This window comes from Taurulus bubalis, assembly GCF_910589615.1.
Source record: "Taurulus bubalis genome assembly, chromosome: 10".
Lineage (NCBI taxonomy): Eukaryota > Metazoa > Chordata > Actinopteri > Perciformes > Cottidae > Taurulus > Taurulus bubalis.
In genome coordinates this window covers 17,429,952-17,502,040 of record NC_136598.1, presented here as the reverse complement: position 1 = coordinate 17,502,040, position 72,089 = coordinate 17,429,952, and the positions used below count along the sequence as shown (strand labels likewise).

At 40.9% G+C, this 72,089-nt stretch overlaps 1 protein-coding gene across 1 annotated transcript; it reads right to left on the bottom strand.

Annotated features, from left to right (window-relative positions):
- Positions 1-27,841: 27,841 nt before the first annotated feature.
- On the bottom strand, positions 27,842-71,804 carry pdgfd (platelet derived growth factor d). Its single transcript, XM_079224618.1, has 7 exons — positions 71,681-71,804; positions 46,002-46,191; positions 44,770-44,947; positions 39,111-39,167; positions 37,330-37,543; positions 30,308-30,525; positions 27,842-28,392 (listed from the first exon to the last, which is right to left on the bottom strand). The coding sequence occupies exons 1-7, from the start codon at positions 71,787-71,789 to the stop codon at positions 28,258-28,260; spliced, it is 1,101 nt and encodes a 366-aa protein (XP_079080744.1). The 5' UTR covers positions 71,790-71,804; the 3' UTR covers positions 27,842-28,257.
- Between the last annotated feature and the right edge of the window lie 285 nt (positions 71,805-72,089).

Genomic DNA, 72,089 nt, shown 5'->3' with positions numbered 1-72,089 from the left:
ACAAGTTTGATGAAAATCGGGCCCGTAGTTTTTCTGTAATCCTGCTGACAGACAAAAAGGGTTATAATTTGAATGCTTGAGCTCCTTCCTGAAATTCACCACAATCCAACAACTACACTTGTGTTCTTCTGTCTTCTAGGTATAAATCATCACTGTTCTTTCCATTCCCCTGCTTTTGTCACTCCATCAATTCTCCCACAACTTCCTCCTCTCATTCTTCTGTCACCAACCATGCACAATGTTTGGGACTTTCCTATGTTGCTTCACCAACAATACAATACAATGTTTATGTAAAGCTTGCCTATGTGAGACATAAACATTGAATTCTTCTCTGATAATCTTTCTCACACACGTATATGTAACATGTAGTCCAAATAAATACTTATTTATTTATTATATAAATAACAGAAGGATATAAACAGAACTGAACCAGAGCGTTTCATTTGTTTTCCTATCCTGCAGATATGTAATCACATCCATTTCAGAATGGAGTCAGATTTGTTCATTTAACAACATTGAGTCACTCCTCACACAGCTTGTCTAATGCATCTGACCCTGGTATTTTTACTTTGGCACTCAGCATGATAACTGGGCCAACATCTGCTTGGTCTCCATAAAGGGTGGTAAAAATGTTTTGGGTTCCTGCTGCATGAGGCGAGATTTCTCATTTGGGTTTCCGGATTTAAAATGTTAATCTCTGCTGCATCCGATTCCAGTGAGAGAACCACAGAAACCTGAGCCATCGTCACATCAGACCGACCAATCCCCCCTCGTACCTGACTATTGTGCTAGAGTGTATTGTGTCAGGATGTTTTGAAGGCTTTTGGTCTCAATGACAGCTGGCGATGACACCCCTGGTCTCTCCTACTGCTTCCATCAGCTTCACACACTGTGTGATTCCCACATTTCCCTGTGCTGCTTTTCCAATAAACACCCACCTGGATTGCAAAAGATGTCACAGCATGTCCCCACCTCAGCAGAGGGGTTTTCAAGGGTGGGAAGTGCGAGGAAAAGCTAACACCTTCTAAAGGATGCTCAGAAGGAGGAGGAAGAGGAGGAGGAGGAGAATGTGCTTGAAAATACACTGCAAGGAGAAGGTGTGAAGGTGCAATAGGGAACATCACTTGGAAATGTAAAAAGGGATCAATTTTGGTTTTCACAGAGACCAGTACCATTTACCCCATTTGCTCAGTAAAACATGGGGTGTATAATTATGGGATGTTTAACATGTATATATAACCTGTATATATTGCCACAATGTATTTAACTACATATCTACAATAAATGCTATGTCTGGTAATATTTTATGTTTTTCTTGCTGACAATAAATCGCATGAAATCGCGTGGAAACTTTTTGTTTGTACTTTTAATGTAAATAAATAGCTGGAATGCATAAATACACATGAATTGGAAGAGATTCCAGCTAATCTCCTTCCAGCGAAACTCCTTAAATGTATTCCAAAGCATTTGCAACAAAAATGCAGTTCCAACTAAATACCAGATATATCTTTCAGATATTCTTAGTTTTAATCCTTGTTACCTAGTTAACTTCATTAATACATCATGTTAATAAGTCAGTTAATTTGAAAACTTCAAAGAAAGAAGAGTTATGGGCTTTATTAATTTTATCTGATAGAAATTATGAATGTTTGCTTATTAACTGGCCCCCAGCCTCATGTCATTTTGAAACCCTTTTTTTTTTAAATTTCCTTGAGCCTCATCTAAAAGCTAAGTCGGATCTAGAGGTTGCCTGCAGCTTTTAACATTGAGATAAAAAGAGAAGAGTTTTTTTTGTTTGTGTATATTTTGTATTTCGAGGTGAATTAATAAATGACAAATGCACATAAGTTCAATGCCGCTCTGTCACCCAGGATGAGAATACATTTTATTAAGGCCCAAAAAAATGTGTTATCTGTTATTTGTTATCATGAACAAATGAGGTGGCTTCTGGAGCGGATGAAATGGAGAACACGTTGTCAATCAATTTCAAAGGGAGCTTTTTACTCGTAAAAAGGCAGTTCACATGGAAACTGTTCACACTGTGTTTTAGAGACTGATTTTTTTATGACCCCATGATCCCCCTGATGGTAAACCAATCCTTTAAGTCTGCGGCATTTACTTACTGCAACATATGTATAATACAACACATGTATAAAATACTGCGAGTGTGTACAAGCCAGACAGGAGACAGAATATGAGAAGGTTGAACATAGACAGGAACCAATCTGTATGATAAAAGCATTTATGATGCAATATGGCACCACTGTGCTCCCTTCAGGAGGTGAACACAGCTTTTGTGTTGTGCGGCAAGTTATTTCATGCCTTTGCTTCGTTTAGATGTGCAAGTGGGAATGTTGGAACACATATGTTCTCCTCACTATCCTGTGTGTGTGTGTGTGTGTGTGTGTGTGTGTGTGTGTGTGTGTGTGTGTGTGTGTGTGTGTGTGTGTGTGTGTGTGTGTGTGTGTGTGTGTGTGTGTGTGTGTGTGTGTGTGTGTGTGTGTGTGTGTGTGTGTGTGTGTGTGTGTGTGTGTGTGTGTGTGTGTGTGTGTGTGTGTGTGTGTCAGCCTGTTCTTTCCCTGGAGAGACATCCTGCCTCCAGCAGAGTCAGAGGGGCTGACAGAGGAACACAAGGTCACTCGCCTCTCTCTGATCTTTGATCCTCTCAGGAGGCGCAAACACACTTCAGGGGAATTTCTTGCTCTTTTTCTTTCTTTACCTCATCTTGCTTCTGTTCTCTCGTTCTTCACACTCCTATTTAACTCGTATGTTGCGCTGCCGCCTTTAAACATTTTTCTCTGCTTCCTTTTCTCACCCTTTCTCCTCCCCCCTGCTCTCTTCTCACATATCTTTCTCTCTTCTCCCTTTGCTCCTCATTCTCGTTGCGTCTTGTCTCGTCGTCTCTCTCTCTCGTTCCTATACTGTAATCCCTGATCTCCCGGCAGACTAAGGGGATTAATGTATTATGGCTAGATGTTAGACAGAATTCCTTGAGGACTTCTTGCCATCTCTCATGAGGTATTTGAGCCCATTGACTAGTTAAAATGGTGGGACAAAAAGACAGTTTATATTCTGTTAATAATTGTCCAATAGAATATACATTTGTCACATTATAATTAACATTATATCAAAAACTTGGTGATTATATATAGTTCTAAATTACCAGTAGTACTTGTTGTAACTGCTTACACATTATGTGCATAGATGGAAGTAACAATTTACATTTTCTCTCATTACTATAACACATACATTATTGCTGTGTTTAACTTTTTTGACTGCTCTTTAAAATCTGTAATTCTACTTTTACTTATTTATTATTATATATATATATTTTTTCTCCTTTTCTTTATATAACAACACAGGTAAACAATATTGTGCCTGCCATAGTATAGGTAAAAAGGCCATGAAAATAAAAGTTGAATACAGTATCTTAAATCAATCAATTTAGGTTGTAGTGCACTATCTGGCCAGCAGGCTGAGTGACACGCTCAAACACCCCCATTATGTCACGTGATCAACAGGTGCACGCTGGATCTGGCTAACATGCAACAAGCTAAAATGGTGGGACCTTATGGTAACTTCTGCTTTTACTGAAGAACATTAACCTTCTGAGGTGTGTGAGAGAGAGAGAGAGAGAGAGAGAGAGAGAGAGAGAGAGAGAGAGAGAGAGAGGCCATTCTGCTGTTTGAAACTGCAGAGCCTCATTAAGCTCCAAGTGTTTAACAACTTTTGAGGAGCACAAGTGGACAGTGAGACAGTCCATACTGGGACAGAGATGTGGACCGGATGTTATGGACTGGGAATGCAGGAGCAGAGAAGTCGACCCTGCAGCAGTTGGAGGAGGCCTTCGCGATGCACAAGGCTCACAGAACGACGTGCACACAGGTGAGTGCAATTAACTGATTGACGTCAACACCTGCTTGTGTCTGCTTATATTGTGCACCGGCTGCTGCTGCGTTTTCCTTTAATACAGTGTTTGTGTCTGCAGCCGCTGAGGAGATTATATTGTTCATACATATCTATATCTGTCTTGTCTGCTTTGGTGATGTTATATTCTGAGGTTGATTCTATAAGAAGTGACAGGATATTTCATTTCTGGAGCTTAATATTGCCTCTGCATCCTCTGCGGTGTCCTTAGATCTTTTTCTTTTTTGTGCTGTTGGTGAATTATATTTAATCCTCCGAGTTTGTGTCTTTTCTGGTTAACTCTAAGGTTAAGCTCACTGAAAAAAAGCAGTTATATAATTGAAGATCAGTCGTTGTCACAGATAGATGAGGCATCTGTTGCTGGATTGGACAGAAGGGCTTTGTGATGGAGATACAATGGCATGTGAATGCACTATTTAGTTTTTGAACCTAACTGTGTTCTTTAGCTTAATATATCTATGATGTAACATCATCATATAAATGTTTTTCTTACCTTACCTCACTCACCCTCTATCTTCTTTTTCAAGACGTAATGCAGCACCTACACATTACTGCTTAATTAACTGACGTACATTTTACTTTTATCCAAGTATATTTCACTGTACTTGAATAACAGTAACTTTACTTTTCCCCGAGTTCAGTATTCTGTGTCATAACTGTGTAAGTGGCACAAATGCGAAACATATTTAAATAACAAAAAACAGCCCTTTCTACTGTATAGCTTGTTGATTTATTGCTATGAATTAATCGATGAAGTGGACTATTTGAAGAATGTATTGAATCCATATGGTTTATCAGGACCAGGCGTCCATCACGTCACAAGGCAACAACATCCTGTGTGCACTTTGTTAAGACACACACATCAGTAAAATACACACAAGTTAATAGTCACGCACTAAATGCTGACATTGCAGTGACTGCTTTTTCATTTTGTGACCAAAGCAGATGAACAGTTGTCACGACGGAGCACTAATGAAAGAACCCAAATGCACGACCCGAGGCAGAGAGTAAAGTTCACAAGAATTCCTTTATTGATAAAGGTAATATTGCAACAGGATAGAGTCTCTGGAGAAGGACCGCCGAAAGTTCTCCCGATGTAACTGGGGAGGGACTGAGGCCGGTCGGCAAGGCCCTGACCCGCTGTGGTGAGAGCAGCTGTCTCACTCAGGGGAGAGTAGAATCGCCAACGTAAACAGTCCAGGGTCATTCACAGGAAGGCAGTCAAACTCGGCAGAGGTACAGGCAGGGATCGGGCTTACTCGGAAACGAAGGGACGTCGGAATCAGAACAGGATATCAGGCAGGAAAAACGCTGGTAAGTTGACTCACAGGTGAAGAAAAACGAACATCTAGTGACGGTCGTGACAACAGTATTCTATTATTTTGCTTAGAACGAACAATAATACAGCTTTTGATGACTCAGCCTGCCTGAAGTTTGTATATTTAGTACATTGTGAGAGAGTAATGCCCTTTTAAGCTGAAGAGGTCTGCCCGATAAAACAAGAAGGGCAGAAATGGATTTTTATATTCCGTCAATACACTATGATGTTTCATTGGCAGGACTAGAGGACTTCAACTAGTTTCACTTTCTCTCAGCACTTTAGAGGTTTTACCAGTTGGCTTTAAGCTTAACACTGAGTTCTGAAAGTATCCATTGATCTCTGTTCAAAATCTAATCGAATCTGTTGAGATTTCCCTTTATCACAGAGTTTTGCAAGCGATGTTGGCCAATTTATTCTTTTGAAATGGAGAAACTCAGATTCTCAAACAGCATTCAGGGCACAAGAGTTCACCATCCCCAACGACAGAGAATAAAACCTTGGCTCGATTAGCGCCTGGTGGGTGCAGCAGCTAGAAAACATTTAGTTGGAGGTTTCTGCACTTTGCCCAGCATCCTTTTTAAAGTCGGCTTCAGCAGTTTTTGTAGTAGTCAGTGCCTCCTGAATTGCTGTCTTTGCAAACAGTTTTTATTCAGTACAGATGTTCCACAGCCGGCCCAGGCTGTTGCAAAGATCACTTAGCACCGGGACACCCTTTTGTATCCACTAAAAGAGAAAGGGGTTGGGGCGAAAAATGGAGGAGGGGCGAAACATTTTTTTATTAAGAGATGGCGATGAGGAGAGGGAGAGGAGGATAAAAAAATATAATTAAAGTGGGAAAAAATACTAGACTGTTCCTCTCTCTACCTCATGCTCATGTACACTTCTTCTGTCCTCTGTTACTACCTTACACATTTTATACTTCTCACAAATAATCTATGCAAAATTACATGCAAACAGCTCATGCTACCTTTTTAAAAAATCACTTCAAAATACATAATGATGTGATTTTACAAATCTTCTAACTCCCTTTATATTTGTTTTGCTCCCTTTTCCTTTCCTTGTAGTTATCATTATATAGTTTATTCATTTACGTACTATTTCACATCTTTCTGCTCTTAAAAAACTCTTAAATGTCCCTCTTAAAAAACTAATGATAAAATAAATGATATTCCCTCAACACAACATACCATGCAATTATTATATTACGCTACATTGGATCATTTAAGATGACTTTAAGATACCGTCATCCTACTGATTCACATTGGTTCATTGTTACTGTCATGCTGATAGAGAGGCCAGGCGTCATCATGATTATTAAAAGAGACAAAAATACTTTAATGATTAGGAGACTTCGCGTCACCTAATAATTTACAGTGAGAAACGACAAGGGACAGGACAGAGAAATCTAGTGTTGTAGTGGTTCCGGTTTGGCCCCAGTGATCCTCTGCACACTCCATCTAATATTGAAGAATGTTCTAGATTAGAAAGCTGACAGCAGCTAACTGACCAGCTGCACTAACCCCTCCCCTCTGCCATCACAGCCAATGGAGCAGCGTAGATTAATGACCCCTCAGATCCCCGGCCAATCAGCAAACTCGGCTCTCGTCTCCTGCAAGGGATGCCCTTGAGCAACCTCATACACACTCATTCAAGCAGGTATGCACACACACAAACACACACTTGGCGCTCACAAACACACACGGCTACACACTCACCACTTAATTTAGCCTCCTCTGAGGGCAGCGAGCCTCTCAGTGCTGATGTTTATGGTTTCTCTGAACTTGCAAATCACCGCGGTTACGGCTGGGCAAATTTATGACCGCGGTCTCTGTCTACTAGCCCTTTAGACAAACCATGGATCACACACACACTTGCACAGTCACACACACCCAAGGATGAGACGCATGCTTAGACAGCGAAAAGGTTTTTTGTTTTGCGTTCTGCAGCTCACTGTTGTATGTAGTGACCAAAAAAAAAACATTCACTAAATCATTCACTTCATCAGATTTAAAGCTGATACAAATGCAGCTTTTTTGAGTTAATGACTCCCTGCATATTGTGAAGGTGAGTGTGTAGCGTTTGCTGACAGGAGGATGTCTCATCTCTGAGCTTTTGTTATAAGTGGCCTCTGAAGGACCAGAAGCTTTAAGGGCTAAAATACAGATTCTGCAGGTGATTTAGTTGATCCTGCAGCCAAAACGGGTCAATTTTCACTGGGTTTTATAAAGAAAACGGGCAACTCAATCATTTTGAGGATTTGTCGTAAAAGTGCAAGGCTTTGTTAGAAATTGTGAGTTTGAAGTGGATCTGTGTTTGTGACAGTGCCTGCTGCATAGTAGTGGGGGATTTGCTCCAAAAAAACAGCATTTTCATCAGATTTTTTTCCCTTTCTCACCTGTATCCATTTTGCTTTTTGATGACTCATCATGACCTTGGCTGCATTTATGTGGGAGGAGAGGCACAGTCGGGGAGGTGTCAGTAACAATCACGCAGTGAATGCCTGCCGATTCAGACCGTGTGGTCTGACACCGGCCAACTCGCATAAAATATGAAGAAAAAAAGAAGAAAATCCTCTATTTTACTCCCTAATTGCAGTGTGTATTACTGTTATCCCACAGAGAGGTGTCAGTATGCAGCATGATACACAGAGGTTGTTTTCTTTATAAATTGAAGGCAGTGTTTGGTGTGGCCAGAAATTGTCTTTATGTGCCGCTGTAGGCTTCTAATGTTATTGAACCGTTTCTTACATAAGACAGCCATTCTCACAGGACAGGAATGATGGCACATGTATTATTTCCTCAAAATCCTTCAACATTAGGTGCTCTCAAAGTTGATTTACTTAAAGGTGTGATGATACAGTACTGTGAGTTTCCTCTCGAGAGGAGTTCTTTGAATAAAGATAATATTATCGCCAAAGAAAAGCAAAAGAAGTTGCTTGATTGATAATTAAAGAGGAGACTTCTCTTAATTGCACCATGTTTTCATCTGCCCTCAAACTGAACTCTGCACATCTAAATTAACAACCACAAAGACGTTCTCTTCATGAAAATAGTCCCAGACTATTTTTCCAAACAGGAGGATTTGTATGGCAATAAAACTTGTACTATCCTCGCCATGAGGATCATGTGATCGGTCCCGTATGTGCGTGCGTCCGTGAGTGAGTGTGCGCCTCTGTTCACGGCTTACACCCCATTAGTGTCAAGACGGGAGGTGAGCCAATCGTGGCTTGTCTTCATCCAATCGCATAACAGCAGCAGACACAACTGGATCTGCACTCTATTTAGTGCATCTCTCTAGTTTGTAAATGCTGTTTGTGTTCACAGGAAGAGGTTTTCAATATCTGCAGTCCCATACAATCTATTTGCTTGCACACCAAACAATTCAACGTTATCCCTTTACTCACGCTTTATTCACTTTGCATTGCCTGTGCTTGACCAGCTCCCGACTGAATAACAATGCTATGCGGAGGGCTTTTGATAAACCAAATGTGTTCCTGTGCAAGCATGCACATATTTGTGTATGTAGAACATTGTTGTGTTCACAACCATATTATGTTTGTGGATGAGTGAGCCTCCTCGTATCTGCTTCTCTGCGCGTGTGCTCCAATGTGTTTGTGTATGAGAGAGGAGAGATTGTTATCTTTGACTTTCGTCTATATCATCAGCATTGCATCAGCAAAGTAGTGGAGTGTTATTGAGACTCGTCTCAGAGTAACTCTCCTCGATCCTCTCTCTTGAGGAACACAACACTGGTAGACCTCCGCATGCCTCGAAAATCTTTGAATTTTGGCAAATACTTCATGATGAAAATATTTTTTAAGTCTTCAAGCGTCAAACTTGTATTAACCTAATTAACTGTATTTTCATGTGAGTGGAAAAATATCACATTCACCCCAAAAGTTCCCAAATTGACACTTTTGTCCAAATTCAGACCAGTTCTCATGTGACTCCAGGTGTCCATGCAACAGTGTCTCCAGTATGTTTTAATGCCTATCAGCTTGTTGGAGTGTGTGTGTGTGTGTGTGTGTGTGTGTGTGTGTGTGTGTGTGTGTGTGTGTGTGTGTTTCTACGCTGTAGCCAGGGCAGGATTAGTGCAGCGGTTCTGTCACTAACATGCTTCATTAAGAAAGATGAAGTCAGCCAAGCAGTCAGACAGAGGCAGTCTGACAAAACAGCTGAACAAATTGAGAGTGTGCGGAGGAATGTGAGTGTAGACAGGGGGATGAATGTAGAGTTGGATAAGGTTACGGCATCTTCTGTACCTTAATACTAACTACATTTGACAATTTAAAAAGTATTTCAATACCCTCTCCCCATTATATCATTGATATAAAAAACAACAGGAAAAGAGAAAGAAAGTAGTTCAGAGGTAGAGAAGAGCACAAAGAGGAGGGTGCACTTGATGGAAGTTCTGACGAGACAATACATAAATGCAGAGTGCTTCCTCAATGGATGGAACATGAAGATAATATTAACAATTGCTCTAAAGAGAGAGAGAGGAAGAGGAGGCGGTGGAGGGATAGACCTCGGAGTCTTCACTCGAGGAAGAGGGAGGGTTACACCTCCAGAGAAAAATGACGATTTCTTCAAGAGAGGAGTGTGAGGCTGACTCATCGTCATCTAACACGATGAAACTCTTTCTGTTAGAGACAGATACACAGCTCTGAAACAGACAGCGTCTGACTGCATTGCTTTTAAAAGCTGTGAAGGGACAGAAATGGTGTTAATGGCTCCAAAATGCTTTTAACACTCCTCCTACCCACACAAGTCAGACTCCGGCTTTCTACATCATGCTTTCACTGGTCCAATTACAGCGCTCGTGAGGCCCCAGTTTTGGAATTTAAGATGACGCAAAGTGGGCCCTGCAAAGCGTAGCTGCTCCATCCAACAGAGGAAAACAAAATGAGGAGGAAAAAGAAAGTGACAGATATTTAGATCAAGTTAGTTAGTTAGTTCGAATTTGTCAGCGCATGTTTTTTTAGCCACACAAAACATAAATGCATTAACAGACACTGCTCCGATTCCCATTTGAATGTAGATCATATGGTAGACTTTACAAGTTACGCAAGAATAAACAGCAGAATGTGTAATCCATAAAACCTTTCAAATCTCCACTGTCATTCTATTCAATTCTGTGGAGATAGCTTTGTGAGACTATAACCTCAGTAAATGTGAAATGTATCTATGCATATCATCAGTATTCTGACCATATAATTAATAAAAAGTCAAATTTATCTACAGTTATGTAAAGTCTCTGACACCACTGGCTTGCCTTTGACTAAAGTTGGAAGTACAGTGTGAAACATTGTGTCCTTGTGTAAAATTATTACACTGACTTCACCATCATTGCAATTTTCATGAAATACAGAGGGACGATGTACTTGTCACTATTACAAGGAGCACACACATTATTCATCAAACGTGATATATTTACGGTTGGTATGTCTTAAAGGGCCAGTGTGTAAGGGTTCGGTTATGGCTGGACCCAAGCGCAGACACGGGGACAGCAAGGTTGGGTGAAGGTAATGGGTTTATTGACAGAACACTGATGGGATGGTAGGAAAGGAGGTGAGTGCAGGCAGAGCGGTGAGGTGGCGGCTGAGCAGGAGTGCAGGTACGGGAATCCACTGGAGATGGTGAAATAATCTGGTAACTGGAGAGAGGGAAGCCAGGGTGTTTTAACAGGAGGGGAACAGGGGTCAGGGGACTGGAGGACACCGGTTTGATTAGGTAGACATGGAAGGTTGGGTGCACCTTTAATGCGGACGGGAGTTTGAGCCGGACCGCAGAGGGATTGACCCTATCCACCTCATAGGGACCAATGAAGCGGGGATCCAGTTTGCGGCACTCGACTTGAAGGGGTAAGTCCTACGAAGAGAGCCACACTTTCTGACCAGGGCGATAGGTGGGTACAGGGATTCGGCGCCGGTCGGCCAAGCGCCTGGTGCGGGCGACCGAACGGAGGAGCGCAGACCGGACCTCCCTCCAAATCCGCCGGCACCTACGAAGACCTGCTTGAACGGAGGGCACCGCCACTTCCTCCTCCTGGTCCGGAAACAGGGGCGGTTGGTATCCCAAGGAGGCGGAGTTGATCAGGGAGTTATGGGCATACTCAATCCACGGCAAGTGTGCGGACCAGGAGGACAGGTGGCGAGCCGTGACGCAACGCACTGTTGTTTCCAAATCCTGGTTCGCCCGTTCCATCTGGCCGTTAGTCTGGGGGTGATATCCCGAGGAGAGACTAGCGGTAGTACCTAGGGCTTGACAGAAGGCTCTCCAGACCTGAGAAGAAAACTGAGGTCCTCGATGCCGTGGAGTCGGAAGATATGGAGGACCAGGAGGTTAGCAGCTTCGGTGGATGATGGCAACGTGGGGAGGGGAATGAAGTGGACTGCCTTGGAAAAACGGTCCACGACCGTTAGTATGGCGGTGTTTCCTTCCGAAGGGGGCAGGCCAGTGACAAAGTCCACTGCTATGTGACACCAGGGGCGGCGGGGAATAGGCAAAGGGTGCAACTGGCCTGCCGGGGGTTGGTGGGAAGTCTTGCTGCGGGCACAGACTGAGCAGGCTGAAATGAAGGCCCAGGTGTCTTGGGACATGGATGGCCACCAGAAGCGTTGTCTTATGAAAGCGAGAGTGCGGTGGAACTCACGGTGGCAGACCAACCTGGAGGAATGCCCTCATTGTAAGACTTGTGAGCGGACGGTGTCAGACACAAGCAGACTGTTTGGGGGACCGTTGCCTGGGTCCAGATGAGAGCACTGGGCCTCCCGAACGAGAGACTCAACTCATGTGACCGCAACCACCACACGGGAGGGAGAGAGGATGGTCTCAGGCTCGAGGGTGAGCTTCTCCGTGGTGGACTGACAGGAAAGGGCATCGGGTTTGGTATTGCGTGAACCAAGGCGGTAGGTGAGGGTGAAGTTGAACCTTCCCAAGAACAAAGCCCACCAAGCCTGGCAGGAGTTTAACCTCTTGGCGGTGCGAAGGTAAGAGAGGTTCTTGTGGTCGGGCCAAACTATTAATGGTTGCTCTTCTCCCTCCAACTAGTGCCTCCAATCCTCCAAAGCCAAAACCACAGCCAAAAGCTCACGGTTACCCACATCGTAGTTGCGCTCCGTCGGTGAAAAACGCCGGGAAAAGAAGGCGCAAGGGTGCCCGCTGAGAGAGGACACGTTTATATACGTATTTTACGTATATAAACACCTGAAAACAAGAATCGTTCTGTTTTTGCAAACTTAGATGGAGTTGTTTATTTTCTACATACGGAGCAGCTAACTCGGTACGGACAAACCAAATGCTGGCTCTCGATAGGGCCATCCTCGTTTTTGTGTTTAAACATGCTAGTTCTCCGACGTTTGGCACACAAAGTTTCTGTTGGTTGCAGCTGCAACCTCACCGGTAGATTCCGCCAATTCCTACACAGTGGCTCTTTTTAAAGCACCATGAATTATATGTGTTATATTTGTTATTACTGGATATACAACTGAGAATCAACTCAGCTTCTACAGCTGTCTGTCAAATATATATTTAAGTCAGGATTTTCTTTTTTTCACCAACATCATCAAAAACAGGTCAGACGCTCACAGACATTTGCTGTATTTGTAGCTGAGGGGCAGCCGGGGCAGCCAGTCTGGACTTTACTTAGTGACATTGTGTGTGTCTGTGTGTGTTTGCAGTTGCGGGATTGCACACATCATTATCCACATACAGTATCTATTGTGTGGGTATGTATCTGTGTGGTTATTATAAGTTATGGCAGTCAGACAGAGGTGTCAGAAAACAGACATCCTTTCATACTGCAGATAACATGCCTGTGGGTGTCTACACACACACACACACACACACACACACACACACACACACACACACACACACACACACACACACACACAGATATAAATAGAATGTCTCTCTGCTACTGTGTGATTACAGACCGCTTATCACACTCATAAAAATATACACATTCAGGTAAACGCAATTTTCACACACACACACACACACACACACACACACACACACACACACACACACACACACAAAGGTCACACTTGTGCTGCAATGTAAAGCTTCTTCTAACACTTGTGATTACTGACATGTTTTCCACATCACCGATCCAGCATCAAACCGTATGTCATGTAATCATCACTTGAGGACAATTACGCTTTTTCAGATTCAATCCTAGTTGTTTAATGGCTTCTCTGTGATGTGTCTTTCCAGCAGTTGAACCCAGACAAAATTAGTATTATGAATATTATATATTTGTTGTTGTCCTTGTCGCTCACTTTCTGTCCTTATCTACAAAGAGTGTTTATCCCAAAAATATTTAATTATGACTTTGTTCCAGTAAAAACAAAAGCTGTTTACCTGATGAGTGCCGGAAATCTCTTTGTCCCAATGACGGAAAAGAGAGCTCTAATTCACAAAGTGTTTCAGGTGATGGTGAATCCTAATCTGGGAGCAGTTTGTTTTGCAGGAGGAGAGTGTTGTTTTAGAGGTTAGCGGTTCATGCTGGTTGTTTACTCAGTTTGTGAAGTCATGTCATATTTCTTTTGGCCTTGAAGCTGCTTCTGATTTTCCAGAGGGATGGTATATTTTGGCAAGTAGTTCTGAAGACTTAACTTGCTATAAAACATGTTTTTCTTTATTTAGTTGGGATTGAAAACTTGATGTGAAATTCCACAAATTTAAATAATCATTTATGTTTTGGTGAACATTGCATGATCTTGTCGGCGTAGGTTCTCCCTCTTTCGTGGGTGAGGGGCACTTGTGTCTGTGATCTGTTGATGATTTCATCTCGTGTCATTACTGCGTGTTCACAGTATTGTATTAAGGTGAGTGGAAGCGACCTTGGCTGACCCACTAACGCAACTCATTAACAGTCCAGAACAAAGTTACCACGGCTACAACTATTTTATCTTTTGTCGTGATGAATGTGTGGTAAACCGTAGAAATGAGGCATTTGCATTTTGTAAAAGTTTAGCCAGGTTCAACCTTTTAGCTGGATGATTCCGCAATGGCACCAGTGTTTTAGTTTTTTCCCACACAGACTGACATACTATCATATTTTAAATCGTAGAACAACATTTTAAAATCTCCTCAGCTTGTATTAACCTCAGATCTTATTTCAATCAAAAACCTCATTGACTTCCAGACAAGAGACTCGTAAGTGCAAAAATGCAAACTCATTTCTTGGTTTTTAGACTCATTCCTGCAGCACTCTATTATCAAGACTGTTTTTCTCATGTAGCAGCTGTTTAAATACCAACAGAACCTGAAGTTAAACAGGGTGTTTAGTGTGGTCCACATTCCCGTAACACAAGTAGCTGTGTGTTTATCAAGTATTCACGGACACACCGCTGGAATACTAATGTTTTATAAAGATGCCACAGACGAGGTGTGTGTGCGTGTGTGTGTCTGTGTGTTCAAAGACCACAGAAATCTCTTTCCAGTTGTGGTTTAGGGAGAGTTTTATAGGTTTTTTTAGTTGCTGAGAAGTTTAATCCTCAACACTCACAGGGTCTTGACTCGTGCTATACTTGGAGGAAACGTATCGCCACCGGGTAAACAGAGCCGATGCCTTTTGGGTTCAAGGTTACATCTAAAACTTTTGTAGTTTATCTTAGTTCAAGACCATCTTTTGTCTCTTGCCATACAGACATACAAGATCTCCTTTCAAGTTATGTCATATTGTAATTGAAGATTCATTGTAACTAATTTTCTCATGATTGATGTTCAGACCACTTTGGTCCGGACTGTTATACCTCAACAAACGTTTGATTGATTTTCATAATACTTGGTACAGATATCCGTGAGCCCTGAGGATAAATCCTAATGACTTTCGTGATGCCCTGAATTTTCTTCTAGTGCGACCAGCCATTCAAAGTTCTCGCATATCCAGTGAATCTCAATGTCCACTGGATAACTTGGCATTCATTGTCCTCAGAGGAGCAATTCCACTGTCTTTGGTGATCCTTGGATGTTCTACCACGTTAGCATGCTAACACGCTAAACTAAACGGGTGAACGTGCTGAACACTATGATGAACATCAGCACGTTAACATGCTGACGTTAGCATTTAGCTTGAAGCACACCAATGCCCGAGTACAGCCTCACAGTGCTGCTAGTGTGGTGGTAGAATACCTGTCTTGTTTTAATTAACTGTTTAGACAGCAGTTGACACAACAGACGTTATGATTTCCCATCTTCCTGAATTTATTGAAATTACTTTGTTTCCCTTTTGTCACGTCATATTATGACTGTTGAATCATCGTAAGATAAGATAAGATAATCCGTTATTAGTCCCGCAGTGGGGACATTTACAGGATTACAGCAGCAAACGGGGTAGATTGCACACAAGAGACATGGTAAAGATAACAAACAAGTGATAAAATAATAAACAGTAAAAACAGTAATATAAAACAGGACAGAGTCTACAATAACTGAATGTTATATATACAATATATCTATCTATCTATCTATCTATCTATCTATCTATCTATCTATCTATCTATCTATCTATCTATCTATCTATCTATCTATCTATCTATCTATCTATCTATCTATACATACATACATACATACATACATACATACATACATACATACATACATACATACATACATACATACATACATACATACATACATACATACATACATACATACATACATACATACATACATACATACATACATACATACATACATACATATCTTGAGTTGAGGTTGTGGACCAGAATTGATCCATCTGCTAGATGTCAAGGTGCCTATTACTGCGGTGGAACACTGTCACACATTTTCTTGGTTATTGAACTGGTGAGGTGCCGTATTTATCATGTTGAGCGGGTCCGTGCAGTGATCTGATAGGATGCGGAGAGGCTGTTGCTACTGTCAAAGTGTTTCTGCCATTGTGAACTTATCTACACAAAGTAAACACAGTTCCAGTGAGGCATCTGACAGCATCTGTATTCAAATTATATGTGGCAACAAACACCACCACCCAGCTACTGAAACAGCCCCAGAAAGTAAGTGTGTGTGTGTGTGTGTGTGTGTGTGTGTGTGTGTGTGTGTGTGTGTGTGTGTGTGTGTGATGCTCTGAAGTGCGCTTTGTAGCCTTCCTACCATGTGTTTCCTGTTTTTTTGCACCTTCTTTGGTCCGACCAACCCCTGATCTCCCAGACGGGGTTCTCTCATATGCACACAAGCCACAAAATAAATTATCCTTCACACAGACGAACCACAGATGGCACACTTTCCTGCTTGGAGCGGTCACTAGTTGGTGATGTTGTTTTCCAGACGCTGCCATTTCCTTCTGTCATACTGTTTTTTGGATTCACTGTGTCTATCCTGAGAGGTGGTTAGGTTGGGGTGTGTGTTTTTTTTCCATGTGTGTTGTTTTATTTGGTATGCTTTCTTTTTCTATTTTCTCAGGAATGACCGAGTGTTGGAGTGAGATCAGGTGTTTTTCATAATTGTTATTTTCATCTATTGGTCGAAGGTTATCAGATTGGTTGTTTACTCACCAGTACATTTGATTTATTTGGCCTTCCTTTTTTTCTGTATAGATGATATGTTTGGGTCAGTAGTTATGTAGATGTTACTTGTTTATTTTGTTGGGATTGGATATGATATAAAACCAAGTATTTGTAGTTTATATTGAATTATAGAAGCTGAGATATATAACTGTCTGCGTATTGTCATGCTATACAGTGGAGAGAGGTACTTTGTGATGTGATGGTGAAGTCATCTAGTATCATTACTGCGTGTAAACTGCTCCTGTATCCAGTTGAATGACAATGCCCTAGACTGACCAACTAATGCAAGTCACATGACCCTGCCACTCAATGTGGAAAAACAATCGTATCGCTAAGTGACAGAGGGAGGGAGCTTTTCAGAGAGTTGGATATAATAAATGTGAATAGGTAGATTATTTGTTGCACTTTTCTTTCTTAATTGTTTTTTATTTGCTGTTGTTTTTAATAGGCACAGTGCACATTAATAGACACCATTACACTGAATGCACATGAGTCACACACATGGCTATTTTCCATCTGTAGTCCCTAGATGTTCCAAAGCCACCCTAAAATACAAATTAAACAGTAATTTGATAAAAGCATGAAGAGCAAGAAAGAAAGACAGCCAACATTCATTGCCAATTCCAAAGTGTGTATTCACTGCCAAATCACTGCTTGTCCAGGAAACCACCAGTTGCTTTCTTGGATACACAGTGAGTAGTTTCACCTTGGGAGTTTGGGAGTTTCCTGTTGTCTCCTGCAGATTGCCCCGTCCCTGTTGAACAGGCGTGCTGATCCACCTGTATGAGTTAAGCAGACACCTGGCCATGATTGGCAGTCTTGTTAGCTCTGCCAACTCTGTTTGTTGCAGAGTGAGATGCACTGTTGCCAGGAGGAACTAAATCTGAGTGAAAGCAAGTAATACTTTTTCAACATTGGTCAAACCCTTTTGTGAGTTTTTCTAATCATATCTAATATCTAGTGTTTGGTCAGGCGGCACTACTTGCAATATACTTGATTATATTTTTGGAAACAAACTTGGTCCCATGTGCCCAAAGACTAAATATACTATGATCAGAATATGTCTGTATCTCAGAAACACCAAGGAGCACAGTCACGTATTTGGTATCTTTGGGTTTACTCATAACACGTTCACTATCAAAGATATGCACACCGATGCAATGTAAAAAACAAGTTCACATTGAAAAAATTGTGATGCATACAATGTTTTTCCTTATTTTTCCCAACATCCTGACTTTGACTGTTGAATGGGTTTGTGATCTAAAAATATCGAAGGTGTACTGTGGAATGTTTGTTTGGAACAGGTTTCAAGACTTTAGACCAATCACAGCAAATGCTGGAGCTTTTTTACTTCTCATACTAAATATAGTCGATAGGCACTATTGTGTGTGTGTGTGTGCGTGCGTGCACGACGGAGACAATCTATCAAGTTTCTCAAAGCAAACCTGACAATAATACGTCACCTGGGAGGTAAAGCTCTTAATCTCATTTAAATTTGACTCAAATCTGTGTTTTTCCTGTCTTGCTGATGTTTGCAGTTTCTTTTTGCAGTGTTTGTGTTGTACGAGTGTATGTCTGTACGGCTCTATGCAATTTTTATGTCTTTATTGATGCATTTTTTGTTTATTACAACGGTGTGACTGTGTGTGTGTGTGTGTGTGTGTGTGTGTGTGTGTGTGTGTGTGTGTGTGTGTGTGTGTGTGTGTGTGTGTGTGTGTGTGTAGATAAGCTCTTTAAGCCTGTGCACCAGGTAATTCAGGTAATTGAATAGCCTGTAAGAATAATGTGTGCCATGAGGTTTCTGTGCTGCCAGAACAAACTCTTTTATTAAGCTAATACACACACACATACACACACACACACACACACACACACACACACACACACACACACACACACACACACACACACACACACACACACACACACACACACACACACCACGCAGACACAGCAGTGAATCACTTCCATCAAATTAAAGTGATTCCGGAGCCTCAGGGCTTTTGTTATTTGTTTTTTCCTGTACCCCTCTCTCCTTCTTCCTTTCTCTCTCTGATCCTCGTGCCCTGTTCTCTTCCAGTATGGCGCTACTATGAATGTTATTTCACAAACCTGACTTTTCAGGAACTATGACAATCTAAACATTGCTTGTGCTTTATTCATCATCTGTAAAACTTTTAAACACCATAGACAGTGTTTCATGCATCTGAGGGCCATACAATATACATTTTAGAAGCACAACAAAACATCCCATTTAAAAAAATTAAATTAAAAATAGTCTATCGTCATTATTAATCAAATGAAACATTTGCAGTTGTTCCTAGGATTGTAATATGGAGAAGCTTGCAGAAAGACAAACACCTCACTTCTTGACTTGCACTTAAAGTGAATCATTTATTTAATGAAACAGTTTGGATCTGAGAATGTCATTTTATTGGACTATTTTAAATGTGCGAGTGAAGACCCACAAGTACGACTGTCCTTTTTCTTCCTTATGTCTGCAGAATTTTCACATAAGGTCTTTTTCCATTATTCAAAAGAAATATCTAATATTCATACCTAAATGAAAGCTGTTCTATAATGTAGTGTGAAAGAAGGAGAGGAAAATGGGAGCATGAGACTGGAGGGGTCAGGAAGGAGAGAGAGACTCGCTCATCTCTGGATGTGTTTGAGTGTATTTTGCAATCTAGAAGAAAACACTGCAAAAACAGGGGAAGGATCAGCCAAATGGAAGGGAAAAAAGAGAGAGAAGCTAGGTTGAAGTGGTGAAGTCAAATCTTCACCCACACATTTCCAAACAAACTCCATACACCTTACATCCTTGGAAACGAGGCAATCTGTGGTGTTTCGAGCACAACAGCACACAAAAAATCATGTAATCAGTAATCATGTTAAAATGACTATGTGGATGGTGAAAGTAGATGCTGTGTTCGACATTGAACAGAGAAAAAAAAGGACAGATTGACAGCGCTCCTCCCATTCGTTTATACTACACGTCAGCTCAATGTGTGTGTGTCTGTGATGTTAGGCGGCGCTGTCTCGCTACATCGTGTCTCGGTTATGGATCATATTCTCACCATTCTTTCATACACGCCTCGATGACTTCATCAGCTCTCCTCCACCTCCTCATCATCTGTCTGTGTCGCTTTTTCCATGTCTGTCTGCCTGCCTGCCTGTCTCTCTAAAACCCTTTTTCTTTCTTTCTTTCTTTCTGATACTGTCTACTTCTCTATATCAGTTCTCTTCATCCTTCTCCCCAAACTCTTCCTGTCTGGCCCTGTCTTTCTCTGTCAAGTGTAACCCCCTTCTCCCTCTGACTGTTTGTCTTAAGTTAATTCATCCATCCCATGTCCAGCCGGATTAACTGTGATGAGCCTCCACCCTAAATTAGATTATGCCTTGTGCTTTGCTTTTTTCTCTTGCCATATTTTTTCCCTACAAAAGTAACATGCTGAGTGGGAACAAATTCAACTACAACTCATATTGGTAACAATTTAATAATGATATTGCACGATAATTAATCACATTACATCAGCTGCAAAGACAGTGGATGGCTTGAAAAGCAGGAGAATATAAATAAATTCATCTTTATCATAATTTATTATCTATTATAGTCTATATTATAGTTATATTATGTTCATATACATCTTCACAGAGACCATCGCTCATCTCGGCTCAAGCTGTTGTTGCTGTTTACATTCCTTATGATGCAAATAAAAAAATACACAAGAATGTACTATTTTTTTGTTTTGTTTGTCATGTGTTACACAAAGGTTAGAACTGAATATCATTGTGCATCCCTGTGTTGCATGATAATAATGAAGGAATTTCTCTTAAAGGTTCCTTTTTCTAAGCTTTACCTAAATTGAACTATTGGTGAGCTACGCTGTATTTAAAGGGTCAGGTCACTAAAAAAAAGCATTTACGCATTTAATTAAATTTCCCTCCTTGTCTTGCTGTTTTGAGACAAACGGTCCCCTTGGTAGGTGGTGTCTTCTCTACCATCCATGCTACAACTACAGAGTAAATTAAGGTTATAAGGGACCCTTTGGGGTGATTACAGTAAAGGTCGATCTACTTGAGAAGTTGGCCTTTAAAAAACTTTCCAAAGTTTGAAGAAATAACATTGTCGATGTTATCTAGGCTTGAGAACCGAAAAGAAACAGCCTGCATCACAACGTGGAGGTATTGGGTTCAACAGAAGTGGGCCTTTAGGAGGCAGGAGGGCATCTACTGATGATTGTGTCATTTGTCATGATCCTTCTTAAAATCCGCCCCTTGTGAGTTCACTAACTTTATGGATTTTTTCGGAAATATATAAACTTGCATTCATTGACTTTGTTGCTACTCGGGGGAGAAGCTCATCAAGTTCACCAGCTAGACGCTGACTCTGTCCGTTTGGTGCAGGTGGAGTATCCCACAGTGGGTTTATCGGTGCATTTTGCTGAACCAGTTCCCTGATGCGTCTTTAAACAACAAAGTTGTGGCTTGGAAACCAAAATAATGAGCTAAAAGACACCATTAATGTCCGTAAAGCTTAGGGAGACGGCAGTGCCTGATAAATAATGTGGGTTAATCACAACAAGTGACACCATCTAGTTATTTTATCCTTTCTTCATATAAAAATTGGAATTTGTGAAACTTTAGGCTTTAAAGATATAAATCAGGTGGTAGCTTAATGCTGCCTTCACACCAAACGCTCAACAATAAAAGTGTGTTCACACCAAATGGGGTGCAAAGGGGGGCTAAACATTTTTTTTTTCCTACGTTATACTTGTTGTGGAAGTCCCAAAAATGTCAGAACATCAGACACCCACGTGTTTGGGTTCATAATATCATCCGTAGCCGCACACAACTCGGTGAATTTCACCGACTCCTCCAGGAATTGCGTCTGGCTTATCTCCGTAAAAACTGTTACTGTTTCCGCCATCCACCATGGAAATAACCACTAGTTCTGCTTTATACTTGTTGTGTAGATTCCACATACGTCGGGAACATCAAACTCATCGTGTCTGGGTTCATAATATTATCCGTAGTCCCACAACAGCGTCTGAATGACTGCCGCTACCAGCGCTACTTCAGCAGCAGGTTGATTCAGCAACGGCAAGACGGCGGTGATGACGGGCGCAGCTTCTCAACGCTGATTGGCTGATGTAACTCAGAGTCACGCAGATTTTTCGCCAGAGTTGGAAAATGTCAACTTGTGCGAATTTGTGCCCCGTCAAACGCTCTGTTCGCCCCGCGTCAAACGCGTCATTCGCTTTTCCGCATTTCCGCAACCTATTGCATCTGTGCATTGACTTTGCATGTAATCTACTCACGCATCAAATTCGCGCCGTGTTTGGTGTGATCGCAGCATAACAAGTTGGTCTTCAACAAGATAGTCTTAAAAAATAATGAATCAAAAATAACCTGCTGTAGCACAGGCTCCTCTGATTTGCAGCTGTTCTCCTCAGAGTAATTTGTCATGTCTTTCCCTCAACCGCTGACCAAAGTCAGCAATATGAATGTGGTTGGAGAATGGCAGTGAGCGCTTGCAGGTATTATGTATAATAGCGGCCATCCCCATGACTAATACATGACGGTAAGATTGGAAATCTACAGTCCCTTTAACAGCGCTCGCAGATATGCACTTAAAGTAACACAATCAGATTAAGAGAGAAATGGGAAGTGACAAATGGGACATGAAAATATAAGAAGATAGAAGGGAAACATGAGAACTATATTGGTTGGAATAAATGTCCTCGCATGTTTCTTCTGTTGGGATCTAGCAGGATTGGGTTTGGTTATTAATATACGTATAAAAAATACATTATTGATATCAATGAAATGTTTAATATAAATATGAATATTATCTTTATATTAATAATTTTATTGATGTCAATAATGTATTTTTTATATGTATATTGATAACCAAACAAGATATAATTATGAACACGGGCTGGTGGTGTAGTGGCTAGCACTGTCACCTCACAGCAAGAGGGGCCGGGGTTGGTGGTGGGTTGCTGGGTGGAGTTTGCATGTTCTCCTCGTGTCAGCGTGGGTTCCCTCCGGGTTTATTACAACACATATGCACAAACTGCTCCGTAAAATAATAGTTTATTTACTTAACACTGATAAAAAATCAACAATACAAATCATTAACATCTATTACATGTACAAGCATAGTGTGTGTGTGTGTGTGTGTGTGTGTGTGTGTGTAATTACATAAACCCCATAACATCAGCGTCATTTTCGGCGGCGGCCGTAACGTTTTACAAAAGCGTTCATAAGTACATTTTACGAAGTCGGATTTCAATAAAAGACACCTTTTTGTAACCCTATGAGCTTGTAGGAGTCTAAAAAAAGTTTCAACTTTCAGTTTTGTATATTAGTACCTGAAAAATCCCAATGCGCCCGGACTGTTTTCTTTCCTACTTCCTTGTCCTGTTTTTCGAGTCTGCCTGCTTCTGTGAAGGTGGGAGGTTTCTTAGACTGCATCACAGGCCTTCAACAGACTTTCATGCAAATGTTCTTACCCAGCATGCACCAAACAAATGGTGAAAAGATATAAAGCTTATAATTTTTACGTTTTTAAACCGAACGACACAGTTTTTTGACTAAAACTCCATGGTAACTCCCCAATGCTTCGTTTTATTGTGATTTCTTGCTGATTCCGATTCTTTAGGTCATTATCTTTACAAATAGGGGTCTTACAACTCTGCAGGTTGTTGTTTAGGCCTTGAAGCATGGAGTTGGAAAAACTTGGGGGCGGCTAGACAAGGCACTTTTGGGGGATCTTGATAAAATTCTGCTCAGATCATGCTGGATGTTTATAGTGATGATAAAAATATGTTATAAAAGTGAGTTATTTGAAAATATAATTTTTTTTCACAACTAAATTCAGAAAAGAATTATTTAAAATAACACAACTATTAGAACTCATATGGGGTTCATACGGCTACTTGACGAATGGGTACAGGGAACCCCAGAGCGCCTGATCCCCCACGTATGGGGGATCTGGGGTGCAAGAATTAAAGGGGGAATGAGAATGCATTATGGGAAAGAGAGGATGACAAAAGAAAGTAATAGAAATGAGAAATGCATGCGAAACATGGCTGGATCAATAGAAAAGTGGGACACTAGCATGAGGAAGCACAGCAGAGACTAAGTGGACTAAAGTTTGAAAAACACAGGTAAAGGAGGACAAGGCCCCATTGATGGTAGCTACTAAAGTGTCATTTAGATGAATCCATGTTGAAGAGAAAAAAGAAACCCAATATGAGAACCGCCTATTCTGTCAAACAAAGCACGTAGACTGTGTGTGTGTGTGTGTGTGTGTGTGTGTGTGTGTGTGTGTGTGTGTGTGTGTTTGTTTTTGTGTGTTTGCCCATAAGAAAAAGATAAGAAGCTGCTAACAGACACAAAGCTAGCCTTGTAGGAATAGTGGGTTCAAACAAATGGCATGCCCCCCCGCTCCCCCTTTATGACCTTCTCTTTTCTGTTTGATCAGCTGTTCATGATAGTCTCTCTCTCTCTCTCTCTCTCTCTCTCTCTCTCTCTCTCTCCCTCTCTCTCTCTCTCTCTCTCTCTCTCTCTCTCTCTCTCTCTCTATTGTACCTTAATGTTTTAACCTAAATCTTAATTCTGCTCTGTTCACTCTTGTTTATCTTGCTGGATGTTTCTCGTTCAGTCTTTTTGTTTGGTCAAATCCTTCTTTAGGAATAACTCAAAAATGAGTCAGTGATGGACAGATGGGTGGATGTACTTATGTATGTTTGAATGGATGGATAGAAATATAGAGAGATGGACAAGGGAGAGCCATGTTGCAACAGCAAAGGAAGGGACACAACCTTGAGAGATATATAAAATGTCTTGAATGAAAAATGATGGACATATTTTCGTTTAAGAAAGTGACTCCTTATTTCATACATTTTGATCATTGTTGTCATCATCCTAAAAATGTCTGTAAAGGTCAAGAAAAGATGACAGGAAAAGAACAGACAGAGTACGGCAGATAGACACAATAACAGGATATTGCATGCATTATATTATTCTCTTCCATAATGTTGCAGTGCACTCAGTCTTTCTGTGGTTTACCCACACAGAGTAGTTTATAGAACCGTCATCGTTCGGGCATTCAACACTCGTGTTGTTATTACTGCAGGATGGGAGAACTCAAACTGTTTTGAATGTCTTGATATATCCAACTTGGCGCTTAATAATATGGAAACAAATGATAAAGCTTCCTGACTTTGGTGTTCTCCTGACTTCTATCTGGTGGATGTATATGTTTTCTTTTAATGAAACGTCTGGAGAACTACTCGGTGGATTGCCATGGCATTTTCTCTAAATATCCATGTTGCCCGTTAGATAGATACACTTTGGTGCTCCCTTACATTTTCACGTAGAACTATCAGGTCAAAGTTTCTATTTGGCCTTTTACTTTGGTTTTTGACCAAATTCCTGCAGCTGTGCTTTGTATTCAGTGTGACATGTAGCACAATAAGCTAAGATCCTGATCCTTAACATTGTAAGCTTATTAGCATGCTGGCGTTAGCATTTAGCTGTGCAGGAGTAGAGCCTCCCATAGCACGACTCAACGGTTTCAGTCTTCTTCATTCTCGCACAACACGTTCTGCAATCATACAACCATGTTCAGTTGTCATGTTGATGCTTGCAAGTACTCAACATGGCACGTTTCTAATCTCCACGATCCGTCTAATATGACATGAGTGCAACATTTTACAATAAAAAGTAAAGTGACAATTTAGCCTGATTATTGCGTAACTTAACCTTTCACATGTGGCTGGATAGCTGCTGACTCAAAGAATCAGAGTAATTGGGAGACATTTGACTGGCACACTTGTATGTCCTCTCCTTAACCTACCACTGATCAGAGTGCAAAGCAACGCAACAACCTCATTGTTCAAACTCTTTCTTCTTCTTGCTTTCTGTGCTTGTGTTCATACCCAGTTACTTCTGTCCCACTTTCTCCGTCCATCTCTCTTTCCAGTGTGACGTATCCACCGAAACTTGACCTGTTTCTTTTTACTCTCTACACATGATGAAACAAACAACTGTCCCATATTATATAAAACATCTGATCAAAGCAGTTTTTGGTGAGGAAAAAAGTCAAAGCACTGGAGGTAGTAATGCTAGACACACTTTATATATCATGACCAACCGGCTGATATTTTATTCAAACAATAGAGAAACACACAATAAATTATTGAAGTAAAGCATACAGTTTCATCATGAATATTTTTTTGAATGTGTAGTTTTGACGCTCTTAGTTAGTGTAAATAAACCAAATCAATTACACAACCAAGCTTAAATGTCTGAACTTGAAATACATGTGGCTTTGATGTAAAGAACTGGAAGAGAAAACAAACCAGTTATGAGCAAAATCAGGAATGTCACTTTGGAGCACGCAACAATGGAATGTGCTGATAACGGCAGCAAACTGGCAGACACAGGATGCACACACAGACACACACACGCACACACATTAAACTGCACGACTTTGGAGCAGATTTCATACAAAGCATCTTGTAAAATGTAGCTTTGAGTTTACCTTTGTGTTTCAAAATGCAGTACACTTGAATTAATAGCAACTTTTGCAAGAGAACCAAAGACAGCAAAGTGTGTGTTTCTAAGGTGAGCTACAGCTAAAAACATCTGTGTGCGGTTGTGTGTGTCTGGAGTAAATCACTTGTAATGTGAATACCACACAACCTCACACAGTGTTTTGTATCCACCATTTGCCAAAAAGCACCTGTGACATAAAAGCGCTGCCTGCACACAGCTGATCGTGTTTCACTGTAACCGAGGAATTGTCTCAGTGTCCGGTTATTATTTTTTTATTCCAGTTAAATCTGGCCTGTAAGCGGGCCTGATCATGTGACACATGGGAGGTGATGATGGAGAGATGACTGAGTTTGCTTGTATTTCTCAGAGCTATTTGGAAAAGATAAGCAGTTTCTTTGGATTTTTGCTCTATTGCTTTGATACTCTCGCTACCTAAACACACACACACGCACGCACGCACAGTCACATGCCGACCATTCCCATGCTTGTATCCGCTGCCAGCTCTCACAGACTGTTGGTAACCCTCCACCCCTTAAACAAAAGGACCTCTTCCTGAGCTGTTACTGGCAGACACACACACACACACACACACACACTTAAGTATCAGTTGTATTTTCAGCAGAGACCTAGAACATTACTCTAATTCCCACAGATCTTTTTTCCACTGTGGTACCACTGCAGACTTGCAAAGCAGTGGGTCAGATTGTGATACATTTGAGCATCTTCATGAGGAAAAAAGCAGCTTGACAAAAAAAAAGAAGAAAGAAATCAGGTGAGCTGAATATATGAACATGCTGATTGGAACCGCTGAAGTAGTTCCAATCTTTTATGTTGGTTCTTGAAAGTGGCTCATCTCTCATCCAGAAGTGGTGGCAATCTACGAATAAGCAGCTTGATTGTCCCTTTTTTGTCACCCGCCTCTCCTTTAAAATCTCTCTCTCCTCTTACGGCATGTGTTGAGGGTCTGAGGCTCACAGTTGTATCCGTGTTAGCAGAATTCCAGTTAGCAGTTGGAAGGCCAAGTATGCTCAGAAAACTGGGCAGAGCACAGCTTCCCAATCTGACATCTCCTTTGATGTGTTAAGAGAGTGAGTGATGAAGGGTGAGAAAGTGTGTGTGTCTGTGTGTGCGTGTGTGTGCTTGTGCGTGTGTGTGTGCTTTCGAAAAAGAGAGACGGAGTAAGTGACAAAGTAAGACAATGAGTGGGAAGTGTATGGATGGAAGGACAGACGGAAGCGGGAATACATATTATTATTTTAGTGTGCAATTCAGATCTGTAGGGTTGTGGTTAACTCACATCAAGATAAAGTGTTATTTTAGTTTACACTTTGTCCAACCCTTCTTCGTCCCTCCTTCTGTCTCACGCTCACTCATCTCAGCATGCTCCTGGCACAATAAGTGCCGTAAATTCCTACAAACACTGTTTTTGTAATATAAAGGAACGCAACTACATACACGTGAGATAGGAATACAATAATACAGGGGTTGGAGTCAATTCAATTTGAATTCAATCAAGTTGCATTTAAATCTGAACATATAAATATTTGTGTACAATATTGATGTAAGTTTTTCCTAGTGTGGAATTGTATTTTTTATTCATTTTTTTGTCCAAAATATCTTCAGTTTTTGGTTATTGGAGGAGAAAACCTCGCTTGAAACATGAAGAAACGTTGTTACATAGCAAACATGTTGGCTGGAAATATGTATGCATTTACAAGTTTGGCCTGTGTATAGATGAAGGTTTATTGCAAGAACAAATGTCATGTGTATAATGCAAGCAGCGGTTTTTACAGTCCAATTTCTGCGTGTGTCTGCGTTGCTGTAATTATATGAAGTCAGTTGCAAAATAGATAAAAGAAGAAATTGTCCAACAATTCCAGATGCATGTGCCAGTTTGGATGCGTCAACGAGGGGGCTGGGAGGGACACGCACACTCGCACTTTTCATGGTGTGTGAGGAAGATCTCATCTATGATCCAGCGCACCCGCGGCCTCTGATGGCGCTGATACAGACTGACATCTGGGGTGTACTTCAGCACCTAGAGGAGTCAGCATGGAGGAGAGAGATGGTGAGAAAATGCATGGATTGTTGGTCGCGGTTGAAAATACTTGATCAACTCATTGTAGTTGATGCTTTCCAATAAATCCAAATTTGACAGACATGAGAAGTGCTGAGAAAATAATGAGACGCTGATGTAAATATACATTCGATAAAAATCAAAAGTTCCTAAGAATGCATTGGTGTACTGTAAAACTCTGGGGGCCCTGAGACAACAATCACAGGACCACTGTTTATCTCGTTAATCAAACTGGACTTCCTCTATTATTTTAACATTCATTCACTCTTATTTGTTTTCAGAAATAACTGGAGCTCTTCCCAATAGTGAAGCATCCAGGGCATGTTGCCAATTGATTCACTGCTGACTGTGCAAAAAAAACTAACTAGATACAGTATCTTAGATAACATACTGTCCCAAATATCAGTACAGTGTACACATATAGATTGATATAAAGTTAGTATATTATGGTTTTAAACGAAAGTTAGGCTATTATTTATGTGGAGGCAAAAAAGAGATTACAAGGCCCAGTGTCCACTGAGTCTATAAAAGTGGAATAAAATGTATTTCATATAATTAGTCAGTGTTTCACGATCACTGATGCTGTTGCAGTTGGCCAATTGTTTTGCAGGTGATTTTACCAATGTGAAAATAGAGTGGGAGTACACATTGTTCTACAACTGATGCAGTCAATTTGTTCTCCAAAACTCAGTGAAAGCAAGGCTGCCCATGATTTATGTCAGGACTTTCAGGCGCTGAAACAATAGTGTGAGTAATAATGTGTTTCTGTCGAAGTTAAGTCAGAGATGGAGGCAGTTCGAGGTCTCGGACTGCTTGAGAGGAGAGGAGGATGGAAAGCTCTCAGAAATACAAAAACACAAAACCATATGCTCTGTATATAAAGAAAGACACACGCCTATTTAATGCTTACACATACACATCGCACAATTACAACCCAAATCCTACTTTTGTCCCAATTTCTATTGTATGACTTTTGAAAGCCGAGAGAGAGACAGAGACAGAGCCCTATGGACCATGTTTCAATAATGAAGCTATACAAGAACAAAGACACAAAGAGATGGAGGGAAGAGAGAGAAAATAATGAATGACAGGCTTAAAGAACAAGAATGGTGCATTGCAAAGGGATAAATTGAAAATGGGAATTGGGAAGAATGAAAGGATGATGCAAGCCCAGAGAGAGTGATGGAATGCAAACAATGCACCGAGACAGATATGGAGAGATTAGAGAGAGGCAAAGGATGGAGGCAAAGATGGAGGCGAGGAACGGGGAGAAATTGTGAGTCTGATGATGCATTGCATTGCTGCTTCATTGTTGATGCAGCGCCGGCCTCTGCAGAGCCCAATATCCCTTCTCACTCACTCATTTACTCACTCCCCTTTCAGCCAAGCACCTAAAATGTCCTAAAATTGGACATGTCAGTCTCATGTTTAAATAAACCCAAGTCTAAATTGAATGCTGTCAAAGTTAAGTGAAAGGTCCCCGCATGCACAAGCATACAGCATGCAGAGGTATTAAATGCACGCCATTTTGCTGTCTTAAAAGCACTAACGTTTGTCATTTTATTTATCACTCTAATACCCATGGAAATAAAATAAGTATAAAACTGAATATACTGAGATTATTTACATGTCAGATTAATCTACACAAGAGGTTCATTTTGATGGTGCAGGACAAGAAGAAGAAAAAAGATGAGACTAAAAACACAATAATCATCAGTCTACCTAAACCTCCATGTATGAATACCTACAAATGATTTACATAGTGACTGTAGGCAAATAGGAATTAGCCGTCTGGCAATTGTTAACTACACTTCGGCACAGTTGGAGGTCCTCTACTACTGTGCTCACAATTTTCATAATTTTTCATCCAACCTACCTCGTGTAGTTTGAGTGCCTTCTTGGAGGCCTCACAGGTGCAGCCGTTGTTCCAGTTCTCGGTTCCGCAGCCACAGTTGCCTCCACATTTTTTAACTAGCAGACATCGTGGGAAGAAGACGGCGTTGGTGACCTTCAGCTCCTCGCGCAGGTTCACGGAGTAGTTGCGAGGCGTACAGCTGTACCGCTTGACGTCATCGTAGAGACGGTTCAGATCAACTGGAAAGTGAGTGAGAAAAAGACAGAAGATAACGCTTTAGTTAATTTGTTGTTGGATTTTTGTTTCCTGTTTGCTGTGGTGGTTTTGGATGAGAGAGATACTTTTTCAGATTTCTTATTGCGCGTCTATTGCTTCGTATCACCATGAATAAAATGTGAGTCATTTCGGTGACAATGACGGAAGAATGAAACGGGGGCGAAGCAAAGGAGCTGTTATTCACACTAAAAATATGCTCAATATTGATTGAATGGTTGGAGGCGTAGAGGGACCATTCAATATGAGTCCAATTCAACAACACTTGACTGTAGAGGAACAGATGGGAAGAATGTATAAGCCGAGATGCAGAAAGATGGAACACGGGCCAGAAGAGGAAGCAAGGGCCATTATTAATTGATTGTAGATTGAATGCATCGACCACACTCTTTCTTCATGTCATCACTTTGGAGAAATTCACCTCTCACACAGGACCTTTGTTCATTGGCCTCCTGCAATGGTTCAAAACTAATTTCAAGAGAACCAAAGGGATTATGGGACAAACGTGCCTTAACTTGATGAGTTTCTTCTCTCTACTTTGATGTTTTTTTCTCAGAGATACAGGACTTATTATGTATTGCAGTGAAAACAAGGCCAGAGTGAATACAATATGACAGGAGCGTAGCGCCCCGAAACTGCTTTCAGAGGGTTAATGGGCCCTTCTGGTTCAGAAGTGCCCTGAGCACCGTGGGAGGCACCAACTCCCATGTTCAACATGGACACAGTCTGGCGCTTCACTACCTGAAGAAACCCCTCTCAGGGAGGGTGACTGAACAACCTCTCAGCAGAAGCAACATAACAAGAAGAAATTGCTGATGTGTTCAGCTTGATAGTGGAATGTGACGGTCCTCTGTCTAACAGAAAGAGGCCAACAGCTCTAAACTGATAAAGCAGAGTAATGCACAGGGGTTGCCCTTTAGGCAGTGATGGTGGACTGAGCCTGTTCATGCTGGATACTATTCACCAGTCTGAAGCCATTCAGTGCCATCTGCCTACTGCACTTCGTCCCCACAAAACTACGGTTAAAGGGGCAGCTTCACCAATTGCTTTTGTTCTGCAATCATGGCGCTGTTCTCCATTCGGAAGCTGTCAGAGTTAGTGTATGACTTGTACGCTGACCGTACCAAAGTCTTGTACACCCTCTGCTGCTTGCTCTGCTCCCAACGGAGAATGAAGATGACAGAGCAAGCAGTGAAGAGACCTTCCACCGCTAGTATTATCAGACTGAAAGAAAAAAGAAGCATGGTTTTGGATATGAGGGACATTTCTACAGTCAGTCCAGAGTGGGGTTGTTTTTAAATTCTTTTTTAACCTTTAAAGGACGTAGAGCCAAATAGAGGCTTGAAATAAATGCAATGTTCTTGAAACAAGTCTATTTGCAGGAAAGATTAATTAAAGGTTCTTAGGTCATTACTATATTCTTTTCACTTCATAGTGCAATGGGCTTTTATAACCAATAACAATAACAATACAAGAATAAATAACTTTTCATGATCAATGATTTGCGATGCAAATTGTTGCTGCAACAATGCAACAACAGAGGTCAGTAGGGTTGGGTATACGACCGGTACCTACCGGACCAAAACGCAATGCAGATTTTGGTGCTTCCTTTTGGTGCCTGAGCCAATTTAAATACTTTTTTTTACATTACTCTGATAAGTCCGTCCTGGCAGCAAGTTGTATAGCTACAGTAGCAAGTTAGCCATCAACCTTTTAACAGAGAAAAGCCAAAAAGGTAAACGGTCAAAGGTGTGGTTGTATTTTGCAAAATAAGATTCGAAACAACTCGACGTGCAGCAAATGCAATAAAACAACTGCGTGTAAAGAAGAAGAGCCAAACTCCGAGAGAGAAACGCTCTGTTTTCTCCACCAAACCTCATTGACGTCTGTTTTGCTTATGAAAGTCAACGTCAGAGCGGAGAAACCGCAGCTGACCGGTAAGAACACCGGCTGAGAAACGCTCCAAGCCGCGACACAAAGTGAGGTTATTAGGAGACGTGTTTGTTCCTCGGTTCAGTTGGTGTTTGCCGAATTCAAGAGCAGCTCCGTCTGGTTCAGAAAAGCTCTCCCAGTTGATGTTAATGATGATGTGTAGTCCAGTAAAGCATCAGAGTTTGTAGAATCCAACAGTGGAGTTAAAAAGTTTGAAGTTGTAGTTTGAAGTCAAGTGTTTTGTATGTATTTATATTCATAGTGTACTTCAAACGGTTAATATATTGTTAAACGGTATCGTTTTAAAAGTATCGTTTTAGCACTGGTATCGAATAAAAACCCGATACCCATCCCTAGAGGTCAGTCATAAAAGAGAAACTGCCTAGAAATTGCGTGTCCTTCTTATTAGTATAACAATAAAAAATGTGCTTGGTGTGAGTGAATGAGTGAGATACACCAAAACACTGGGATCCAGGGAACCCCAAGGGCATTGATAATCTATAAGCAATTGTACACAAACAATCAATTTTTGCTTTAGGGGTTTCTATTCAGACACAAAACATGTGGGAAGCCCAACGAACAACAATCATGTTTACAGCATGCGTTTTATTTTGGGCCTTTTTCACTTGCATTGCAAAAAAATAAAAAAATACATACAATAGCCACATAGAAAGTAAATTGTACTGTATGTCCATGCTTATGTGTTATGCCGTGTTCACAGCGGACGCGACGCAAATTTGCGGCGCGACCAGTTTACATGTTAAGTCAATCCACAGACGCGCTGCGGCGCGAATTTGCGGCGAGATAGACGCGTTGGAGGCGGCGCGAACAGAACGTTTGACCTGGGGCGAACAAAGCGAAGGACGCGGCGCGAATTCGCGTGAGTTGAATTCTCCCAACTCTGGCGGAGAAATCGCGTGACGCAAAGTTGCGGCAGCCAATCAGCGTTGAGAATCAGCGTTGAGAAGCTCCGCCCGTCACCACCGCCGTCTCCCCGTTTCTGAATGAAACTGCTGCTGCTCCCCCTGAACCAGCGCTGACAGCGGCTTCATTGAGACGCTGTTGTGGGACTACGGATAATAGTGTGAACCTAGACACCATGGAGTTTGATGCTCCGACATATGTGGAGTTTACACAAAAAGTATAAAGCAGAACTGGTGGTTATTTCCATGGTGGATGGCATAATCGATATCGTTTTACGGAGATACGCGAGACGCAGTTCCTGGAGGAGTCGGTGAAATTCACCGAGCTGTGTGCGGCAACGGATGATGTTATGAACCCAAATACGAGGGCGTTTCATGTTCCGACATGTTTGGGACTTCCACAACAAATATATAGCAGAACTAGTGGTTATTTATTCCATGGTCGATAGCGGAAATGAAAGCTTCGTCGCTTGTCTCTCACAGAGGCAAGCAACACAGCTAAGCCACGCCCCTTTGGTCGCGCCGCGAATTCGCGTTTGGTGTGAACACCCTCTTTCTACTCGCGAGAGTAAACTTCCGCGGTGGACGCGGCGCCGCAAATTCGCGTCGCGTCCGGTGTGAACACGGCATAAGAGGTGTTGTGTTCCTCTGAAATCCCAAAAGCATTCTGTTTTAGAGCCAGTTGCTGTGTGCACATCCACTATACAGACGGCAAAGTGAAAGTTGGACTACGTCTGCATTTGTGTGAGTATTAACAGGTTAAATGTGGACAACTGATTCAAATAGTGCGTCTGTGTCACATTTAAACAAAATCAGCGTAATTTATTGGTGTGTATTTTGGAGATAAGTGGAGACATAACAATTGGGTTGAAACCAATGTGCAAATTTGCATAATAATAGTGATCATTTGCTACTATATTCTGAAAATAAAGAAACTCTGCTGTAGAACATGGTTTGAAACTGATGAAATATCATGTTTCTTTTGACCACAATAACAACTGCCTTATTATGATGTATGGTGTAAAAATTAATCTCATCATCTCGGACTACAGCACATTCTGCTAAACATACACTAAATATACTTTTACTTTTGTTGTGAAAGTTACAGGTGACAGAGAACCCATCATATCTTCTTTTGTGATTTTACTAAAGAGCAACAAGTGATGATTTCACAGTTAATGACAGAATTGCGAGGACATTGACATTTTCCTTTGCTTTTTAGCCATCAGATTTTTCTTGTATAAATTATGGTTGAACTGCATAATATACATAATAGCCCTTAACAGCACTAGGTATCTGACTATACTATTTTTAATCTTTATTCTGTTTGTATTATTTTTAACTGTTTGTTTCACGTTATGTTTTTACACGTTTTTGTACGTATTTTGTCCTTTCTGTGGACCCCAGGAAGATTAGCGGCCGCTAAGGCGTCAGCTAATGGGGATCCAGTAAATAAACTAAACTAAACTAAACATCAAGGCTCGAGACAGGTGTCTAACATTTGTAATATTTGTTAAACAAGGTGCTGGTACAAAAGCACAGTGAGTTACCTGCTAATGTTTCAGTGATGCCGTACAAGTGAAGATGGAGGCAAAGGTCATGTGGGAGTGTGTAGGCGTGTGTACTGTATATGCTTGCAGGGTCGAGCCTGTGTCTCTTTAAAGGGAATGAGTGTAATCTCAGAGAAGCAGTGGCGTGGAACCCTGTCGGGGAGAAAGACGGAGAGCGAGCGAAACCGCAAGAATGACTGTCACTCCCAGAGACACCAACATGAAAAATGTGCTGTATCTGCGTGTGTTTGTGAAAATGATCGAATATATTCTGCCCTAAAAATCTATTATAATGTTTTTGTGAACTTATTTACGTGTTAGCTTACTTGGTCTTAAAAGTTTCCCAATTAATATTGCATTTTGACTTGCTGTCCTTCTTGGGAACAAAGGTGGGTGTGAGCTTCTAAGTGTGTGTGTGTCTTAATGAAAACAAAGCTAAGCTGCTGACCGTGGCAGATTTCTGCTCTGCTGCACTGGTTGAATTTCCAATTAGAGAGAGATACACATGTACAGCGTATAAAAGACCTGCAGCACCTATGCACCTTCCTGTAGTGCTGCAACACACACACACACACACACACACACACACACACACACACACACACACACACACACACACACACACACACACACACTATATATGGAGCCTTCTAATGCCAGCCCAACACACACATGCGCTGATAAATAGAGATGGATTTGCTGTCAAGCACAACTGTTTACTAAGGAGCAGCGGAGCCCTCGGGTAGAAAGACAGAGAGAGTGCAGGAGAGAGATACCGAGGCTCAGGTGAGAGACGGGGTCGAAAGCACTCAGATCTGTTGCAAGCTTGAATACTTCTACTCTGAAAACACAAACAGGCTCCCATGATTGCGTGACATGTGTGCGTAATGAGCATATTCATGCCAATACATCCGCTATCTCTGTGCATTTTAAGGACACAATCTATTGCCTCAGTGACCCCAGGTCCTTGGCACTGACTTAACGGTAAAGAATTGCCTTGGATGCTGGTCCTGTGTCACTGTAAATCTGTCACTGACTCACTTTTAGACCCACTCGAGGGCAAAATGCTCATTTGATGATGCAACAGCTTAGTCAGGCTACAGTGTGTTGCTGCATCATAATATGATGATCTGTTATATTTCCAGAAAACTTAAAGAAATCTCTTTCAAGTACAAAAAGTACTTTCACACTCGAATTCACCAGAAAGCTTTTTTTAAATCCTATTTATTTTCCTTTTCAGCTCAGGAAAGTAAAATACAGAGAGGTTTCTTCGACCGTTATATAATCCTTCCTACATACCAAATTAGGTGGCGAACGTGATACACTCAACCAAACACTTCATTCACACATTTTCATTGGCTGTCACCTGTGCTACATTTCATTGTGTGGCTCCATTGCGGTCATTACAGCCCCTAAATTACGGAGCCGTAGACTGTCAACTGCAATGCTGTACCACTGAGTTTTATGTATGGCGCAATATGTGAGACTGGGCCTCCTGCCGGGGGGGTCTTTCTTGGTCAGTAAAAGGCGGCATGCTCTCCCCTCTATTACACCAGCTAGCAACGGCTGCACCAGTCTGCAGCGAAATAGTGTGAACGCAGCAGAGTGTTGAGGATCACCATCTGCAGCGCAATAAAACGAGTCGAGAACATCACCATTCTCATCTTCCCCCATCAATTTTACAACTGTGACTTAACATGTCACCTCCAGTCCGCTGCTCTCATTGTACAAGAAGATTGTAAACATAAATCTAAGATCTTTTGCCAATCTCACATTTTGATACATGTTAATAGTTAATGTTTCTGTTAAATGTCTCTTTATACACGTCTATCCTTACAGCAAGACAACACTGTATAAAAGCTAAGTATCTGTTTGATCCATATGATGCTACACCAAATGAAATAATAAAAACAAAGATTTTTTTTAATGGCTACACACTTTTCTCCCTGTAATTAAGCCTGGTATAATATATGTATATCGGGGAATATAGGGATCTCAATTCTTTAAAGACCCTTTTAGCATTATTTTCTATATTCATGTTTTCAACAAACTCATTCACAAGTACTCTGCGGCTCTACACAGCATTTTTTGCTGGTTAGACACCAAATTGTAGGGCTGCGTTGTACATTTGTGTCTATTTTAATGCTGCAAAATTGGCGCTTGATAGCATTTCATAAATAGCAAATACTGTCTTTTCTCTTCACCATATCTACTCATAGTCTTATCAGTCTTACCAGTTCTGTATTGTAATTTCACTTGCAGCAGTTGTATTGGGGCCAAATACAAGTTATTGTTAGCTTATTAAAAGCACATGCAGGCACATGAATTTGTTTAAGAGGATGTACATATTTTAAGTACATCTTACCTTTATTATGTCTGCTTGCCAGATGATAGGCCCTGGATCTATAGTGTATGTGTGTTTGAGTATAGATGCTGTCCAGGTCCTGTTTCCAGGTGTCTGGGCTCAGGGACTGGAGCAGCTGTTCTACAGTTTCAAAGGCAGCTATGGTCCGGTCCAAATCCTCCAATGAGAAAGGAACCTCTGTGACTGCTGCTGGCATCTGCCCTGCTGCACTGTCCTGCAAATGATGAAGACAAAATTAGGAATTATATTACTCATCTGAGCCTATTCTGACTTTGTACATTAAAACAGTATTACCTACATTACTTTAGGAAAACCACGGGTAGCCATGTACTAAAACCTTCTCGGAAATGTGTGAATCAGTCTATTATTTCCTTCACCAACTATTATCTTGTGCATATCTATAATACATGCCATTTGATGTGGTTACTGGAGGGGGAAAAGGCATTGTGATGTTTTGTGTTGTGTGGTTGGAATTCGGGTGACTATGCAGACTTTTTAAAATGTATTTGAATGAAATTGGGAACCATAACACTTCTTCTGCAGCTAAAGAGACATTGGCTTTCTTTGCATGCACTGAAAAGGTATCTGATGATTCATTGGAAGATTTAGAAGTACCAAAAGATAACCTCACTTGTGGTCTTACTGACTCCTCTAACGCTTGTGGTCATTAAGGAGATCCCAACTAAACATGTCACCCAGAGCTTTTAGTGAAATGAAAACAGATGTTCAAGAGATGTCTTGACCTGATGTCCAGGTCCATCAGTGTCTTCCTCCACAGTGGAGCTCTTTCACTCAAAATCGGTCATGCATTTATAAGACAGTAATATACTGTTGTATCTCTGTATTGTGGAGTGTGATCAAAACACTTGAAAATGGTTCATTTGCTGTGATTCATAAATACTCTCCATGCTCTCATACAACATGTAAATATTAGAGTAGGCTGATTTTGACTAAGTTAAGAAACTAGCCTGTAGTATAGAACACTGTGATGGAAATGCTGTTTAAATGTTGGCTTTAAAACCAATGAGAGGCTGAGAGCTAAACAAATATCAGTCCACAAAAATGGCAATTTGAATATAAAGTGGAAGAGGCCAACATGTACAATACATCCCACCTGCACTGGTAGTGACATATCCATACATAGGAAAAAACATACACCCACACAAATGTAACAATTATCATCCATGCAGAAAAACTGCCATGCAGCCCAACGCACACTACTTACTATGGTCACATGTGTCACTGAACCCCACTGCGCGGCCACACTGACGCACACAAATTACACTCATGTACGTAATAAAAACATTAGTCTATGGAATCATAGACTGATGTTGAGCTACATTTATTCTGTGTGTGGGTGTGCGTGCGTATGGAACAGGGCCACATGTCGTATTTATTAATCTAGCCATTGTTCCCTGTTGTGTTTAAGAAGACATACGTGGGGTGACAAGGTTGGAAGGGCAGGTAGGTTGTATGTGTTGAAATATCACATTGCCTGTGCTATTAACAGTATCTTCATGAAAGTTATCAATGTACTAATTTGGATTCTTTTTCTTACAATTTAATAATCGCAGTGATGGTAATGATATCTCTTTTTATGTTGTGCCAAACTATTAAATATTTATTTATTATTATTATATTTTTTTATTATGTATACCATCTAATAGTGAATGTGGGACTTCTGTTTATGCAGAAAAAAACATCTCTTAAGTGATGTCAAGCATGCCTGTTTAATTTTTTGGGAACAATTCATATAGTCTGTATGTGTGTGCATGACTTACCGACAGGAGCATTGCAGCCTCCCAGTTGGTGTTGGATGCAGGCAGAGGGGAGTCATACTGCAGGAATGAACAGCAGACATTACCAATCATCCGTTGATCAATTGTGGGCGAGAACCATACCGAAGAAAAGAAAAGGAAAGATGATTAGAAAATGAATACAAATTATATTTGGTGTTGCCTATTAGGTTGATTTAATGCTTTTAAATGGTCAAGGTGCTTTTCAGTTTGTGTTAAAAGCAGATGGAGTATGACTGATTGAGGCTTTGAGGTAAAATATAACTGATAACAAATAGGGATTTAGGGAAGACCGAAAGAATCATGACCTTGTGTCAGGGAGTTTCTCAATTTCTCAAACATGGCACCCATATTGTATATATTTCTACACTTGCTCACAGTCGCTGTAAGTGATGGTTGAGGTGAGGTAACTGCAGTAAAACCCCATGTAAAAAGTGGAAGCTTGTAGCCAAAGGCAAATGGATTACATCTACCACTCCATGCTCTTACTTTTTGAATAGTTTACTTTAAACACAGCTTGTTAGAGACAGAGTGGAGCTTCACGTAAAAGGTTATCCAAGATATGCAGGTGTCTGCCTGTCTAACTATTGGACTGTAGGAGCTGGTCACAGCATGCCTTTCTGTGTGTCTGTGGAAGTATTGAGATTCTGGTCAAAGCACGTTTAGATGAGTCTTCACACTGACATATTTGGCACACATGCATACATTCTTTTTTCTTTTTCTTTCTCTCTCTCTCACAGGCACACACTGTGTGTGGTATCTCCCTTTTCTCTCTCATACACACACACACACACACACACACACACACACACACACACACACACACACACACACGGATAGACTTCCACGGAGTCCGCCAACGGGGCCCGGTACTAAATAATTAAAGATTGTAGTATTTATAAGCCCCGACGTTACTGGTGCTTTTCATTAGTACTTTTTAATGTTTTGGGTTGAGCTCCTACACACACACACACGCACGCACGCACACACACACACACACACACACACACACACACACACACACACACACACACACACACACACACACACACACACACACACACACACACACACACGCACAATCTCACTGGTAATCAAATCCCTCTCCTTGAAGAGTCTTAAATACCATCTCCAGTCAATATGGAACAATAAATCTGTCTCCACCACACTTCAAAGACACTGTGCCCTCACTTTGTCTCAGCGTGTGTGTGAGTGTGTGCCTGCTAATGTAATAAGCCGGTCAGTATGTAAGTGTTCCTGTCGAACATACTCTCGCATGTGTTTGGCCGCAGTTAAATGTACTCATACACATAAACGCACTACCAAATCAGCTGGGATTGAGGTCAGACGGTTTCCTGTCAGTGTGTGTGTGTGTGTGTGTGTGTGTGTGTGTGTGTGTGTGTGTGTTAGTTAGTGTGCATGCGAGTAAATGCATGTTTACAGATTCCGGGACTCATTTCCTTTTAAGGTTGAATGCCTCATCAAGCACATCTGGGCCACTTAATAGGGTTAGAAAAAAGTTTAAGAGACAAGGAAGTAGAGAACAGACTGATAGCCTCTGAGTATACAGGCTGCGATCACCTGACAACTACGCTACCAAACATCTACCCTCTTACAAACTTATTTCATGCTTTTTGTTGTATTATTGCTTGCCAACAGAAAACTTGTTGAAACTCAATAGAATGTTTTTTATGTTTTAAACCTGGTGGCGTGGGAACACATTCTTATTGACAGTTGCGGTCTAGTGGAGGGGGCACCAGGGAGCTAACCTTTTCAACCTCCATTTTGTACAGTTGGACACTAGAGTGTCTGAGGATTAAGTGTGTGGTAGATGGGGATGAAGGCAAGAGCTTTTCCCTATCGACTTTTACTCCGCATGACCGGTTATCTCGCTTACAGCCAGAGGACATTCAAGTTAGCAGATAAATCACACCGGCCACATTTATGCCGTCTCTTCTCGGTCCGAGTCAAAGCTAATTTCCAAGTTGAAGCCAGGAAAATACTCTTTTTCATGTGGTTTAGTGTGATGCTCTCTGTCTTAATCTGCAGTACATTTATGTTTATGTATCGGAATAAATAAATTAGTACGTCTTCACGGTAATTCCAGCAGCAGCAACAGAGGCTTGCTTGGTGTCTGCAACTACCACAGCTCAGTACTTAAGAGATTGCTCCTCAAAGAAGAAGTCACGAAGAGCATCTAAAATAGACTTGACAACAACATCAAAACACACTAATAATTAAAGATAATTTAACATATTATGATTTAACATGTTTGATTGGTGCTGCTACAGTATATGAAGCCATTATCATGTTAAGTATAATATCAGTGTGTATGGGAAGCACATGTGTTACATGACTCTGAATGGGATTCTGGGAACTGACTTGGATCATATTTCCTGATCAATAGTCTTTTCCCGCTGCACTTGGCTTAGCAGCTTTTCCCAGGAATACAAATCCAAAATACAATACCGTTACTTGTATGATCTCAGACAGCAAAATCCATATTAGAAACAAACACAAAGAAGAATCTATCAAATTCTGAAGTCCGCTGTGCTTTCTGTTCATTATAAATATCCTGATTTGTGCACTATTAGAGTGCTTTTTTGAGCCTTTCCAAAAACAAAATGAAATAGATCCGAAAGAGTTTTGTCTTGTGCAATCAAAATCACGTATTACCTCATGTGAGCCTACACTGCAGATGAAGAAATCGCAGCTGCTGAAAACAAGATTTGAAAAGGATCAAAGAATAATGTTTTAGGGGGGAAACAGTTTTTAAAGAGAGGATCCAAAGTGGACCCAGGGATAATGAGACCTGATCTGACATTTGGGCGACCTTATCAGACCCCGTTTACACAAGTCATTTCAAGTGTCTCATATCAAATACACATGCGTTTTAATACACTTACATACACTTAGGCACATGATGTACTGTATTTGTCTTCATTTGCCAGATCAAAAAATGTCATTGCAATTTGTCTAAGCCGCATGTAAACTTGCTGCGCCTCATTCCAGCACAGCAAATTGTGTGAATGCTCCTAAAGCAGTTTGTCAATGGCTAAAAATTAGGAAAATAAAAAATGAAGAGTAAAACGACACTTCAGCATTTAAGTTACAACAAAAATAGTTCAAGTACTGAAACAATTGTGCAGAACACAAGCATAGATAACTCTCACATGGACTATAAGCGAGAACATTTTTTGTCTTCGATGTCCTCAAGGCTCTGACTGACACCGCTGCCTCACCTGTACATCTCATCAGGTGTCAGATAAATGCCACTGCAGCTTCTTATGCCCTCTGTGTGTGTTGCTTTTTAGAAAGACCAAACTAGCTATCCAAGACATATGAAGTGGCAAAGCCTAAAGACAGAGAACACCACCACTGAAGTGGCACAATGCTCCCTCATATTTGAGTTGATGGTGAGTCCGCTTGGGTATTAGATAAACAAGAGCCACACAAATTTCTTTTTAGATTGAGTGTTTAGTGGTAAAATTATGACTGGTCTTTATTCAATCCTGTATGATGTCATCTGATGTGCTTCCCCTCATGGCTTTTCCTTTAACGAGTCAACCTCAGTCTACTCCATAGCTCACTACCTCACAAATGCCTCTCTTTCTCTCTGCCTCTCTCAGTTCAGGTTGTTTTAGCTATTAGCTGACATGTCGATACCATCTCAGACACCTGTTCTCTCCTTGCAATGCTGCTTCTCCTCATTTTCTCTCTTCCTCCTTTCCTCTCGCTGCCTGCTCTCCTCCTTCCTCTAATCTGGTCGACAAGTCTTGAGAGAACAAATTAGACCTGCTAAATTAAGCCACACACACAGCGCCAGTCTGGTTGAAGGGAATCTGTGAGTGTGTGAAAGATGGAGAGATATAAACACACTCAAACACACAGGGGATATTTGAAAGATGGGGAATGAGGAATAACAATGGGTGAGTAGGGAGGGAAGACGGAGAGAAGGAGTCATCGTCTGAGATAAGAGTTGTTTTTTATGGTACTTTTACTTTGTTGCCACCATGTTGGTCGAACGCGGTGAAGTTTCTCTCGTATTTTTTGTTATGGTCGTTAAGGGCTCATCTGGCTCAAACACACCGTCTATGACTGTTTCCCTCACACTGTGTGCCATGTTTGCCGGTTGCTGTAGAAACCTAGGACACATGAATTTGTTTTGGTCTGGGGCTTTGAGGTCATCTGCACTTCTGGGATATTTTTGGCTATTTTTGGCTCTTAGTTAAGGTTTTGTGGGATTTTGCACAGTAAATCACATGTATCTACATATAAAAAACAGCTATACTTTACAGATTAATGCATCAATAATAATAATTCAACAATGTAATATAGTATATATCATCTGCCACACATTATGAGTACTTAAATGTTATTAAAGTTTATAAAACAAAAGCAATAGTTTATTAAACTATTGCATATCAGCCTTGCCTGATATGCAATAGCTCTTTGCTATGTGATATTGTTGCTTAAAACTCATAAAAAAACACCAATCACACGATTCCACTGAGTGAGGCTTCTATATTACAATAAACATATGCACTATTTGCATACATCACCCTGCTGTAATACTGACCAACAAACCAAATATGTCTTAATCCAAAGCTAAAAATTATCTCCAACAAATTTCCTATTTACTGTAGTTTGAATGGCTTTTTCTAAAAACTAAAGTGCCCAACTGTTTGAGGAATTGACTGGCACCTTTATAAAAAATAAAAAAAAATAAAGAAAAGTAGGAAAGTACTGACCCAAACATCATTAGTTTTTTCATGAGATTTGTTGACAATAAGAAACACATCAGCCTTTTCCTACAACGTTTTTTGGGTGTGCAGAGTTCTTAGTACAGATTGTGATGAGAGCCATGGTAACTGTTTTCACAGCCGCTATAATGTCACAATGACTGTGTAAAAGTGAAGGGTGGTCTGTAAATACAGTATCGCTCTCTCTCTCTCTCTCTCTCTCTCTCTCTCTCTCTCTCTCTCTCTGACTTGCCCTTTACTCCATCTGTGCCGATATACTTTTTTTTCTTGGATAATAAGCGATGCCACCGGTTCACCCTTGCCTGTGACGCTGTGTCTTGTCCCCTCGCTCTCCTCTGCCGTCATAAGAGAGAAAGCCAGGGAACATTACAACAGCTGTTCTCTCTCTCTTCCCCTTTTCCTTCTGATTAGAGGGCGGGAGAACATCTTCAAATCAGAGTCCCTCTCTTTCTTCTTCCCTCTCCCTGACAGAATGACAAAGCTAATCTCCTTATCCGTTCGTTTGACAGCCTTTAAGAGAACACTTTCTCATCCTCGCCCTCCCTCCTGCCCCTCTCTGCCATCTCCCTCCACCTCTCCTCAACTGTCAAGTGGACGTGTGATAAAAGAACTGTCGGCTAATGCATTTTGGCATTTTACCAACGGTGTCACTAGATCCTCCCTCTCTCCCAACTTTATATCTCCCCCTATCATCCCACATCTCGTTTTTATTGTGGAGGTAAAGAAATGAAAGAAGCATTTAACCTGGAGCAGTGCAGTGGTACTCGGGCTGAACCTCATGTGACAAAAAATAATCAAAACTTGAATCGGTGTCCTAAATAACGGCTCATGATTCATCACCACCGTGTGTGTGTGTGTCTGAGTGAAAGTGCACGTCTCACCATCAGTGAGTAGTAGACTTTGAATCCTGGCTTTGCAACAAAGTAATCATCAGACTTGAAGGTGACTCTGAGCATGTTGTTTTTGGAGTTGAGACTAGGCGGTGCCTTCTGCCCACACCAGCGACCCCAAATTATAGTGCTGCTCTCTGATTGGTCCTCCACTTCAACAAAGTCATACCTAGAGCGAGAGACATTGAGATGGAGATGGACAGGTAGATGGATGAGCGTGTGGGAGGGAAGAGGGAAAGATGAAGGAAGAAGATTGTTGTTAAGGGAATAGTAAATGTCCGACTTTGCAGCTGAAAAATAATTATGAATAGACTCACAAAAGTCTTTCGGAAAAGCAGAAGGCTAATACAATTGAATCCTATGTTTGTAGTTTTCATTCCTTTTGGTAAAAACAATGTTGCACTCGATGTGATCGCTGACATTTGGGAATCAAGTGACTAAATTGCTAATTGTTAAAAAAAAAGCACGGGCCCACCATGCCAAACTACTAGGCTACAAGCATTTTTGCAGGAAAGGTTTTTGGATGACTTTCCAGCAATCAATGTCCCAGTAAATTAGTGAGTCCATTGATCAAACACACACACAAGAATGTACACATACAGTCAATGTGACAAACACGATTTGAAAAAGCTACTTTCAGCCTCTTCCTACCTTTCCACATCTCTCCTCCCCTGCTGCTCCCCGTTGTCTTTTCATCAAAGAGCTTTCAAAGACGGCTGAGTTGCATACGGAGATTAAAACGTCTATTTTCTCAACCAAGGACAAACTTCTTCTACTTCTTGCCCAGAAAGCAAACTTCAACTACGCGCCTCTATCATAGTGATTCACCCCTCTAACCTTCTTCCATTATTTTCTCTCCCATCCTTTCAACTAAAGCTTATTGTTGGTGTCAGATTTGTGCATACATTAACACACCATATTAAGATCTTGTCATTTCAACTTGAGACTTCTGCTCCATAAGCTTTTACTCTCCTCTCTGTCACTGAACATGGTCCTCTCCCTCATGTGTTCACTCACCCTCTGATTCTTTAATCACTGTTACTTTCATCTGACTTTTCTCCCTGATAGCCGCTTGTACTTCATCAATACTTCTTCCTCTTTGTGCTCCTTTACCTCTATCCTCTTTCCTTTTATCTGTTTCTCTATTCTGCTCTAACGATCCTTTCTGAATTCCATCACTTCCTCGCCATATGTTTTCTTTCTTTCTGAATCTGGTGTTTTACCTGCACGCTCCATTCTCGGCCTCCTCCAGGCCAAAGTGTCCGTCAAACTCCAGGTGTATGCGGCTCCCAGGTGGCGACAGCAGTTTCCATGACAACAGCAGATTGCGCGGGTAAGCGTTGGGGAAGCGTGGGCTGTGGATGGCTCCACCCACTGGCGTTACTGTGATGTTTTCCTCTTTGCGGTAAAGGTCTGTGGTGAGGCGAGTGCTATCTGTTAGTGGTTACAACTAACAGGTAGTTAGTCCAGTTGTAAATAATCACAAGCAAAGCAGACTGTTCACAGACACATACATGCAAAATCAAAACAAAATTACTTTGATGGAAGAGAGAAACAAAAGCACAAACACATACACGGACGAACAATTCAAATACAAAAGTGACATCAGTGTAATGATACCATGACCTCAGCAAAGGTACTTTAATTCTAGCACTTATAAAGCTTTTAGCTTAATGTATAAAGACATATCTTAATGGAATAGTTTCTGGAAACACGCTGATGCACTTTCTTGCCAAGTATTAAATTAGTGGATGATATAACAAGCGTTATCTGTCCCTTCAATATGAACTTACAGACAGCAGCCGGTAATATTAGCTTGGAGACTGAAGATGGCTAACCTGGCTCTCCCTGAAGGTGAAATAATCCACCTAAAAGTGCAATTTTGACGGATTAGACAAACCAGATGTAATGGGTTAATTAGCAAGCTGTAGAGGTGGTAGGCAGATCTTTCAACCTTCAGACAGAGCTAAACTGTTTCCCTGTTCTTCAAGTCTTTATGCTAATTAAAGATGCATTCGGCTGAATGAATATGTAAGGTTGTTATCCTTCTATCTAACTAACTTATGGCAAGAAAGGGAATACGCTTCTTTTCCAAAGTGACGAGCTATTCCTTGAACTGTGTGCTTTCTAGTGTGGTTTGTAGAGTTTGTAGTGAGAAAACAAAACAAAGTACAGGAGAAAAGAATAATCCATCTCACCTCTATCGGGATTCTATAGAATTTTAAAGGACGCTTGATTGTGGATCTGCTGGACGTTGTGTTTTTGAGGATGTTTATTGACATGTTTGTGTATCTGTCCTTGTTTCAAAGTGTAGGTCTGACCTTATCACACCAATTATATTTTGGTATCGCTTTTGTGCAAGAGGAAAATCTGGTCTGATGGTGGTTCTAGAGAAAAGGCCAAGGCTTCAACTAAAATCTTGAGACGCATTCTCTGACAGTCACTGCACATTTGAAAGGAAAACTGATCATGGGCCAAACATGCTATTCAAAGGGAAATTAGGGATTCACCAAAACCATTACAAATAATTATCTAGTGACCAAGAATCACATCCTGTTTTATAGCAGCCCTTGAGAACAACAGATAGACAAATCCAAAAAGAGAATGGGAAAAGAAAAAAAGAAAACAATGTTACTTATTACCTGTCATGGGCTCTGCTTACTAACTTCATTGTTTTACTGACTACTTCTCTCCATTATGATGTTTTTTAAAGTCATGTTTAAGTATAATAATTGCTTATAAGTACTGATGAACATCAAAGTCATCATTAGTCACACTGATCAACTCGATCATTAATCAAACTTTGATATTGCACAATATACATTTTTATTAATTAATCATTTTATTGCTGACTTTCTGAAAATGTGAAACACACATACACAGAAACTCACACAGTCTAAGGTCAGGCTGTGTGCTGAAGTGGGCTGACAGGGCTGTATTTTCTGAGCTGTGTGTGGTTTTTGAGAGAGAGAGCTGAATGCATAATCAAGCCACCGCAGCCTGCACCCCTGGGAGATGATGATGAAGCTTTGGCCCTTTCCTCCACCTCTTCCCTGCAAACTTCCCTTAATTCCTCCTCCCATTCTATGCCATATTTCCCTCTCTCCCTTCTTCTTCTTATCCTTCTTCTTCTTCTTCTTCTTCTTCTTCTTCTTCTTCTTCTTCTTCTTCTTCGCTTTAGTCAGTAATTCTGTCTCATCGGTCATTCTTTGGAAGTCATACCCTCTGCTAATTCTAGCTCCAGCAGTTAATTGTGTGTGTGTGTGTGTGTGTGTGTGTGTGTGTGTGTGTGTGTGTGTGTGTGTGTGTGAGACAATTTAGTGTCCCTCAGTATTTGCATATATTAATGAAGATATTTGTGTTCATGTGTATGTGACCATTATAATTTCTTTGCACATGGAGTGGATATTTCATAGTGAAGCTCACCGGTATTAAGCTAACATTGCATGTGTGTGGCCCACTATCATTTATATTTGTCGATTGAATAAGGTTTCAGTTTCCTTGCGTTCTTGTTGCACAGATGTATTGATCAAGTATTGGGGTTTTACTCGCACATATTTTATTGCATGTATAGTAACAAGTGTAGTTGCTGTCAACTCGAGTATCCTTCACTTCACCACAGTGAGCTTTCTGCTCTGTGTGTGTGTGTGTGTGTGTGTGTGTGTGTGTGTGTGTGTGTGTGTGTGTGTGTGTGTGTGTGTGTGTGTGTGTGTGTGTGTGCTTGTGTGTGCGCGTGTGTGTGCTTGTGTGTGCGCGTGTGTGCGCGTGTGTGGGTGTGTGTGTGTGTGGCGGTGTGGTTGGAGGAGATCAGCCCGACAGAGAGCAGATGCGCTCTGTAGTGTGATAATAAATTACATCAAAACATTAAAAAGTACTAATGAAAAGCACCAGTAACGTCGGGGCTTATAAATACTATGATCTTTAATTATTTAGTACCGGGCCCCGTTGGCGGACTCCGTGGAAGTCTATCCGTTCCCCATGTCTCAATAAATTATTTTTTCAGAACTAAGGAAAACATAACAATTCTTAGTTTCTTGTGATACACTGAATAAAATAGTTATGAATATTATCTGGCAATAAATCCCCCTAAATTGTACACACTGTTCCTTTACTTGTTTTTATTAATTTGTCTCATGGAACAGATGCACATTTATTGAGACATAGATAAATAGCTTTTAGACCTAAGGTCAACTGTGAAACTCCAGACTGATGGATCTGAGGTTACCATCTTCATGTTTTTACAATTTGTTACAATGTTTTTATCGTTCACGCCGAGCGAAAAATAATGCCCGCAGGCAGTCACTGAAATCCCATCTCATATTAATAAATTCTGACTTTGTGAACTAGCCCATAGTACAGCTACAACAATTTCCCAAGTCTCTAATTTGCTTGGTACCACATCAAAAACTACAAGCAGTAGTCGTTGGCAGTGTTGTTCCCTGGGGAATGGCATGAACTTCTGCCTAGTTTTCCTCAGCAATGCAAAGATCCTAGCAGTCAAGTAAACAACAACACCAATCAGTAGTGCCAGGATAAATCAGTTCAAAATGTGAACAAAAAACAACAACAACAACAGAGAAACTCACCATATGCCCCTTTTACATTTTGCTTCTATTGTGAATTTGGGCTGGGTGTCGAACAATTATTAATTCAGCTTTGTTTCTTCTGAACTCTGTTGCCCTTCTCCACAATATTGCAGTTGTCCTTCAACTGGCTGGAGAGGTTAATTAGTGAGATAATTAGTTTATTTCTGTCCACTAAAAGGTTGTATGATATCTTCTTGCTTGGGATGTTGTTTTGATATAGATTCAAACTGACTACTGATTGATGGGGGACAGCACGAGAGGTTAACTAACTTTCTGTAACTAGCTTTCTTATATTCTCTGCTCTATGCACTTCTACAATGAGAAGTGTAACTGCAGCAGAGGGACAACAGTAACGGATTCATGTTTGTTTCGCTTGTTCGTAGATTTGTAGCCAGTATTGTGTAAGTATTGCGTTTACCAGTGGACAGAGGAGCTGGACTAAAGGGCCTGGCATACGGCTGTTCAGACAGTGTATAAGATTTAGTGGCATCTAGATGCCACTAAATCCTGTGAGTTTGCAGATTGCAAACAGCTTAATACCCCCTTTTCAACCCTCCCTTTCCACAGTAGGAGCGGGCTCAAATTGTGGCAGTGGCAGCTAGCTGTGGCAATTCCTGCTACAAGCCCAGCTGCACCTCTCCCAAACAGTGGCCACTGCAGCAGCAAGTTGTGGCGGTTGCCACAAACAGTGGTAACTGCTGAGCTTGCAACAGGTAGTGCCACAGCTAGCTGCCACAATTAGAGCTTGCTCTTTCTCCCTTACCATGTGTGTTGAAGAGCTACAGTGGTCTTCAGGTAACATAAAGCAAACCAGTGTTTGGTTTGTCCGTCCTGGGCTACTGTAAAAACATGGCGGCGCAACATGGCAGACTCAGTGAAGAGCTCCCATGTAGATAAATGGCTTGAGGTAATGAAGCACAACAATTCTTAATTTCAAGTGATCAAACCAACATAGTTATCAATATTATATTCCATTTCTACCAATAAATACCTCTACATCTTACACACAGCTCATATAAAGGAAACATTTTCACATTGTATGTTAATGTACAATCAGTGCTAATGGTAAATGCATTCCTCAGATATATGGACTGAAGCTGGTCTCTCCAGCTGCCAAGTCGTGCCAGCTGTGCCCACATGTACCAGGATCCTGCAATTTCACTACTTCTGACAAATATACCAAGTAAACTCGCATAACGTCAGAGAAGGAAATTTTCTTACATCGAAGCCGATAAATACAACCGTACACCTTCTGAATTCAAGCTTCTTTCTAAGATGCTTGATTGCCTTGTTAACTCATCTTCAAATATTCTTCATTCAAACTGGACAGAAACAAAAAATAAAACTCACCAAACACGTTTTGGTTAGGTTTTCCAATTCACAACAATCATGAACTTTAGTTTTGTCAGAATAAATTATATCTTATAAGTTAGATAATATCCCCTCCCCTGCCCCCCGCTGTATCGCTCTGCCGGCAACCCGCAAGCAACTATCCAGCTGCAGCGGCTCTTTGGCAGCTCTCACTCCTTCTTCGGAGGCAGAAACTTAATACAATGCCAAAAAACGCCCAGCTGGTCTTGGGTCTCTTTTCCAATTTATATTCGGGATCTCGAAGAAGATCTCCAGCACACCTCGGTCCCAGTGAGGACTAAAACTGTAATGCCTAGTAACGCACACGGCTCTCTCTCTCTCTCTCTCTGTGTTATCATCGACTACAGCATCCAACAAAAACGACCCATGCTGACATTCATTACAGCAAGAATGATTCAGTGTCTGTTGCCATCTGAAGGCAATTCGAGCAAAGGCTCCACCAGTTTGTGTTTGCTTTTGACAGCTCATGTTCCTCCTCCCCGCTGCAGCCACGGCGGTCTCAAGCGGCCTATCCTAGTCAGTCAAACCACTGTCAAATCGGCACTGTAAAATACTGTACAATTCCCTTTCCATAACATCCTATGCACTCATATTTTGGGATGTCATTTCCACTGCTGGAAACGTAACTGAAGAAAAGGTTGGAGCAGTATAGCGCCTTGCGGCTACCAAAGCTGAAGTAGCACTTATAGTTCTTCTGTAGAACAACAGATAAGAACAGACACAGATAACACCAGGAACAACTGCAGGTGTTTTTCACACTATATGCCTAACTTGGGTTAAGATTAAAGATGGGCAAATGTTCCTATTAAACATATCAGTAGAAGAGAAAGTGAAGTGAGGTAAGCAAGCAAAAGATTAACGTCAAGCAGGAACGCAGAGGGTGGTGTGAGGCAAACGCTGCTTTGTTAATATGTGTGTAGTAACAACGGCTTATATCAGCAGTCCTAGGTCTTCCATTTTCCGTTTTTAAATGATGAATACAGATTAATGCTAAGTGCTGAGAGTTATTTCCTCTCACTCAGGCGTAGAACGTACATGCTAGTTGGCCGTCGGCTGTGGTCTGCGGTGCCTTCAAATGCAGCACAGACTGCCTTCGTTGTTACTAGTTCTCTGAAGTGGGTTTGTTGTGTCTGGGCCTCGAGATCTTTCAGTGAATCGTGAACAGGATGCTCATCAGATTTAATTTAGTTCGATCTCTGTATGTTTGTCCATGTTTTTGCTAATTTCATTGTTTTGTCCCGAACACTGAAAGCGTTATTTATCCAGCTATGTAAGAGACACATCCAGCATCCCTTGCAGGTGTTTGTCCTGGGGCCATGTTGTGGCAATGTACAATCCTTCCAAAATGCTTTGGCTTTAGTTGCTGATTGGTTCATACAAATTCATGCAAATGATACAAAAGCAACAGCAAAATCTTGCACCCAACACATGCATTGGGGGCCCAGTGCAGTCTGGAAGACAAGACAGTGACACATTTGTGTTTAGCTCTGTACTAGACCACACTGGACATGAAATAAAACAGTGACAATCCTGACTTTTAGCTATAATAGTGTTTGAAGGTTTTCACATCATAATCAGGTAAATCATGCAGGAATCATAGACTTACTTGACATCTTCCCCAATTGTTTGCACAATAACAAATTCCACAAATTCAACTGTGTTTGTTATTGTATTTAATAATATATAATCACATTTATTTGAATGTGTCCAATTTATTATATTCCCCTAAAATGAGGCAACTTTGTATAAAAAAGGGCTTTAAATGCTACACACACTTTCCTGTAGGCGTGAACACCATCAAGTCAGCTATTCAACCTCACAGCTTGTCTTGTAGTCAGATCCAATTTGCTGAGTACAGGCAAAAAAAAAGAATGTGTCACAGTCCAAACATTGCAGGGAGGGCACGGGATGAATGAAATGTATGAGATTATGAGGACTGTTATTACTGAGCCTAACCATGCATGAAAAGACATGTTCTTCCAGTAAATCACCTCCAAATATGTAACCAAATAAAGTTTAATTGGTCTCTCTCATTGGTCTTTCTTCTTCTATCTCGTTTCATTTCTCTTTAAGACCACTCTTGTCAGTTACATTAACACACAACATGTTATTATCATTTAATTGAATTGCCATTGTTTTACTCAACAATAACTCTTACTGCTGCTCTGATGCCTGAAGTGGCATGAGACATGCTCAAAAAATGTTCTGTGTTTTATTTTGTAATTCCTAGCTCTCGTATTAAACAGTGGCCATCATAATGGCACTATGTTGGATACAAAAAAAGGGTTTTTCAAATTGTTACAGGAGTGGTAAAACTCATCTGCTTGAGCGAGTTGTAATAGTCGGCAATCTTGAAAGTGAAGGAACGAATGAATAAACAGTCCCTTGTATCTTTAATCTTGGATAAATACCACTGTTTCTAAAAGTACTGCAACACATTTTTGTCTTCACCTTTCATCAGTCTATCTGTGGTTGTATCCATGGCTCTCTTTCACAAGCCTTTGCAACATAACATCACAGCACATAAGGCAATCTAATGCTTTCCATCAAAGCAGCAACAACTTGAGAACTAGTCACATTAAATTATGTATTTTACAGGACTTTTGTTCTAAACCAGTTGCATAACACAAATCTCTTCTGGATTTGACAGAAAGTTAATGTTCTGCAATCTCAGGGAACCAGATGATGTCACTAACAGTCTGACTCCCACACCTAGATTTAAACACCACTCACACAAAGTTTCTGACACTAGCAATTAAGCTTTCAGTCTCCTGATCTCACACGTGACAATACTGCGTGATTGTGTGATGTGTGTGTGTGTGTGTGTGTGTGTGTGTGTGTATTTGCATCGATGCACGTCTGCCAGGATGTATGTGGGTAAATTCTCACAAATTAAACGTGGATCTCCCACCTCCAGTGCCAGGGTGTGATGTTCTTCATTGCTTTGAGATCTATTTCTGATCCAAGTGCCAATCACACTCTAATCACCCGGCAACCGATGTGCATCAGAGACCAAAAAATATCTCAGTGGAGAAAGTACTGAAGTCACAAGAAAATAACTGATAATGTAGACGAGATATTACACTTCATATTTCTGTCCCAATTAAAAGTGCCACACATGTGCAAATACTTGTATTGCACTTCATCCCTTTTTAATCCAAGTCTCTATTCTGTGTCAACCAAACTATAGTTTTCTTGAGTGACAGTTTGCTTATGATACATTCTCACTCCCACAGGACATTACCTATAACAAGGCAACCCCATTTCCTACATCTGTCATCCCGTCTAACATATCCTGACTTTCATCTACTCAAAATGAATTCTCCTAAGCCCTGACACAAACTAAAGGGACACACATAATACACTCGCGCTCAGCTGTGAAGAACTCCCCTGAGACATGCAATGTTGCTGTTCTTGTTCTTGGTGGCATTCCCAGTTTCTGTCAAATAAAAGGTGTTTTAAACTTTCAAGGGAAGGGATTTGCTGTTCTTTAAGGATATTTCATTATTTGAAAAATAAGTAATTACACCAGTTTCATAAAATCCTCCAAAAATCTTACCTTGTGTCGCAGAGTTTGACATTTTGGGAAATATGATGATGTGCTTTCTTGTGGAAAGATAGATTAGACACCACTCTCATATCTGTCCATTCAATCTAATACTGGCAGCAGCTGGTTATCTTAGGTTAGCATAGCATCTTGAAACAGCCTGGCTCAGATAATCTGCCAATCCACCAACCACATATTAACATGTTATATCTGTCATTTGTTTGTGTCTGTACAAAACAACTAAAAAAAGAAACAAAGAATGAAAATGACAAAATAAATACGGTATTTTACAAGGGGCCATATGCCGGACTATTTCTTGGCTGGTCACAGTAACTCGTGTCTCAGATGGTTGCCTGGAAACTGAAAGCAAATAAGTATGTTTTCCAGAATGCTTTGTTATGTTGGAAAAAGTCTGAAATATTAAGGAAAAGACTATTGAATAAACAGCCGACATGCTGCATAGTAGTTTGTATGCAGCATGCTTCATTTGTATTTTGAGACGGCATGTGGGTCAACCGCTGGATCTAGTAAATAGGGATTGCATTTTTGTGAGGATGATACTTGCCAATTTGGCTTTAGCAAAGATTAACCCAATAATCTACAGAAATATTTGACTTAAAAAAAAGAAACAGTCACCTAAACAACTCCCCTTCTGTATTGCTGTTATTGCTATTATCTATTATTATTATCAGTATTATTGCAGGCCCATTTGCTGTCATACCTTGTTATCTGTTGAATTGTTTATTCATCTGTGTGTGCCAACAGAATGTAAAACATTGCCCATTAGCAGCAAAACTGCTGCCTAACACTGTGAGCATGTGTGCCCTTGTGCGCGTGTGTAGTGGGTTTGTGTGTGCCCATCTTTTTGTCACAATTGTATATGTCTGTTCTGTGTTTGTGTGTGTCTGTGCGTGTATTGGTTGTTGTCCTTGCACCCTCAGAGCATTCCCACCCATGAGAAAAAACCAAAGCCTTTTCCATCTGGCTAAATGTTAGCTCACGGCACGTGTGTGTGTGTGTGTGTGTGTGTGTGTGTGTGTGCGCGCACACATCACTATGCTGCTTATCAAAGCCTGTGCTGCCTCCACTGTTTTGCCACTCTCTCATGACAAATCAGCTTTAAATATTCTCCCTTGTTGCTCAGTCACGCCCACGAAAGCACAGAGGCATGAAAAACACACACACACACACACACACACACACACACACACACACACACACCCTGGAGGTGAACACTGCATGCCGAGGGGTGTCAGCTTTGGTCAGCATCGGCTCTCTCCCCACATTTCTCCTCCTCTCTCTTCTTCACTTCCCCTGTTCTCTCCATCCTGCACCATCTTTTCTACCTCTCCTTCCCTCTCTTTTTTTTGTCAGAAACACTGAGGCTCTAGTATTAAAAAAAACAAAAACAAATGGACACCAAATGTACATTCTCACATTTTCAAGTATTTCACACCTCAGGGACCAAGTCAAACCCTCTCACTCCCTGAGGCGTGACCATCGATTTGACTGAAAATAAATTGAAAATGGTCTAAAAACATAGTCTGTCACCACTGTATCTCTCTTTCTCCTCCTCTGTCTAATATATTACTCTTTTCTTTCAGATGATCATTTTGGTGCAGCCCCACCTTTGCTGCTAAAACCAATTAACTTCCATCACTTTCTTTTATGCACAGAGACTGCATGTTTTTTTGCAGTCAGTGTAAAAGTGTGAGGAATTGGGATTCTGAAGTGGAGCAATGGCATGGAGAAGAAGGAAGAATATAGAAGGGTTAGACTGAAGGGACATTTCAGTTTTTCTCCAGCCTAACTGAAATGATGATGAAGAAGGAGAATACATGCTTAAAGAAAGGCTGTGTATGTGTGTGTGTGCACGCAGTAGGCAGGCCACATAGGCACTCATGTGTGTTACATACATGCAGAGACAGCTGAAGTGTACATATTCATAAATTATAGAGAACAACAGGCCTACACATATATATATATATATATATATATATATATATATATATATATATATATATATATATATATATATATATATATATATATATATATATATATATAATTATAGATGGGAACACACCACAAGCATCATGCCCCTTCAGTTGGACACAAGAGAGCTAAGGCTGATAGAGTTGGTCAGACTAGTGGATCATATGAATATGGATTGCATTTCAATTATGTGGGAAAACCATAAGAAAAAGGTTTAAAAAAGGGAACTGAAAAGTCACTTTTGCTGGATAAAAAAATTGTAGATTATTTCTTCGGTGTTTTGTTTTTACCAAGAAAAATAAATGTTTTATTTATGTTTCTCTTCTGATGGCATCCTCTACTTTGTGGGTGGGAAGTTTTGGTTCCATGTCTGCACCACAGTAGTTTGATACGTGCAATATCTGTGTGAGCGGGCACAAATAACTGTCCCTAATATCACTTTAATTGTAACGGGAAGGGAGGCATTTGTGCTCTTTGAAAAAAGGTTTCAGTTTCACACGCGAAACGGACATCGGCCTCCAGGACAAACGTAGTTTGTGTGACCCCTCCACATCCTCTCCCCCTGTGTGGACTCGCTCAAACTACATCAGTCAGGCCATTGTTTTGCGGGTGGGTGCTTCACATAGACACACTAAATGAGCACTGCAGTCAGAGGCCAAGAAGCCCTGACCGAGCTGCATTACTCGACGCCTTGGGAGTAAGAACGGGTTGGACATTCATGTGTTATACTGGGAAGCGATGTGCTCCAGTCGGTTGCGCAGCACAGAAGTTGATGGCACGTCTTCCAGCAAAGCCTTCAACTGTCAACCCAGAGGCCTGGCTCTCAGAAGAGGTTTCCAATAATATGTAAAAATATGCACAATAGCGGCAGTATCATCATAATTTAGATTTCCTTACATAAAAAAGTGAGGACAATTCTTTAAAAATGTATTTATTCATAACCTTTTTCTGTCCACTTCAAATTATGGAACTTGTGTGTAATATGTTTAAGCTCGGCTTGAAAAATCTGCTTAGAAATATATTGGTTTCCTGGCAATATTAGCATATAAAACTTTCTATTTTGATATTTATATTATGTGATTTTAGTTCACCATCTGCCTCTCATATTGTTCCTATGGTATTCAAAAGAAAAACAATCAGGTAGGGATTTTCATATGAAATACTTATAAGTTATAAAGGACATTGAATCTGTCTGCTGAAGGACAACACAAATAATCTCTTTTCTCTAACACCTTCGGATTAGACAGATACTTTTTCGTTTTTAGGTGATTATGAGAGTTTTACAGTGATCTCATACTTCATAGTACACGTGTTTGTCCACCACTTTAATGTCAAAACTGCTCCAACAAATGGAAATCCGTCAAAGGTTGTAGACCTACCTTCTTGAGAAACTCTAGGATTCAGCCGACCATAATAGCATATTAAGGCTGTCCAAAAACAACTTGTCTCTGAACCAAACCATGTTCACCATGTTCAGAACAGTGAATACAAATTACAGGGTTCCATGATTTCAGAAGTTTAGACTGAGGCACGCTTCTGTGCAATCCTAAAATCAAATATGGAGCTTAATCACAGATCAAATTTATGTTGAAGGGTCTTGTAGTAATTGTCTTCTGTGATCATGACGATATGATAAATGTATGTATCCTTGTTTCTTCTCTCAATTTGTTGTCTTTGTTGATGTTGGAAATGAAGCTAGTGTGATGCGAGACAAATTTCGGACTTGATCTGACAATAAAGTATGATCATCATCATCATCATCATCATCATCGTCAGTAGATATTAGTTATTCCCCCATTTCTCCCCTATTTCTCTCTCTCTCTCTCTCTCTCTCTTTTGGATCTTTTGCCTACAATTCTTATTTTAAGTGTGAGAGTCAGCATGTGACAACGTGCGTGAGAAAGTGTGTGTGCTTTGTGGGTATTTGGGTGAGCATGTACGTCTGTTTGAGGATTTAGAATATTTTGTGTAAGTGCATTTGTGTGTGAGAGTGTGTGTGTTTCTTTGAAGCCGACACAAAGGCATGTTCTGTGACACGGACAGAATGGGTTAGACAAACAGCCACAGACATGACCAAAACACAGCTTTCTGAGCTTACCTTAGTCTCTCAGACTGACCACACAACTCAGGAAGAGGGGGAGCAGAAAGATAAACAGACGGAGACAAAATTGCGGAGAAGGCCAAAAACAAGGTGAAGAAAGGTTCAGAATCAATCCTGGTTGCATTCATGCCAATAGAGCATATTGAATGGGAAATGGAGAAAACATAGATGAAAGGCAGTGAGGTGGGTGAGAGAGAAACAGGGGGAAGTGATTGAGCGGGGTAGAGAAGGGCAGAGAAGAGAAGAGAGAACAAGGGAGTGAAAAGGAAACGGGGAGAGAAAATAAATGCTGGCAAATAACAAAAGAGGGAGTACTGGCAGTGGGAAGACAGAGAGGGAGACACTGCTGCGGCTACTGTACTGTGAAAAGAACAAGGAATGTCCACAAAGCCCCGAGATACCGAAACACATCAAACACTGCATGGGATACGCCAAAGAGCATGACTGAGTTCCACTCATAAATAAGCAAAGATAATAACTTCTTTGTGTGGATATGTGCGTGTTTGTATCTGCGTGTCTCTTGCTTTGCTGTCATGCGGGCCGATTTGGGAAAAAACATCATTATTTATCTTTTATTGTCTATTTCAAAGAGGAAAAGCTAAGAAGAGGCAGCGTTGGGAAGCTGTGACTCACTTAACATTTTCTTTGGTGCTGGGGCTTCTCCGCAGGTCCTTACATCTTTACCAGCAAGTCTCAATGGTCCTTTTGGGCCTTTGATTAGCATTAGCATCCACTTAGCTTTTGTGAGTGCCTCTCAGGCATCTATGACTCAACACCTGTTTTGGGGACAAATTAGCCTAATGGGTATAAAGAAGAGGGATGAACTGCGCTCTGCCAACTAGGGCAGAAAATCTACTAGTTTGAAAGGTTGAAAGGATAACGTCCATTTCTAAGTCATTTTTAAAACTGAAGGATATTACGTGATATAAACAACTTGAGGATATACACAATTACTTAAATGTTGTTATTATTCTGGAGACATGATGTTATTTTGCTGGACCTCAGAGATTACATGCCCCTTTCTCCAAGCACACACCAACAATTGTCACACTGTTCTAACCTGAATTGAAAGACTATACAAATAAGCCACATGCCGTGTTTTCCAAAGTGGTATTTTTATATTTCGTGATGCACCTGGAGCATCTTTAATTAATGTTTTTTTAACTGTGACAATCTCCTACATTTCTTATGTGTTACATTGTAGAATGATAGTGGTCCTCCAGACATCCAATACTCAAACATCAAGCACATTTGGTATTCATACCACCGTATTTGTCGGTGTGTCCTCAAAGCAAAGTAGAAATTTGTGTGAATAGAAATGGGACACGGCTTTCGTCTTGTTTCTACACGCTAATCTCTGTATCGCACTAAGCTAACATCTCTACATTCTCCATGTCTTGTGCCAGTCCACTTAGCATGCCTCCGTCCTCTGCTGTGATGTGCTCTTGTTTAACACTTTGGCTTAGCTCGCTGAATAATGCAGAGGGGACCAACAGCTGAGTCGGCACTGAGGACAGGTCAGTGGAGATGCTGTTGCTGAATGGCTCAAGTAGCAGAAACACACACATACAAAGGCGGTGCACACACAAGCAGATGCACGAGTACTAGGACGCAAAATGATACATATTCATGGTCATATGCATGGTGATGTTGCAACTGAGGAGCACAAAGAGAGAGAGAGAGAGAGAGAGAGAGAGAGAGAGAGAGAGAGAGAGAGAGAGAGAGAGAGAGAGAGAGAGAGAGAGAGAGAGAGAGAGAGAGAGAGAGAGAGAGAGAGAGAGAGAGAGAGAGAGAGAGAGAGAGAGAGCCTAAGGCACATGAAGGTAATGAGAAGCCTATCTGTGCAAAAATGGCATTGAGGCAAAACATGGGGATGAAATGCATTATCGATGCAGATTAAAGCGTGTTTCATAGGCGGCACATTTGCCTTTATAACAGTGCATTATGGCACACCGATTATGTACAATAGACCCTACTTCATATACTCACTTCACATATATTCGTTTGTTAGAACTGTGTCAAGTGCAAGTCAAGTTTAATTTTTTGTTTTATTAATATAAAAATACATATTTAGTATCTGAGGATTTCCTGGACATAACATCTTGCTTAATGTTTTTACCTGTTAACATCTATGCTGGTTCCAGATGTTGACGTATGCATGACAAAATTCATAGTTAAAAATGCATTGTCTTTCAATATAATCATTGTGATGAAATCAAATTGATTTGATGATAACAAGAACATACTACAAGCATACATTTATGATCAAACTCAGATTATCATTTACATCTGATTACTGCATGTGTTCATAATCAGTGTATAGCTAGAATTGTTTAGATATGTTTTTTCTCTATCATTTAAAAGTTCTTATTTAAATGACAACAAAAATAGGCTTCACCGTGTGATTATTTCATATAGAGCAGAAAACATGCAATATCATGATTTATATTGTTAAGATAAGAAATTACCTCATCGTGGAAGGAGATTTTGGCCACATCTCCCAGCCCTGTTCACGAGGATAACACACACAAAAGCAGCAGCTCAGCCACATATACAAACTCTAACTAATGTATAACTCACACGGTCGTGCACACCTTGCCTACATGCACACATGCTCATGTGCCACACAGATAAACTGGGACAGTGTTGCACAAACAGAGCGGTGAAGGAGGCGTCAAAAAAACACGTCTGACAGAAAGCTCCATCTTACTAAATGAGGAGGATGGTAAAGGGAGGAGGACAAGAAGAAATAGAGAAAGAGAAAGGAACGGGGGAGGGGGGAAGGAGTGATAGATAAGACAGAAATCCATGACTGCAAGAAAGAGGGATAGTTAGAGAGCAGGTGGGTGTAGGAAGCCGGCTCAAGTTGTAACGACAGATTGTGAGGAGGGTTTGAGGGAGGGGCCGTACAGAGAGAAGCAGAGGATGAGGGATGAGAGTGGCTCGTCTCTTTGTAACCTCCTAAACTGTGATGGAGTGTATTTACCCACACTTCATCAGCAATATCCTCCCTGTGTGTGTGTGTGTCTGTACAGTATGTGTGGCTTGATGCAGAGTGTTGTGTGCCGTATCTTGCACGTTATCTCTTTGTCCGATGCTGTGCATGTACTAATAAGAACGCGACTCGGCAGACGTTTTGGAATTTTTAGCACTTTTCCTTTTTTAATTTTTTTATATAACTCTGGCTTAAGGTTGGCTTAATGGCTGGGCCTTTTGTTATACTTGTCACATAACAAGAAATGCCAGGGGATTCTACTGATATTTCTGACGTCTGTCATTCAAACTGTTAAATGTCAAGAATAGCATCTCAGACGCAGCATGAATTTTATAATTGTTGAGCTTCAACACGAACGTGTAAGTCTGTGCGTCTGTTTCTACATTAATGGCCTGTGCGTGTGTGTGTGTGTGTGTGTGTGTGTGCGTGTGTGTGTGTGTGTGTGTGTGTGTGTGTGTGTGTGTGTGTGGGATTATAGGGCTTGTTAGAGTAGCAGTTGGCTCCTGCTGACAGATACTGCAGTCTGAACAGCAGGGCTGACGAGGCCAATCAATTAGCTCTGCACGCACGCACGCACGCACGCACACATACACACACACACACACACACACACACACACACACACACACACACACACACACACACGTCGATATTCACTTAATATGTTCACAGAAGAAAACACACATTGAAGGCCATATACACTAAAAACAGTCCCAATATAATAAACATCTAATCTAATAACTACACACAAATTGTGTTTCCTTTATATTTCCCTTACTTTATGTTTGAAACTGGCTGTTGCTGAACTGTGTGTGTGTGTGTGTGTGTGTGTGTGTGTGTGTGTGTGTGTGTGTGTGTGTGTGTGTGTGTGTGTGTGTGTGTTAGCAAAGCCCCAGCTGGGCTAGCACAAATTTATCAAATATCAGCCTTGATTCCTCTGATGCTGCTTGGACACTGTTTGCAAGATGTATGTTTGTGTGTGTTTGCTCTGAGCGTTGTGTGTGATGCTGAGCAGATGCTGATGTTTTGACAGCCATCCTGCTCGCAGTCTGTCTGTCTCACATCAGTTCTGTGTGTGTGTGTGTGTGTGTGTGTGTGTGTGTGTGTGGTCAGAGCACAAGGTTAATCAGTGGTCTGACTGTCAGTGTGTATCTGACCTTCTATCCACCACTGGGATCACTTATCCTGCTGCAGGCTCCACAGTAGCACACTGCTGCACATTTCTTTCCCCTTCTCCTTTTTATATTCTTCCTTTCTTCTGATCCTTTTTCTGCCTGTTAACTTTTGCATCAGCCTCTCTCACATTCTTCCCCCTCTTATATCCCTCTAACAATGCCTTCTCCCTTTTTGTCTGTGCTCCTATCCGTGTCCCCTTTTCCTCCCCCCCTCTCTTGCAGTATTTGTATTCTCTACTCCTCTCTCTGCTCTTCCTCACATTCTGCTGCTCAGATACCAAATTCAGAGAGTACAAATTATGAAATGAGAACAGGAGAGGGGAAGCTATTGAAGACAAGAAGAGACAGAAGGAGAGGGAGAAAGACAGCGGGAGAAATGCTGAGATACACAAATGGAGAATCAGAGAGAGTGAGGGAAATATGGGGAGAAACGCTGACAGTTGGAGAGGGGAAGATAAAAGTGTTTGACAGAGGAGAGGAAAAAAATATATAATTTTTCATTTGTGTCAGAGCCCCATTGTCAGAGTAACAAAGACATAGCTCTCACAGTGCACGAGAGGATTTCTCTTTCTCTCCCTCTCACACACACACACACACACACACACACACACACACACACACACACACACACACGCCTTCTTCTCTGCACATATATACAAAACACACAACATGAATACACAGTGTTTATCTCTTTCCTTCAGCAGGGACACATCTCCTGGGGTGAGAGCGGTTCCTGCTCTCATCTTCCTGCATTGTCACTTCTGACATTTGTCATGTTCTCGCCCTCACTTAGCCCTGGTGGCAGAAACCCACTGGTGTCACGCCATTTTTTTCCAGGATCTGTATCTTGTACTCTAAAAAGTTTCACTTGAAGCACTTGATCCCTAGGTGTGTTTTTCTTGAGAAAACATCCTAAACTATACAATACACCTCATGTGCTATTTCACAGAGATTATATACTGAACCCTAACACCACTTCTGAACCCGTGCACCGCTTCTGTCGTTTAGTTCGTTAATTTTAATACCTATTCTATTTCACTGTATATACTTTGCATTTTTGCATTTTCTTTATTATTTAAATGTCTTAAATGTAATATGTTTACTATGTAACGGGCTTGCTGCTGCTACTACAAACAATTTTTCTCACATTTGAAAGGCTGAAGCCTGCAAATGTCGGTCATTTTTGCTTTAATGACACACAATTAATACATTTTGAAAGTTTTCACTCAAGCAATTGACAAATCATTTCAGCACTATTTTAACTCCAATTCTTTGACGCAGTTACCTGCTTAGTTCTTTTACTTAGTGATAGTGGGTCAAACAAACAAGCATGTGTAGTCCGTATTGGTTGGGAAATGGCTACATTACACTGTCTGCCATTCTGATTTTTACAAATCAGGAAATGAATAACTTGCCTTTTGATGGTGCATTAAACTGTACATAAATGCTTTGATTTGATGTACAAGTTCTACCTGCAGCTTGATAAAAGATCAGCTGGCTTTCTGTTATTATCCAACTGAAAATCCAAATAAGTGCCAAATAGCTGCACTAGAGATCCAGTTAATTTCCCCCACAATCCCCTCAGAGAGCCTGTTTCCATGCAACACCTTGCCCGAGGGGATATCAATGTAATTAACCCACCAGCTGCATACAGTGGCATTGTTGCAAAGCAGAGTTACCCCTGTAAATATGAAGTATTTGAGATATTTTACTAGAAGTATTTCTGACAGCTTGTGTTGGCCCAACACTTTACTGACACTTAATGTTGCTATTGCTTTTAATTTGTCACTGGAATGCATGTTTGAGATTTGATATAGGAGTCATTTGCAAGGTGTATGTGTTATGTCTTTAATCAATATCACTCACAGTTGGAGAGAAAGTATCTTATACAGCTGATTATAAGTTGAATTATGTTTTATTTTAAGTAATTTTTATATTACTTTGCTCAATGTCCCATTTAAACTTTGTAAGTAAAGTGCCAGGTGGAGAGTATTTTGTGTTAACTCAGACATCTGCTGCACAGCATCTACACCATCATCCATCCCTGGGGTGCCACGGTGAGGAAATGTTCCCACCGGTTAATAAAATCGTGATAACAACAGTGTTACAATTACACCAGACATATTGAAATGTTTGCAGAGCGTGATGCTTACAGTACTCTCCTCTTTCACATTAGATCTTTACATATTCCACTTACTCAAGTAGCCGATGGTTGAGTGCACCTATAGCCTACTTGTGAAGCTAATAAAATAATAACGTAGTATGTAGTCTGAACCAAGATGGTAAACTATTTATTGCTCCCACATTGTCAACGATGGAGCATTACAGCTTCACTATAGCCCTAGAAGAAGCCCTTGATAATGTATACACACTGCCTCATTGCTTGCGAGAGGGAACTTCATTGAGCATTTTCAAACCTTGAACAAAACTAATGCTTAGCATCAGAAATATTGCCAAATAAGCGCTTTTGTTTTTCCTAATCCTCCTTACATTATGTGATAAGTGAAGGGAAGAAGCTCAGGGAGAAGCTCACTATCCATCTAATCTACATTCTCTTAAAATCTGCCTACTCTTTTCCACTTCTCTTATTATCCTTCATTCCTATTCATCAGTGTGTCTCTCACTTTTGGCAGGTGCCTCCCACCTCCCTGTGTTCACAAACTCTCTCTCTCTCTTTCCGAACTTTTCTCTCCCTCAACGCTCTTTTTTTTCACGTTCACTGCTTATTCAGCTCTCTCGCTCACACTCTTCTTTCTCCATTGTTCCATGCAGTCTCTATCACTCTTTTCACACCTCTACTCTGTCTCTTTTCATATCCATCACACTCACTCACTTTGCCTCATTTTATTCCTCTTTCTTCTCCCCCTCCCTGCCTCTTTCTTTCACCTGCATGTCAGCTGTTTTTTGTACATTGGCAGCATCCGCCACCTCTCTCCTCTCCGCCTTCGGTTCTAGCTCTTCGTTTTACCCTGATCAACCTCTCATGTCCACTCAATTAAAATGTTCCACATGTTTATTCTCTCACTTTTTTGGTTTGTTCTGTTCATTAACTTCCTCTCTCTTCCTCGTTTCCATCTTTGACATCTTTATTCTCTTCTTGTTCTTCATTTCATCTTCTCTTCTTTTTCATCCACTGGTTTGATCAACTTTCTCTCTTAATTGCTTCCTGGATCTCTCTTGTCCTGTAGCTCTTTTCATGCACCCTCCACCTCCTTCTTTCTCTCTGTCTCATTTTCCTGCTCTTCTGTTATTCACTGTCAGATGGCTCAGTTACAAGTCTGACTACACTCTCCAATGACTAAACATCTGTCTCCCTCTCCCTCTTTCTTTCCTGCTCTCTAATTCCTCTCAACCGTGTCCCCAACTCGGCTCAATTTCAGAAGAGCTTTATTGGCTCGTAAATTGAGTTAGAGTAACAGAAAGAGTTGAGTAGATACACAATGAGCACAAAGTAAGCAAACCCACTCAGTTACATCAGTGATATCCAGCTTATAAGAAATAGTTTGACGTTTTGGGAAATTAACTTATTTTCTTCAATGCCAAGAGTTAGATGAGAAGATCCACTCTCACCTCATTTTGAAGAGTGGTTTCAATATTCTCATATACTTCTTAGCACAAAAAAGTGTAAATGTGAAACTACTGCTTTAAGTTTGCTAAGACCAGCTCAAATAAGCCACCATGAGCTGCTAGGGTGGCTAACCAGAGGTGCGTGATTGCAGTAAGACGGGGGGGGGGGGGGTTAGGAAAGTTCGTTCTGAGCATATGTTGCATGGACAAGTACCCGTACGCGTATATGACATTAAGAAACAGAAGGAATACATAAAGTACAGAGCAAAACTTAAAAAGCCGCAAAAAAAGTGCATTACTTGCACAGAGCACACTCACCGGGTTTGCAATACACTAATGATAAAGTTAATTCAACATAATCACTGTACCAGTTTAATAAAAGGTTGTGCACCATATTTTTGACCGTATCAAAGATTATTTCTTCATCCCCTGATATACTGTATTACTTTTACACAGTCCAAGCCTATAGCTACTACACCATATTGTGTTACTTCTCTAGGATGTTGTAGTTTTCCTAATAAATTATTACACTCAGCTGAAGCACAAAACCTTTCGGAGCATCGTCCTCTTTCACAGTCCACATATCAGGTTATTTTATCCACAACTTCTCATTATGATTGTCATATTTCTAATAGGAGATAACAAGTGATGATGGCTGTTACCTGAACTCACATCATCAGTGTGAAATAATTGTGTGTTTCTGTATTATGATAGTGTGTGTATTTGGTTAATCGTGAGGAATTCATTGTTCTTTTAAAGAATCACATTTGTGTCATGAGGTGAAAAAGCTTAATTATGTTTCCACATCAGTGAGTGGGCATGACTGTAGCCTGACCCTCCCAATCTGAGGAGCAAGACATGTCTGTGGCCTTCATCTGTAGCAAAGGCACTGCATGTTGGTATAGCTGGCGGTGCCTTCTTTTTCTTTCTTTCTTCATGATTTAAGTTTTGATCAGATACAGAGATCAGATAATCTGCTGATGTTTGGCACTGTACTCTGTCCGCTCTCCCTCTCCAGAAATGCCTTATCTACCCCTAGCCCCTTCCACTCCTCTATCAGTCCGGCTTTCTTCCGTTTCCTCCTTTATACTCTGTCAATTTGGCTTGCCGTTGGTCTTACTATCTCTCCTTTGAAGCTGACGGGGCAGAAAAGTGGAGGGACAGGTCTTTCAACTTGGCATATCTCTCTCTTAACACACCTTTCCCCTCTCCTCCTATTCGGTGCCCTCTAACTCTTCTAAGCTCCCTTCTAAACTTCCATGTCTTTCCTGCTGCCCTCTCCTCCTAAAACGTCATGGCAACTTAAAATCAGCTGCTGCATAGTGATGAAAGTGAGGCAACAAAGTGGATAAACATAATTTGTGTCTATTAATTAACTTACAGATCTTTAAAATATGCATGTATGCATGCATGGCATCCCTTCTAACAACTCCCACGGTCTTTCCAGTTGTCGTACAAAGAAAACCATAAAAACATCCCCGTGCCATAAAACACATCCACGTTCCAGGTGCTCCCATATAAGCAGGAAATATCACATTCTCCACAGCAGGGGATGCATAAGGCATAAGGCACATAAACCTTTCACACCACAGTTTCCATTACAGAGCATACACCTAGCTCCACTCAATTTCCAAGGCATCGTTTCAGTCTTTGCTTCTCTGTCCAAGTGGTCACCACCCTATTTCCTTTCCTCCTCCCTACAGGGGAGGAAAAGACTGTCTGCCAAATGTTTAGGGGTGGAACAACTTTAGCTCATGCAATTTCTCACATGAAAAGTGTGTGTATGTGTGTGCGATGACAAGTCTTTATTGGGGGGGGGGATTCCCTTGAAAGGGAGATCCTGTAATTGTGTTAATGTGTCGGTCTGGGTGGGCGGGTGGGGAGTACTTCCATGTCGGTTTCTTCAGAGTGACTCATGGATTCCAATAACCTCAGTGACACTCCGCCCTTGTGAAGCAGATTATGAACCCTTTTGCCTCATTTCCTAAATCAATCAAGATGTTGCAGGAGGCACTGACCAGGTTGAGGGCCCTCTATTCATACCACGGTAAATCTATATATTCCTGCAACTCATGGCACAGAGTAAGAATACAGTTTTAGACTCTAGATTTCTTAAAATGATACAAATTGGCTTAGTTTGAGATCAGTTGAATAAATCAAATAAATCAACTTTAACCCTGCACTGAATGCCATTCCCTTTAGGTAACAAAACACCTTTTAGCTCCTCCTCCCTCTACCTTTTTTTGGTCATTCCAACACATGACAATGTGTTATGATATGTACAGTATGTTCACAATCAAATACGTGCAGGAGTGAGTATGACGTATCAATCTGGGGCGGGACCTCCTTTCAGAATGATAAGTGAATTGACAGCATGATGTGAGTGTAAGGTAAGATAGATGTCACTATTTTGCATCGCATGACTTGATAATAAAAACATGTACATACTTGTGTATGAACTTCTTAAGAAGTGTATATTTCTATAAACATAGAAGCTGAATCGAACAGTAGGATCATACTTTCTGATAGAGGACAGTGAGTTTAAGGGAAGTGAAAGTGAGGAAAAATGAATCTTAGAATCAGGTTTGAGATGCAGAAGAATACTGGTACTGTATGACATCATGTCCCTACTCTATCACGTCAAGAAGTTATTCTATGAAGATAGCCTTAACTTTATTGTAAAGCATTCAAATCTATATGCTATACAGTTGGATGCCAACAAGCCACTTAACCTCACTGCCAATGAACTCAGCATAAGAACAAACATGCTTTTATGAGCACAGCCACTCATACGGTATGTTATTTGTCTGCAATTGCATGTGTGCATATTACTATATAACTTGTTGCTTTTTTAAATCTGTGCCTGCTCCCGTTTTTTACAGCGTGAATGACAATCTTTTATGTGTATCCTCAATGGATGTTCAATCTGTTGGTGTACGAAGGTTGAATACAAGTATTATCCTTGTGCAGGTAGCTTTGTGTTGTGGAAGCGTGCTGGCGTGCGTGTCTGTGACAGTGTTTGCCGCATTATATTTGCTCATGGACCAACAGGGTGAAAAAGCTTTTGATTAAAAAGACCTGAAACAGATGCGGAAAGATGTGAAGATAAAGAGAGACATGAGAAAGGGGGAGATTGAAAGAGGAGGGTCTGGAGAGATGGAGTGATATGTAGCGAGGCAGAGACTGATAAGGCAGCACTGAGAGAGGAAGGTAACAGATAAGAGGAGACCTATTGGAGGGAAGAAGAAGAGGAATCAGAAAGATGCCAGGAGCCTTTATACAATATGTTGTGACTCTGTCCCTGAGTGGGAGTTCTACTCTCTGTTTAGTGGCCATAATGACTGCATGATACACACACCGTATGCTTGCAGGGCGTGTTTCTTCAGAAAGTTAACCATGCCACTGACTAAAAGCATGCTCGTTCTCTACACTTCTCCGCAGCCCACTGGTCTTTAGGATGGGTTAAATGCAGAGACCAAATGCCATGTATGTATGTACAATATGTAATATGACGAACATATACGAATAAAGTTTTTTTTTTTACAAGCAACATCTCAATTATTTCATACTTTTAAGTGAAGCTATGCTTGCTGCTTGCGAAAAGAACGAGCAAAACACTGAACAAACACAGGAGGAAAAACCTAGAGGGGGAATTCCTCGAAGTAAGCTCAGACATTGTGTCATAAAACACACACACACACACACACACACACACACACACACACACGCGCAAAAGTAAACACAGGGACACATTCAGAGTGCCCGAACACAATGATTGGGTTTGTAAGGGCAAGTGTAGACAGCAAAGTGAAATGTCCATCAGTGAGTTTTTGCTTTCTTTCAATTTCATTTTTATACAAATTCATCAAGCTTAAGTATGTGTTTGAAATACAATAAACCATATGAATGGCCTATTGTGAAGCACTCCTGCCCCAAAACAAAGAAGTGCTCAACTTTTCTCCTTAAAAGGTACTAAATTCTAAATTCAGTTCATTAATATAGCATCAAACAACCATTTGCTTTGTAAAGATATAGTGGAATACTATTGTCATGAGCAGATACTGAAGTCAATTGAGCACTTTTAAAGGAGAAGATGAGGCAACATATAATTTTTTATCAGAATTTGATAATATATAGAAAATGAACAAGAACAATCTGCATAAAACAAGCGTCAATAGGAACAACTAATAATTAAGTGTGCATTTGAATAGTCTTAGACTCTTTTCTAGTACCATAAAATAATATCAACTACAGAGGGCACGTTCTGAGATGCAGATCTTATTAAATCTTGTTGGAACAAGTAATAAAAACTCCCATTTCTAAAGTAGCGTAAAAGTATGTTGGAGCACTGCCTTCTTTTGATCTTTTCTGCTTCTTACTTTTTCCATGAGAGAGCAGAGGATTTTTATCCTGCTGGTATTTTGAACCTTGACCGAATAGAGTTAGTGCAGCTGTCATGCCAACAGTATCAACTTTTATTTGGTAACAAGCCGTTTCTTTGTCATCACGCGCTGCTATTCCATCCTGTCTGTCTGCTCTGTCTCACAGTACTGCTGCGGCACACCTGTCACTCTGTTGCGGTGTCTATGATGCCAAAAAGACCCGGCAACTCTTTTCTAACGGGTTGCAATCCATCACTCAAACATCTGTGGGTATTGACTTATCAAAGTGTGTTTGGTCTCTAGGTTAAATAGGCATGGCAGTCAGATAAATGCAATGAGAAAAAAAAAGATCTGAACTTCAGAGAGTTTCAGAGGTATTTGATAGGGAGCTTTAATGTGTGGACACTCAGACTTAAAGTCATGTGTCAAAGTGTGTGTGTGTGTGTGTGTGTGTGTGTGTGTGTGTGTGTGTGTGTGTGTGTGTGATCAAGAGCACTGTAGCACCATGACTTTATCCTCAGGCCCAAGTGCAAAGTAAGCATGGCGCACCTGCATGAAGTTAGATAGGAAAGAGGCTAAATAAATCTGAAGACTGCAGCTTCAGTGCAGGAGGGATGCACTGCAGAAATTATGTAATGTACTCTAGACGAGCACACACTGTTGTCTGGGACGTGCATGCTCCTTATTTAAGTCTACAAATTAGGAGCAGCTTGTCAGCCAACAGACAACAGGCTTTCTCCTCTTGTTTTGCAGCCTCTGCACATCATTTAACTTTATACTCACTCAACAGAGTCAGCAAGTAATTCACTACAACAAGCCATGTCAGTCAACAGCAACACTTACAAACAACTGATCTCTATTTTAAGTAACACTGACGTCAGCACAAGTCATTCAGTCATTGCAAGAAAACGTGTTTCCTATTGGTCATATAAATAGCTCAATATAAAACAGCTTTTTCAGCTGAAAAAATATTCGGATCCAAAGGTGCATCAATAAAAAAAGCCACTTCCTGAGCTAAACTTTATTTTTTAAAAAAGCAAAGGCTACAATAACAAAAGATAAAGAACATTAATTACAGGCTAATTAAGTAGACTTTTACAAGAGCGTCACTATAACCGAGCTTTGCAGAGACACAGTTTCAGCAGTAAAAACAACGAAAAGGAATGCTATAATAAAGACTCACCGTCTCTCCTGATGTTGCCCCTCATTACTTTGGCGGTGGAGACCTCAGCCGTTGATAAAGTCCCCAACAATACAACTATCCACATCTGGAAAATCACCGATGATATCATGGTGAGTAATAAGAAACTCGTAGAAACGTTAAAGAACTCGTCCTCTTCCCCTTTCAGTGGCTTAAATGGAATGTGATTCACTTGAAATGTCCCGCGACCAAGAACGAGCAAACTAACTTTCCATTCGGCCACTTCAACAAGCTTTTATAAGATGTCCTCTCCCACAATACGAGCGCCACTTGTTGACTTCTATGTCTGACGCCTGGCGCACACGACGTGCCGTCTTGTGCCAAAATGCCCCAAAATGCCAAGTATTTGTCCTCGTCTGAAAGTTACGCGCATGCAGCCACCGAGTTCAAA

What these genes read in the sequence shown, in the direction of transcription:
- pdgfd (XM_079224618.1), bottom strand. Translation starts at nt 71,789, where the DNA reads ATGATATCATCGGTGATTTTCCAGATGTGGATAGTTGTATTGTTGGGG. An exon ending in AGGCTGCAATGCTCCTGTCG is followed by an intron (nt 37,544 to 39,110) that starts GTAAGTCATGCA and finishes CATCATTTGCAG; the next exon opens with GACAGTGCAGCAGGGCAGAT. An exon ending in GGCAAGCAGACATAATAAAG is followed by an intron (nt 30,526 to 37,329) that starts GTAAGATGTACT and finishes CTCACTTTCCAG; the next exon opens with TTGATCTGAACCGTCTCTAC.